General features: G+C 35.0%; 1 protein-coding gene across 2 annotated transcripts; it reads right to left on the reverse strand.

The window, feature by feature from the left end:
* Positions 1-24,676: 24,676 nt before the first annotated feature.
* On the reverse strand, positions 24,677-53,491 carry kitlga (kit ligand a). 2 transcript variants are annotated; one of them, XM_073831958.1, is made up of 10 exons: positions 52,998-53,491; positions 38,711-38,818; positions 38,101-38,157; positions 37,852-38,007; positions 35,042-35,252; positions 34,434-34,469; positions 27,485-27,573; positions 27,284-27,396; positions 27,135-27,191; positions 24,677-27,021 (listed from the first exon to the last, which is right to left on the reverse strand). In XM_073831958.1, the coding sequence occupies exons 1-9, from the start codon at positions 53,010-53,012 to the stop codon at positions 27,161-27,163; spliced, it is 816 nt and encodes a 271-aa protein (XP_073688059.1). In that variant the 5' UTR covers positions 53,013-53,491; the 3' UTR covers positions 24,677-27,021; positions 27,135-27,160. The 2 variants fall into 2 exon arrangements, with proteins under 2 accessions (XP_073688059.1, XP_073688060.1); XM_073831959.1 differs by lacking the exon at positions 52,998-53,491 and adding an exon at positions 52,088-52,220.
* Positions 53,492-59,610: the final 6,119 nt, after the last annotated feature.

Consider the following 59,610-nt stretch of genomic DNA (forward strand, 5'->3'; position numbering starts at 1 on the left):
ATAGTTAAGAACCTAATTTGGAGAACTTTAAAGGTGATTTTCTCAGTATTTTGATTTTTTGCACCCTCAGATTCCAGATTTTCAAACAGTTGTATCTCGGCCAAATATTGTCCTATCCTAACAAACCATATATCAATAGAAAGCTTATTTATTGAGCTTTCATATGATATATACATCTCAGTTTTGTAAAATTTAACCTTATGACTGGTTTGTGGTCCAGGGTCACATATATGCTTGAGCACCTGCCACTTTGCCCCTTGATGCCCAAAGAGCCCGTTATGTAAACTTTTTTTTTTCATTAAAAAAAAAATGCCGGTTTGTGAAGGCCTGCCCAATCGATCTATTAGTAAAATAAATGAAGAATAATTTAGCCGTGAATAAAATGACCCACATGATGACGTTCACTTGACGACCTCATCCACGACGACCCCCCACGCTCAGACACATTTAGTAAATTTAGTGCACTACCAGGATACCTTCATTACTGCCCTGAAGAGATCATGCACAGCTGTTGTTTATATTGCAGTTTGTCGTAGAAGTAACGTTAGCTTCAGCCACAAACAGCAATATAAGCAAAGATGCATGTTCACTTCGTTCACTTCGAGAAATTTTCACGGACGTAAGGGAACTATGTTATTTGACTAAAAACTATTCATACTTTGAACTATTATTATTACAGTATTTATTTAAAAAAAAAAATGTAGACAAAAACAATTACCACAACGCTGGTAAAACAGTGTTATACTGATTTTTCTCATCCTCTAAATTATTCATATCAATCCTGTTTTTATTATCATATAAAAAAATAATAAGTTCAGAACAGCATTATGATAAAGAATTATACAGGGTGGGTGAAAAGTAACTATGTATTAAAAATTGGTAAGTCTTTATTTTTAATGCAAATTTATTGAAACTACTTATTAAATTATTATTATTTATAATATAATATAATATTATATAATTATATAAATATTATTAAAATATTAATTATTGTAATTAGTTACTTTTCACCCACCTTGTATTTTAAATATGTCAAAAATGTATTTTTCTACAACAGCAAAACCACTATAGCTGCTAAACTCAATATTTCTCTGGAAATAAATTTGAAAATGTCAACATCAATATAAAAATAATAACATATTCTGTGTAACAGAGAAGAAAAAGCCTTAAGGTTTGGACAACTTAAAACACTTCACAACAGCAAAACCACCATAGCCGGTAAACTCAATAATATTTCTATGGAAATAAATTTTTAAAATGTCAACATCAATATAAAAACAATAATATATTCTGTATAACAGAGAAGAAAAAGCCTTAAGGTTTGGACAACTTAAGACACTTCAGCTTCACTTCAGAGTTATTAATAGAGGCAAAGAAAACATTCTTTAACTTTTAAACTTTTAAACTAAAATGGTCTTTTCTGCTCTGTTTCTTTTTCAAAACGGTCACGGTATCAATACAGAAGCATCCGTATCGATATGCGTATCAGCAAGGAATGCATTATGATTTATTGCTGTATTGATATTTTGAGCACAGCCCTGTTTAAAGCCTTGTTTCATGTGCACCTTTTATACTTTGAGCAGCAAAAAAAAGTCTCTGCACAGCCCTGTTTCACACACAATGGTAATTTAAAATAAACTTAAATTAAAATATCAATAGAAACAAAGAATAAAACTATTATATATTAAATGATTTAAAAATCAATTAAAATAGTAAACATAGACTAAACGCAAATTATGGCCTTTAATTTCTCTCCCTCTCAGGCTTTAAATAAGACATTTAAAGACAAGTATCAAGCATTTATAGGGGTAATTATACAAAAAAAACTCTCCTTTATATGAAAGCAATTATGTACCCATTAATAAGACAATAAAAACAGATGTGGCATTACTTCCTCTAGATACGAGTAACCGACTAGAATCAGTTAAAATGAATATAGTACCCCAGTTGCTATATCTATACCAAGAAACAGTTTTATGATTGGGATAGAATAAATGTTTAATTTGGAACAGTACAAAAAAAAAAAAAAAAAAAAAACACAGATTAAATTCAGAACTGCACAGTTAGCGAAAGAAAAAGACCTTGTGAAACTATTACATTATATTGCTGCTTGATAATTGTTTTTTAAAACTGAAACAACTAGAAATGTCTCAAACACTAACATTTAAAGAGATAAGTGGAAACATAAGTCAGTGGACAAAATGCGAACAAAAAAGGTACAAGCTGATGAGGAAGTTTAAACTAGCGCACCAGATGAGGATAAAAGTGAATTCAGTCCTCAGACGAGAAAGAACGACGGCGCGTAAGTGTCTACTTTAATACTATTTCAATAGGCGACCGTTACTTAGAGTTGCCGCTAAAAGCACTTTGTCGTTTCTGTTTAATTACTTATTCGTTGGTATTAATATTAAGCTGCTGCCTAAAGCACTATGTCGTTTCTATTTACTTATTCGTTAGTATTAATATTAAACTGCTGCTAAAAGCACTCTGTCATTTCTATTTACTTACTTATTCGTTAATATTAATATTGAGCTGCTCCTAAAAGCACTCTGTTGTTTCTATTTAGTTATTCATTTGTTTTATTTACATCGAGTCACTGTTAGAAAAGGAGTGTTTCTTCTGTTATTTGCCTTGCTAGTGTTTTTGCTTTAAATTATAGTTTTTATTGCAATCATTAAAATTAATAACTGAGCGGACGGCCAAGGGAAGCTTTTGTTATTTCATATCGTTCCCTTCTTGAGCTATTAAAAGTGCGAAGCTGTTGCTTTTTGAGTTTCGATTGAGCCATTTTGCGTGCGGGCGATACATTTGCGGCTGACTGAGCCTAGGAGGCGTCCCTAGCTGTTATCAGTAAAGCATTGTTTGGTTGTCTATTTAACTGAAGCGTCAGCGGAAGCGTTCAGTGGAAGCGTTCAGCCTCCTCGCGTGAAGACCGACGAGAGTAAAGACCGACGAGAGTAAAGACCGACGAGAGTAAAGACCGACGAGAGTAAAGACCGACGAGAGTAAAGACCGACGAGAGTAAAGACCGACGAGAGTAAAGACCGACGAGAGTAAAGACCTGCGACTTTTCCTGCGCGACTTAACCGAGCAACGAAACCGACAACGCACTTAAGTACTCCTTTCCTTTATTTCACTCGTCTTTCTGTCCTCCTCTATCATGTGTCTCCAATTCATTCCGGTGGTCTCTTCACATCGCTCCAACATCACACGCACACGTCGATGCAATCTTTCTAATCTGCGTCCTATCGACATCTCTTCCACTGAACCTTTCTCTTTCACGGTTGGACTCTGGAACTGTCAGTCAGCTGTCAACATTCTGACTTCATTTCAGCATTTTCTTTGCAATCTGGCCTGAGCATTCTAGGTTTGACTGAGACCTGGATTCGTCCAGAAGACTCAGCAACCCCAGCTGCTCTTTCTAATAACTTTTCCTTCTCTCACACCCCTCATCACACTGGAAGGGGTGGGGGTACGGGACTGCTCATTTCTAACATCTGGAAATACTCAACCCATTCTCCTCTATGCAATTATAGTTCATTCGAATCTCATACAATCACTGTAACATCTCCTATCAAACTCCACATTGTGGTAATTTACCGCCCTCCTAGTCAACTTGGCATCTTCTTAGAAGAGCTGGATGGGCTGCTGTCCTCTTTTCCAGAGGATGGCAGCCCACTTCTAGTCTTTGGGGACTTCAACATTCACCTTGACAAACCCTATGCTGCTGACTTCCATTCACTTCTAGCTTCATTTGATCTACAACGCGTTATCACTACATACACTCATAAGTCTGGCAACCAACTTTATCTCATTTACGCGCAAAATTGTATTTCAGACAACATTGCGGTCAAACCCCTACACATCTCTGACCACTTCTTCATTACATTTGACCTACATCTTGCTACTTGTGCACCCCCAACCCCTCTACCTGTTACTTTAAGATGAAACCTACGCTCTCTCTCACCCTCCCACCTTTCTTCTTTAGTATCCTCCTCCCTTCCCTCTCCAACCCACTTATCATCCCTGGACACTAATGCAGCAACTGACACCTTATGCTCCACTCTTACCTCTTGTCTAGATGATATATGCCCTCTCTCCTCCAGGCCAGCACGAGCTGCTCCGACAACCCCTTGGTTATCCGATGTTCTTCGTGAGCATCGGTCCAAACTTAGGGCAGCCGAGAGAAAATGGCACGAATCTAAGGATCCATCTGACCTCAGTATGTATCAGTCTATGCTCTCATCTTTCTCTACCCAAGTACATACAGCCAAATCTTCATACTTCCACAACAGGATCAACAATTCTCCGGACGCACGCAACCTTTTCAAAACATTTAATACACTGCTTTGTCCCCCTCCACCACCTCCCACAACTTCTATAACAGCTGATGACTTCGCCACATTTTTTTTTACAGACAAAACTACATCTATCAGTAATAAGTTCTCAGCTCCACACATACAGGAACTAAAATTGACCACACTAACGGCTGGAACTCCCCTCTTCTCCTTCTGTCCTTACTCGGAGGCAGAAGTAACCAAACTTTTCCTCTCCAGCCATCCGACGACATGTCCTTTAGATCCTATCCCCTCACACCTTCTCCAAGCAATCTCTCCTACAATCCTACCGGCGCTCACACACATCATCAACACATCTCTTCTCACAGGCACTTTCCCCAGTACATTTAAGCAGGCCCGGGTTACCCCACTGCTCAAAAAACATACACTTAACTCTTCACTCATTGACAACTACAGACCTGTCTCTCTCCTTCCATTCATAGCAAAAACACTGGAACGAGCTGTTTTCAACCAGCTATCCTTATTCCTCTCACAGAACAATCTACTGGATTCTAACCAGTCAGGGTTCAGAAGCGGCCATTCAACTGAGACTGCACTACTGTCTGTCACTGAAGCCTTGCGGACGGCAAAAGCTGATTCCAAATCATCAGTACTCATCTTGCTGGACCTATCTGCAGCTTTTGACACTGTGAATCACCAGATCCTCCTGTCCACCCTCTCATCGCTGGGCATCACAGGGACTTCACTTCGCTGGTTCAAATCCTACCTCTCTGGTAGGTCTTTCAGAGTGGCTTGGGGAGGGGAGGTATCCAAAACTCATCAACTGGTCACTGGGGTTCCTCAGGGATCAGTTCTTGGACCTCTCCTCTTCTCCATATACACTACATCTCTGGGCCCCATCATACAGGCACATGGCTTCTCCTACCATTGCTATGCTGATGACACACAGCTCTATCTTTCATTCAAACCACACGATCCATCGGTAGCTGCACAGATCTCTGGTTGCCTGGCGGATATCTCTGCATGGATGAAGGAACACCATCTACAGCTCAATCTAGCAAAGACGGAACTCCTTATCTTTCCTGCCACTGCATCTTTACAACATGACTTCTCCATCCAGTTAGGTTCATCAACAATTACCCTATCGACTTCAGCCAGAAATCTGGGTGTAATCTTTGACGACCAGTTGACTTTTAAAGACCACATAGCTAAGACTGCTCAATCTTGCAGGTTTGCATTGCACAACATCAGAAAGATCAGGCCCTTCCTAACAGAGCATGCTACACAACTCCTCGTCCAGGCCCTGGTCATTTCCAGGCTGGACTACTGCAATGCTCTTTTAGCCGGTCTTCCAGCATGTACAATCAAACCTCTACAAATGATTCAGAATGCAGCAGCACAACTGGTCTTCAATGAGCCCAAAAAGGCCCATGTCACACCTCTCTTCATATCACTGCACTGGCTACCGGTTACAGCACGCATCAAATTCAAGACACTGATGCTGGCATATAGGACAGCCACCGGATCATCACCTGCACCTCCATTCACTACTACACATCTACACTCCTTCCAGAAGTCTGAGATCCTCTAGTGAAAGACGCCTCATTGTACCACCACAGAGAGGTATTAAATCACTGTACAGAACATTCTCGTTCAATGTCCCTGCCTGGTGGAATGATCTTCCCACCCCTATCCGGAATGCAGACTCCTTAACAGCTTTCAAGCGACTGCTGAAAACCCATCTTTTTCGACACTATGTGACTCAATAAAAAAAAATTCTCCTCTCTTCTTGATCCTCCCTTTCTAGCCTGTTTTTCCTCTCTTTCTTGATCTTCTCCTTCTAGCCTGCACTCTTCTAACAACGCCTGATATATGGTATTTTTGAGCACTTCCTATGTTGATCTGCCTCCTTAGGATGAATCACTTGTTGTATTCCCAATTGTAAGTCGCTTTGGATAAAAGCGTCGGCTAAATGAATAAATGTAAATGTAAATGTAATTGTAATTGTAATATTAAGTTGGATTGGCTATGACTCTTAGTTTGACCCTGCCCGGCTAGATATAAGGTTTTGGACTCGCAAGGAAAAATCTGCATATTGCTCAGCAATATCAAAGGGGGAAATTCAAAATTTTTGGAATTTAATGACGTCATATGACTTGGAGAAACTTGGATTTTTACAGATTTTTAGAAGTTGGACATTATAACACGACCGATGGACAAGTACTCCCTTCCGGTAAGCATAATTATTAAAAGCATATGATACAAAGGATAATAATAATAATAATAATAATAATAATAATAAAAACATTTATTTATATACCTGTATATAAGACATACAGTCAAGCCAAAAATTATTCAGACACCAGATATAATTTTTATGTTTTTACTAGTGGGTGCAGGACACTATAGTTCATTTATGTAAGTGAGGATGGAAAAATAGTAAACTGACATATTAAACCCAAAAATTCTTTATACAGTGGACTACCAGTACAATTTAATAAAATTTGGAACCAAAAACAAAAGTTGTTACATAGATTTCTATCAAAGTTATCTGACATTATCAAGATAAATTAGTTTTAAGTTTAACTCTAAGTTCTTGTCATACTATAGTGAATAAACTGTGATAATGTGAGAAATGTTGAAGGTGTCTGAATTAATTTTGGTTTGACTGTAAAAGGTCACTCTACTAAGTATAATATAATTTAAAAAAAGAAATGCAGATCCATATATCAGAAGAGGAATGCCTAAATATATGCCATTCACAGTGTGTAACCAGTAATTCTAAAGCTTTAAATGAAATTTTGTTGGAAAAATACAATAAGCTTCTATATTACTCCAAAACTGAAAGCTAAACAAAAAGAAGTAACAACTCAAGGGTATTGCTGGAGGCAAATGAGACATTATTAGCTGATCATGTACAATTTTTTTGGTTGTACATATAATTATACAGGAGGTTTATAATATAATATAGGTTATATTCTACTCCTTGGACATTGTAACAATCTGGACTCGATGACAGCTTAGATAGATCCAAACGCTAGCTTTATTAACAGATCGTGGTAGAACAGGCAGGGTCACACACCGATAAACAGGAATGTCCAGGGCAGGGCAAAAGAATAATCCAGTAACACAGGTGGGGGTCAACATCCAAGAGGGCAGTCCAAAGTGATGAATGAAATAAAACAATGAAACAAGGCAAGACTATTACTACGACTATAACTGTGACTAAAACTAGAACTGGGAAACAAACAAGGCAAAAGAAAACAGAGAAAACGCTTAGTAGAGTCCACAAGAGCAAAACAATACTTCGCACTGTGGCTGCATCCGAAATCGCATACTTCCATACTATTTAGTAGGCAAAAAGCAGTAGGCGAAGAAAAAGTATGCATGAAATCTCAAACACCACAAAAGAGTAGGCGAGATTTACCAGGATGAAGCACTATTTCTCGCGAGATTCAGGTGTACGTATACCTAAGTATCGTTCGAATATGCCTACTTATCTACTATATAGTAGGCGAAATGGGTACGTGAGAAGAGTAACCACAAAAGAGTAAGCGAGAGATCCCCGGATGCCTACTGCGTCCCGCCCAGATTTCGAAGTGCCGATCGAGGGATACTTTTCTACTTTTCTATCCCAGAAGCCCACGGGAGATCAATAGCCTACGTCATCATCGAACGTGATGGAGAACAGCAACAAGGGTGTTTTCAAAAGTGAGTAACCTTACGCTGTTCCTTGTGTCACAATCGCGTAGAACAAACTGTTAAATCGCTTAAGGTGTAACAGTATAGTATATTTGTGATTGTTCTGTAAAAACATGTTTTATATGTATAGCAAACAGGGGAGATCCAGTATATCTCACACACGTATATCTCCAAAGTGAATGTACATAAACCACATACATCTTAAAGATGATTGTTAAATGTCTATTTAATATGTGATAGGAAAAAGTTCGAAAAGAATTGCAGATGAGCACGTAATAGACATCTGAGTGTTGTGTGCTGTCAACACCGTTTACTTTATATGAATGGAATGTAAATAAACGCATGTACATATAGTAACTAAACATAACTGATCTTTTTTATTAATATAAATAAATAGAGGTGCATTTGTGTTGGATAAAATGCGAGTGTAAATGCAGTGTTGAGCACATGAATCACAGAGGTGACTTGAAACTTTTCTGGATGTTACAGGGACAGGACATGATGAACGGCAGAGACAGGTGAAGGTGGACATGGTGGTCAGCTGCTTCATCAGAATAAAGCTGCAGAATTGGCACAGCTGTTGATGGCAGTTGTTATTTACAGGCTGTGAACACATGATTGTCAGAACAATTACTTTGAATAAAGCTTTGTTTTATGTGTCTTTGACTTGTATTTATTTAACATCAAGGTTACTTTTATTTATTCTTTTACAAATTTATTCATGTTTCTTGTTGTCAGTTAATAAAATATAGCATTAATTCATTACTTGACTGAGAATTGAGATGTATTCACATTGACTGCATAGTCATGAATATGTCATGCATATGGCGTATTAAAAAATGCATGTAGTTCGTAATATTCATTTAATCATAATGCATTAAAATTGCATGTGTTGTTTTTTGTTATTTATAATCCTCGGGGATGAAACGAGAAATCCCACAATAAAAAGAGGAAAACAAAGGAGATTTCAAGCCAGTTTTGCGTGTGGATAAACAATTTTGCACATAAATAAATTAAAAACATATTCAAGTGGTTACGATTTTAGGTTTTCGTAATAAAAAATAACATCTTTAAGGATTAAACTGGGTTATAGCCTAAAAACGTACTACAATCATAAAGGTATCTGTTTCTTCTGGAAGACCACAAAATGAGAAATTTGATCAACATCATAATATATACCAATAGATAATATATACAAATAGATGAATTAAACCTGTCGCTCATATCTTTTAAATTGTTGCTCTTGTTTTAACGTCGTAGATCACATGATAACGTGGCGGATCGCATTCATACTTAACTAGATTTGGCTGTAAAGTAGGTACTCTTTTAGCGCTTGTTAAGTACCTACTTATTGAAATTAAGTACCTACTCATTAAGTATGCGATTTCGGATGCAGCCTGTGTGTTTGGCATGGCCTTCCTTAAATGGCTGACAGACAGGAAATAACCAACAAAGCAGCAGAGGGAGCAGCAACTGTCTGATTGGGTGAGGGCTCCCTCTGCTGGGCTGGCGTTACAGACATATACCGGATTCAGTAATTAACAGTAATAAATATTTACTAAGGATTCTACTAATACAAGAAAAAAGCCATCAACCGCCTATGGCATCAGCCAATACAGTGGGAACAGATTGTGATAGAAATATACAATATGAAAAGACTGACAAGTCAAAAAGTCGCCAAAGAGGACTTAGGATATCCCAAAGAGGAATATATGTTTGAATATATAAGTATGTATATCAATTTATATGCGTATGTAAATTATTATGTACAGATCCTAATATATATGTATCCATATTGCAACCCATTTGTTTTTTCTGTTCAGGTATTTATTCTGTGTAACCAATCCACCTTTTTTCTTGAGTAACCGATGAGCGCCGCCATGATGGATTCTAACTTCAGTTTGGATGCTGTTGTGTTCCGGTCTCCACAGAAATCCATGTTAAAACCGTGTAATAAGATCGGCTGAATTAATTAAACTGAAACTTTTTCATTGTAACTAAATCTGAAAATGTGCCAAAATGGATTCTAACTTCAGTTTGGATGCTGTTGTGTTCCGGTCTCCACAGAAATCTGTAAAAAGGTGTAATAAGATCAACTGAATTAATTAAACTTTTTTATTGTAACTAAATCTAAAAATGTACCATGATAGATTCTAACTTCAGTTTGGATGCTGTTGTGTACCAGTCTCCATAAAAATTAAATGTTAAAACTTTATTTTAAAATGGTGTAATAAGATTGACTGAATTAAAGGGATAGTTCACCCAAAAATGAAAATTTGATGTTTATCTGCTTACCCCCAGGGCATCCAAGATGTAGGTGACTTTGTTTCTTCAGTAGAACACAAACACAAAGATTTTTAACGAAAACCGGTTCAGTCTGCCGGCCATATAATGGCAGTGGATGGGCACCAGACCTTTAAAAGTAAAAAAAAAAAAAAACATGCACAGACAAATCCAAATTACACCCTGCGGCTCATGACAAAAAGCTTGTGCTCATGACAGCTGGACGTGGCGGTGTATCAAAGATAAAAATAAAAGATATATATACTGTTCAGTTTCTCGAAAAAAATGATCATTTAGTGTCTTAGAACATCAATGTATCGTCACGAGCCGCAGGGTGTAATTTGGATTTGTCTGTGCATGTTTTTTTTTTTTTACTTTTAAAGGTCTGGTGCCCATCCACTGCCATTATATGGCTGGCAGACTGCACCGGTTTTTGTTAAAAATCTTTGTTCGTGTTCTGCTGAAGAAACAAAGTCACCTACATCTTGGATGCCCTGGGGGTAAGCAGATAAACATCAAATTTTCATTTTTGGGTGAACTGTCCCTTTAAGTAAACTGAAATTTTCATTGTAACGATCTAAAAATGTGCCATAATGGATTCTAACTTCAGTTTGGATGCTGTTGTGTTCCGGTCTCCACAGAAATCAATGTTAAAACAGTGTATTAAGATCCAGTGAATTAATTCAACTTTTTTATTGTAACTAAATCTAAAAAATGTGCTGTGATAGATTCTAACTTCAGTTTGGATGCTGTTGTGTTCCGGTCTCCACAGAAATCCATGTTAAAACAGTGTAATAAGATGGACTGAATTAAAGGATTAGTTCACTTCCAGAACAAAAATTTACAGATAATGTACTCACCCCCTTGTCATCCAAGATGTTCACATCTATCTTCCCTCAGTCGTAAAGAAATTATGCAAATTATGTAAACTGCACTTTGGAAGTTCAAACTTGGGGGCACCATACATATCCATTATATGGAGAGAAATCCCGAAATGTTTTCATCAAAAAAAATAATTTCTTTACGACTGAAGAAAGAAAGACATGAACATCTTGAATGACAAGGGGGTGAGTACATTATCTGTAAAATTTTGTTCTGGAAGTGAACTAATCCTTTAAGTAAACTGAATTTTTTTTTCATTGTAACAATCAAAAAATGTGCCTTTATGGATTCTAACTTCAGTTTGGATGCTGTTGTGATCCAGTCTCCATAGAAATACATGTTAAAATGGTGTAATAAGATTGACAGAATCAAGTAAACTGCTTTTTTTTCAGTGTAACTAAATAAAAAAATGTGCACATGGTTAAGTGGTGCTGTTGTTGGCTAACACAGTAACAGCAATAAACCTAAGGAATTCCTGTAAACTACCTGATTTGGGCACCAGCATATCTGTCCGTGTTCGGCAGTGTATGTGTTGCATTTTATGTCAAACGCTGGCAAGGGAAAACTAGCATGGCTTGCATTAAAATACTGTGTGTAAAACAAAAAAAATATGTGTGCTTTTATCATTTGATGGACAAAATTTCAACTTCATTCAATTCTCATGCGCCGTGGTACTCTTCTGAATGTGTAGCGGAGACTGACACGGAAGAGAAGAAATTGTTGAATAAAGTCGTTATTTTTTTCTTTGCGCACTGAAATGATTCTTGTTGCTTCGTAAAATGATGGACTATTTTAACCTCCTTACTTTTTATGTTTAATGTGCTTACTACCTTTCTGGGCCTTGAACGTGGTAGTTGCGTTGCTGTTTATGCAGGGTCAGAAAGCTTCTGGATTTCATCAAAAATATCTTAAGTTGTGTTCCAAAGATGAACAAAGGTCTTACAATTTTAGAACGGCAAGAGGGTGAGTAATTAATGGCAATTTTCATTTTTGGGTGAACTATCCCTTTAAGTGAATGTTCATAATTAGTTCACCTGCTGATTTAGATTTTTTTTGTTCAAAACTAATTAATAGACACATATATCCAATTACTAGACGTTTTTTTGATGTGTTAATTTTTGTGAAACCTTGCCAGGTATGTGGTAACCGTTTTAGGCTATAAAAGTAATTGTTTAGTTAAAAGGCACCAGAATTAAGGAAATGGCATCTAATCAAGTAAAAGTTACCACCCACATTTTTTATTTTTTTTGCTTCAAACACCCATGTGCTATTAGCTTAGAAAATATGTTAATTTGACTAGAAACACCAGAGACCAGAAATTAAAATAATCGTTGCTGTCGGGGGAGATTTCCGGGTTCAGGAAAAAGGTGGATGATCAAAAAAGGAGACCAATAATTGTATCCATGAAGCTGTTTTAACTGTTTGACTGTCTGTTAATGTTTCTCAATGTTCAATAATGCTAAAAAAAAGAAGAAGAAAAACACATCTGGATGTAGCACAATGCTCATTCAGTTAATACACAGCTAAAAAGATGTGTTTTGAGTCTAGATTTAAATGTGGCTACTGGTTTAGCACAACTGATCTCTTATGGAAGCTAGGTGAGTTGCATGAACTAAGACAGTGTCTTAAGTACAAGTTTGACCAACTAGCTGTTAGCCAAGCAGTGATCAGTCTTATTTTGGATAAAACTAATCTATACTTTTATATAACTGAATTTACATTTTTATTATTTAAAATAACGGTTTTCTATTTTAATATACTGTAAAATATAACTTATTCATGTAATGCCAAGTTGAATTTTCATCATCTATTACTCCATTCTTAAGTGTCACATGATCCTTCAGAAATCATTCTGATTTATTAAAAATATGCTGATTTATAATCAATGTTGGAAACAGTTTTGCTGATTAGTATTTTTTGGAACCTGTGATACTTTTCTTTGATGAAAGAAAAGTTAAAAAGAATAGCATTTGTTTAAAATATAAATATTTTCTAACAATATAAGTCTTACCATCGCTTTTTAATAATTTAACACATCCTTGCTGATTTTTTTGTACTGTTCAAACATTTGAACAGTACAAAACCGACAATAACAAAACTGATTATAAATCAGCATATTAGAATGATTTCCCAAGGACCATGTGACACTGAAGACTGGAGTAATAATGCTGAAAATTCAGCTTTGCATCACAGGAATAAATGTTTGTTTTAAAGTATATTAAGATAGTAAACCAGTATTTTAAATTGCAATAATATTTCATAATAATTAACATATTTTCTGAGCTAATAGCCCATGGGTGTTTGAAGCAAAAAAAAATGTGGGTGGTACTCCTCCAGAGAACTTTTACTGGAGTAGATGCTATTTCCTTAATTCTGGTGCCTTTTAACTAAACAATTGCTTTTATAGCCTAAAACGGTTACCACTTACCTGGCAAGGTTTCACAAAAATTAACACATCAAAAAAATGTCTAGTAATTGGATATATGCTTGGATATTCACACATTTTGCAGAAAGGTTTTTTTTTTTTTTTTTACATGTCAATGCTTGGAAGTACTCAAATTAAAAAGATAATGTAATACATTCCTACTAGTGATGCGCGGGTCGGGGTTTTTTTCAACCCGCGGGTCCCGCTTTCATGAAATTATTTGGCCCGCCCCGCCCCGCACCCGCGACCATTAAATAGACATACTAGGCATTGTAATCTGTAATCCAAATGAAAACAGCCTTTATTTCAGGCCGAAAGTGCTTGGAAACATCGCCCTGTAAACTGGCGACAACATACGATTATGAATATGAACCATAAATCATGTCATATTAACAACACGATAATCAGTGGTGTAACGTTAGTGGTGCCGGAAGAAAAGTGGGTATAGCCTACGCTTCATTTATGAATTTTGTTTTGAACTTTCTATTTGAACGCATTCGTTTATTTATGCATAGCCGCCTGATAAAGTGGGTATACGCTGTATACCCTCCACTACACCACTGTAGATAATGATAAACATTTTCAACATTTACAAAGCAGCGTTTGTATTCGTCTAGGCTAAATTTTTTTTTTTTCAAATGTGTATAAGTTTACAGCCTACGCTAAATAACCACTAAACTTTTGTTTTATTTAACAGACGGAAATGTTCATTTAGCGTTTTTACGTTCGCTGTGCAAAAAAAGAATGACATCCACTATACCGGGGTTTAATCTATTTCGCCTCGACTCCAGCACCAGGCCAGCAGAGCTGAACGTGCGCTCGCTTGAAGCGCTCATGGCTGGCGGCGGGAGCTGCTTAGCTCTTGCGTGTCCTGACGTGTTGATAACCTTATTAAAGAAATTAATAAAATATGAAAATAGATATTCCCAAATATTAAATATAGGCTATAGGGAATTGCACGCAACATACATAGATTTATTTTATTTTATTTTGCTTTTAATGACCCGCCCCAACCCGCCCCGCAAATAAAGTGACAATTTCTTTACCCGCCCCAACCCGACCCGCGGGTTACCCGCGGGGTCCGCGGGTTATGAGACGACCCCGCGCATCACTAATTCCTACCAACCTGATGTATTCTGCTTATGGCAAATAGTTTAAACTATTAGTCTGACATGCATGAAAAAGATACAGTAGGAAAAGACATAGTTTGACGAACTAGCTGTTAGCCGAGGGGTAATCAGTCTTACTTTGGATAAAACTTAAGACTAATCTATGCTTTTATGTAACTGAATTTTGAAAAATTATGACCGGTTTTAAAGGAAAAAAAAAATAGATGACTAACTTGTAAGTATGCAGCTGGCCCCAGGTAGCATAATAGCTATATTTACATGCACAAAGTTTACATTTTTATTATTTAAAATAACTAGATAGATAAAATAGATTTCTATTTTAGTATACTGTAAAATATAATTTATTCATGTGAAGCTGAATTTTATAATCACTTACTCCAGTCTTCAGTGTCACATGATCCTTCAGAAATAATTCTGATTTATTAACAATGTTGGAGACAGTTTTTGCTGCTTAATATTTTGGAACCTGTAATACTTTTTCAGGATTCTTTGATGAATAAAAAGTTAAAAAAAAAAGAAAAAAAAAAAGCAGCATTTATTCAAAACAGAAATATTTTCTAACAATATAGGTCTTTACAATCACTTTTTTTTTTTTTTATTAATTTAACACATCCTTGCCAAAAAGAAAATATTACAAACCCCAAACATTTGAACAGTAATGTATATTATTACAAAATATTTATTTTTTTAAACAAATGCTCTTCTTTTTACATTTTAGGCTCCGTCCACACGAAGCCGGTGCGTTCCCTATCCGATCATTTTTTTTCCTCATTCTAAAAAAAAATCCGTAAACACGAAACCACTGAAAACGGTGTAGTATATATGCCAGACCAGTGTGGGGTGCTGTAATTCTGCCATAGAGATACGCTATACACGGAGAAGAAGAATTTGAGCATGCGCATAACCTTGCGTGCTGTATACGAACTAAGAGGAAGAAGACGAAGATGCAAACATTATCGCTTGTTGCTCATAACAGTTGCATAGAAGCAATAGATTTTGCTGTAATAAAGCTAGTAGGCTTAGTAGCAACACGAACACAATCATGTAGTCCGCCAATATTGTTGTTGCTGTTACGTGTGACGCAGCTGACACGTGATGTGATGACATCATCGTTTCACAAAATATACGTATTGGCTGTACACAAGAAACCGCGAGGGTGTTTTTTTCAGATTTATCCACTTTGGGACCCGGTTTCAAAAAATAGCGGATTCAGTCTCCTAAAACGCCGGATCCGTGTGGATGAAACGCCAGTACGATAAAAAATTTATACGTATACAGCGAAACGCGTCTCCGTGTGGACAGGCCCTTATTCATCAAAGAATCCTGAAAAAACTATCACAGGTGCCAAAAAAACAATTAGGTAGCCGAGTTTCCAAAATTGATTATAAATCAGCATATTAGAATAATTTCTCAAAATCAAGTGACACTGAAGACTGAAGTAATGATGCTGAAAATTCAGCTTTGCATCACAGGAATGAATTATGTTTTAAAGCATATTAAAATAGTAAAGCAGTATTTTAAATTGTAATAATATTTCAGAAAATTACAGTTTTGTATTTTTGATTAAATAAATGCAACTTTGATGAGCGTAAATGGCTTCTTTTAAAAAACATTCAAAATCTTTCTGATCCCAAACTTTCGAACAGTAGTGTACATTATGTTCTAGTTTTAAAAATGCATAAAACTGCTTGATCTACTTACATCCTGATATGATAATCGCAGGAGACTGTAGCCTTTCCCTGTAGCTCTGAAAAAAAAAAACAAGTACATAAAAGTTTAAAATTTGCATTGACAACCATGAAAGCTGCACAGCATTCTACTATTTGGACAATCTAGGATATTTACACATTTTGCAGAAAGTTTTTTTTTTTTTCATTTTACGTGTCAGAGCTTGGAAGTACTCATATAAACAGGATAATTTAATACATTCCTACCATCCTGTTGTATTCTGCTCATGGCAAATAGTTTAAACTATTAGTCAGACGTGCATGAAGAAGATACAGTAGGAAAAGATAGGGAGATCTGATACTTGCAAGTGCATGTTAGGGTGCGGTAGAAAACTAAGGATTTAACAAACACACTAAATGCCAATCAAGAGTGTAATGTTACTTGGCAATACAATATTGACAATCAAGTTTCGCACAAATAGGTGCAACAGCCTGGGAGAACTTTGTCGGCATGTCTTTTTGCAAGCGTTTCAGCTTTGCTCAGAGCAATTTTCCCCTTTTTATCATGAAAGACTGGGCACTAGATTGGGTCGGTGAACCGCTCTGTTATTAAATTTAATTATAAATAATGTTTCTCAGGGTTTATGTAGAGTACCTGTATCAAAAATTTGTACTGGCATTAAATGTCCACTTTGTCAAAAACGATTTAACCGAGATTTGAAGCACATGTCAGCTGCTTTGTTCTTGCTTAAGAAGCAATTTGCAGTGGTGATTTGTTTCAAAAGATGAAAAGCACTAGATAACAGGAATTAGCCACTTTAGCACTGCATTCAATGATGCCTCATTCTTTAAATATGTGGTTTGAGCTTTTTACGAAGACCTCATACCATGAAAATTTGAGCAAGGCTGTCTGGGCCATTAAATTTAGGAAAGAAAGTATCAGATGTGTGTTGTTAAAACCAACTGCGATACCACGTGAAAGGAATTCACACAAAGTGCAGTAACATATGTGTTAATTCTATAACACACCATAAGCCTTGACCTGGGTGCATAGTTGGTGTTTATATATACCTACTGAATTCAGATAAGGTTGATAAAGAAAACATCTTGGTGAAACCATGACATTAATGTCCATTTTTGAGATTCTTATCATTTTTTGTCCGCTGCTTCCTCATACATGAGATAAATGTTTCACTTTTAATGCTAGTGATTTTTTCATTTCGACAGTCTGGCAGAGGTTCTGTGTTTGGATAAACTTTAAGAGAGTCGTGTTCACTGGGTTTCTCCATTTTTAATTAAACGCTTAACCTCTAGCCATATGCTTAATTTATCATCCTCCCTATGTGTCACATTGACTGTGGACACACTCTATAGCATTTTAAGAACTGTATTTTGGCGGCTGACCAAGAGTTTATGATGGAAAAGTTCAGGTGAACTTTCAAATCTTTTTGTTTCAGCAACTGACTGTAAGTGCTGTAATGCTCTGGTATGAAGTAACGTTCACCCTTGAGAATTAACAGCAGTTATGTTGAAGTTAACCGGATACATATAAGACCTGTTAATAATTATATATAATTCTTCAGAGAAAATACTGTGGGTACTGATGAAATGATTAATGAAGCCGAACGCGAGAGATTAGGAATGCAGCACATGTGAGATGTTATGTTTCAAACTCTACAATTCTTATTTTTAGAGCAAAAATAAGCTTTATGATAACATCTGCTTTGCGTGTAAGAAAAAGTTCCCACGCAGTATTCAACAGGTGAGTAAACACGCTCTTACCTTTGTTGTAAAGTCGTTGAATCCGGATGTTTGTAAAAGCAAATTGACTAATAACCGCTAGTCATTTGCATAAAACGCGCTCAAACCATGTCCATATAAGGGCTTTCTTCACTAGCTTTCACTCACTCAACTAAGCATGCGCAGCAAGATCATATGAAGTCAAATTAATTCTGAATTTTAAAAGAAATGATATAATTGTTTCAGATGATATTTAAATATATGTTTTTGTTTTGGTTTAAGAGTCACATGAGTATGCATTTTGAATATAGACGTTTTTGAAAGAATGCTTTGCATTTCCGGTCTGCATTGTTTCTAGTCAAATTAGGGTATATTCCGAGCTAATAAACTAATGTTAAACCTATTAAAACGTTTTTAAAAAGCACATGGCTCCATAGCGCCAATGGCAATGTCGCAATGACCGTCAATTGTCAGTGCCTCACTTTAATGAGTGTGTAGATGACACGAAGCAGCGGACGTTAGCTACATTAAAAACAGATGGATGCTATTTGAATGGGTTCCTATGGAAACCGGAACAGAAAAGCATTCAATCTGACGTTAGAATTCGTAATGGCGGCGCTCATCGTTTACTCAGGAAAAAGGTCTATACTGGAATGTAAACAACAGCATGAATTGCACGGTTAAAGGAACACTCCACTTTTTTGGAAATTGGCTCATTCTCCAACTCCCCCCCCCCCCCCCCCCCGAGTTAATGAGTTGAGTTTTACTGTTTTGAAATCCATTCAGCTGTTTTCCTGTTCTGGCGATATCACTTTTAGCATAGCTTAGCATCATTGAATCCTATTAGACCAATAGCATCGCGTTCAAAAATGACCAACGAGCTTCGATATTTGTCCTATTTAAAACTTGACTCTTCTGTAGTTATTTCGTGTACTAATACCGGCGGAAAATGAGCCTTTTCCAAAAAAAGTGGTGTGTTCCTTTAATGTACCACTGAACATGCTAATTTATGCTGTCTAAACCCTGAAAAAACATGTGGAAGCTTCTAAATCATATAGAGAAGGACTTGTAAGCAGGAAGGGCACAATATTTTGACAAACTAAAGTTAATAAGTGGTACAGATACGAACAAGCAGTATTAATTAAGATATTAGTCCAATATTTCACCTACCTGATTGGAAATGATACGAACGAACACGAATGTTGTCAAGATTCTTGCACTGAAAATCCTGGTTCAGTTTGGTAAACCACAAACACCTTTTGTTCCTCAGACAGTTTTTGTACTCTTCTCCCTAATTTGTTATAACTTGTTAAAGCACTCCAAATATTTTTCCCAGTCCAACCAATTAGTACAGGCCAAAACATGACAATAATTGATCATTTTCAGCAGCAATAATTAGCATAGTTTTGTTTGGTGGCATTGTTTATGTTCAGTGCAGCCAATGTTGCTGATTGATGACACGTTGTGAAATTTCTCTTAAGTTGAAACATCAAGATAAAACAATCATTTAGTTCCTACTTTTCAATTACAATATTGCACTTACTATATCCCACATGACATCATGTATGTATGAAATGGATGCCTTTCATGTCATTTTCAGAAAATCTCTAGGGAAAGATGTCTTTGTATATAGGAATATGTTTTAGACGTGCAGCCAAACCCTCAAGGTTATCAAGTTACCCTTTTGAAATGATTCAGTGGAATAGTGTGAAAAGAATCAGCATTTCAAACAGCCGCAAACAATAAGAACACCCAACAGTGCTTATTTTGATAAAAGAAAACACCTCCTTTTACACACCCTTTATCCCTCTGGGAATTAAAACGATGCGTGGGGTTATATAATGAATTTTGAAATGAAAAACTCTGAATGCATTTTACATTGTGACACTGGATTGGACTTTTTTTTTTAGGTTTCACATATTACTGATAATTTAATATAAATTAAAATTATATTTCCTGCGTAGAAGGACAAATAACTACTATACGGTTTGACAAAAGTTCAGTTATTCAGAGCTTCCGTGTGATAGATGCGTCATGCTGGCCTTTAGGTGCTCTAGTTTCTTTTGAAATTCTTCTCGGAAAGCCTTTGAGGCCAGCATGGTACGATGCCAGTTGTATCAGCTGGCAAAATGACTGACAAAGACTGACAAAACAAAACAACCTTTAGGATTTCAGTCAGCATAGCAGCCAAGAAGCGAGCAACCGATGATCGTGACATGACTCATAGTTGCAAGGTAGCGCGGCATTTATCTTTATCTGACTGTGTATTTGCCTTAGTCATATCAGCAAATCTCAGGTTACTCATCCCGGCTGAATCGGCCTGGGTTTTAATCTGAATGTCATTGAACTGGTGTAAACCTTCCCTGTCTTTATCCAATCCTTTTGAGCCACGACACAAGCGCTCCTCGGGGAGCCCGTGAGAAACGCGGTGGCGTTCGAATGGCGGGCGTGTCCACCTGCGCCCCGTGAGGTGACGCTTCGCAGCTGGGGACCCCTAAGGAGTACCCGAGCCTTTCCCCTCTGACTCATTAGACCTCTCCTCTCTTCTGTCACGCCTACGCGGCAGTGTCATCTCTCCCTGCGTCCCAGCTCGGCTTTGGAGCTGGACGCCTCGTCCTGAGACAGACCCCCCTTTCTCGCTCCTTCGTTGCTTACCGAGGGGCCACGGAGATCTCCATTACAGCCTCCTGCCCAGAGACGCAGCTATTGGGAGGCGGCGGAGAAGGCCTTTCACAGGAGTATTACAGAACAGCGTCGGGCTCTGATAAGCCTCCGGTTACGGCCTCCAGGGACCCGACTCGTCCGTCTCCGCTCCCCACCTGGGGGCGAGCGCTTTCTCTCGCGGCTGCAGAAAGGGCTTTGTAAAAGGGCAAAAAGCGCGCAACACAACTCTATTGGTAGAGGCTTTTAGTAACCCTAAACCACATGACCTGTGACTAAGGTCCTGTGCCGATTCCCACCGCCGAGAAAAAACACACACAATTTAAATTCATAAAGACCTTTGTCACACATTCAAAAGCCCTTTTTTTGTTAATGTACGTACTGTCACAGGAGAGGCTGGCATTCAGGGGGACAGGCTTATAGTGTCATCTGCCTGGGCTCTCAACCAGCGTACCAACCCACACAAACGGCGCTAATGCGATGTGAGGGGGCCGCCGAGAAGGGCAGAGGCGACCGAGCCGTAGACTGTTATGCAAAAGCGCTTCCATTTTTATCTTTATTATGCATTCTGCAATCTGGGTTCAAGATTCAAGAGACGGCAGAGTTTATTGTAGCGCGCTGAAGCGCCTGCATATTTGCGCAGCGGGAAGCTGCTGCCCACACAAGCGCGGCAGGGAGAACTGGCTGTCCGTATATCCTTAACTTGCACAAACAAACTAGATCAAATTACCAGTTTTGGCGCTACTTCTCACCAACCCTTGAACCGCCATTATGCTTAACAACGGTCGTTTCGTCCGTAATTGTTTTTTAGTGAGCAATAATGCTGAGAGAACAAGGAATTATTACCCTACATGGGTGTTTAAAGAGCCTGGAGGATTTGTGCACAGCAGGTTTACATTAGATACCACCAAATACACCTTGTTAGCTCAGAGTTGGGCCTAACTTTTACAACAACTCTTTATTCGTATTTGATCAGTCACCTTACGTGTAGTGCATTTTCACTCCACAGGCTTGTATTTGGGCCCATAAACAGCCACTAACCAATTAGAGGGTTGAAATGCTACACAAGTTCTAAAAGGATAAGTTCAGTTCTAGAACAAAAATTTACAGATAATTTACTCACCCCCATTGTCATCCAAGATGTTCGTGTCTTTTTCTCTTCAGTCGTAAAGAAATTATGTTTTTTGAGGAAAACATTTCAGGATTTCCCTCCATATAGTGCACTTCTATGGTGCGACCGAGTTTGAACTTCCAAAATGCAGTTTAAATGCAGCTTCAAAGGGCTTTAAATTATCCCAGCCACGAAATAAGGTCCTTATAAGGGACTTAAATTACAATTTATATACTTTTAAACCTCAAATGCTCCTTTTGTCCAAGTCTGCGTGTCCAAGGGCAATTTTGAAGTTGGAAGAGAAAATGAGATGGGAGTTTTTCGACATAACTGTCTTGAACCTGAAAACAAAGAGTTCACACAGAGCCAGACAAGATGGGCATTTGAGGTTAAAAAATATATAAATTTTCAATTTATTTTAGAAAAAAAACGATCGTTTAGCTAGATAAGATCTTTCTTTCTTGGCTAGGATCATTTGGAACCATTTGAAGCTGCATTTAAACGTTTGCATTTGAAAGTTCAAACTCGGGGGCACCATAGAAGTCCATTATATGGAGAGAAATCCTGAAATGTTTTTTTTCAAAAACCATAATTTCTTTACGACTGAAGAAAGAAGGGCATGAACATCTTGGATGACAAAGGGGTGAGTAAATTATCTGTACATTTTTGTTTTGAAACTAAACTTCTCCTTTAAGGCGAGACTCTGCAGGTGAATAGGGTAAAAAAAAAAAAAAAAAAAAAAACTAATAGTTATCGCCTTACCCAGTTAATTAATTACATTGATAATTGCAAACATTTTTTGTATTACAAGTTTTCTAAAATCTTAGGGTTAAATATGCAAACGAGGCAATATTTGAATCTAATTTGCATACATTAGTGCAAAAATAGTCAGTTTCAAAATTCTTGTTTAATTTTTTTGACATATTAAGAGTCAAATGTTTTTACAGAGGGGGTTTTGGTATCTCATATTGTCACTCCATAATAATTCAGAAAAAACTTAAAACAGACAGAAAACAATGTATTTTTTACCATTTTGGGGGAATAAAATGTATAAAATCAAACAAATAATATATGAACAGGTCCCTCTGTAAAAATGTTCAGAATATAGACAGGAATAAAAATGTAAAGTTTGGTGTGTGTGCTGCTGAAGTGGAGATTTATGGCTCATTGTAGGAGAAAAAAACTCATTTTGAGAAAACGGCCTTTAAAGATACGCATTGTAATTGAAATCTATTGACACAAATAGATAAAGTCTATAAAAGAAAACACCTAACAGTGTCTTTTGGGTGTTTTCTTTCCACTAGTCTGAAAAAACACATTATGAAACACCAAAAAGCCCAAAATCTCAAACTTGACAGGTGCATTAAAAAACTGTTTTTACCTGCAGTGTCTCCCCTTAAAGGGATAATAGGCCTAAAAATGTGTATTCTATTATAATTTCCTCACCCATTCTTAACCAGTGTATTCACATGTTTTGCCCATACAGAAAATCAATGGGGTCCAAATCAACATGATGACAAACTTTTCATTTTTGGGTGAACATTTTACTCCAGACTGCTTTCTGAATGACTTGGGGACAGTTTAAGGCAGCTTTTTCTAAAAAGCTCAAGGATGGATCAGTACCCACCATTTGTGATCCTCTAGCCTCCAGAAGAAGTAAATATCATGCTTTATATTTTTTATGATTGATTGCACATCCCCCTTCCTCTTCCACGGGATGAGAAGAGCTCATAAGCATTTAAAGAGCCATGCACAGAAATGGCTCACTGTGAACAGAGCTGTTTTTGACAAGGTAAAAGACATTCCTTGGAATAGGTTTTGTATAAACCCTCACGCTAATTACATTCCAAATGCATTGTTTCATTTAACAGGAAAAACGAATGGTATCATTAAAATGAAATTTGACCCTACTCAGTATGTGTGATTACGGTGTGTTATTTCCTAGTAAATGGAAAGAAAAGCTGTTTGAACCCATAACAGCAAAAAAACTTCACACACTCATAAAAGGAACAAATCACTCAAAAATTAACACTATTATTTTCTCACCCTCATGTTGTTGCAAACCCACATGCTCTTATTTCATCTTCCGTGAGACGGATTTTTTAAAGAATATCCTGGTCACTGTCTTCAGTATAATACAAGTGAATGATTTGTTATTGTGGAGCAATCCAAGCATCATAAAAGTGCTCCATATGAATCAGTATCTATATGTCTTTCAAGGTCGACTCACCTTTATTTATATAGCGCTTTATACAATACAGATTGCGCAAAAGCAGCTTTATGATTTTAAGCAGGAAAATAGTTTTTCAATAATGCAAACAAAAATCAATTCTGCTGTAAAGCAGCTCTTAAAGGGATAGTTCATTCAAAAATAAATTTGACACGATTTTTTCATTTTTGGCTGAACTATCCCTTTAAAAGAGAACGATAATAAACAGTCATACAATAGTTTTGTGTAAGATTTTTTTTTTGTCATTATACACTCACTGTTAAGTAACTTAACACTGCAACCAGATTACAGAGTCAGTGAGCTGAACTCGACTCCTCCATTCAGGATTAACCAATTCAATGAAAAAAAAATCTGTCTGAAAAGAATGATTCGCCACACTATAATACATGCCAAAAGCATTCAGTCAATCCTTCCTGCTGCAAAAGGAAACTCATTTTGGTTTGGATGAGGGTCAGTAATCAAGTAAACTATGGTTCTAAATGCATCAGTACATTTTAAAAGCAAGTCAAAGATTTTTTCTTTTTAATCAAACCCAGACAAAATCAACTGTCATTATTATGGTTTTATTAGTCGTAATGAGAATTAAAGCCCACCCAAGCCTCAGCAATGGTGGATAAATGTACTTTATTCACATCTCATACATATATTTGCATATATTCATATAAAATAAAGAATACAGTAGACTGTCACCCAGACAATGACTGGGCCACAATTCCTTGTTTACTTTTGGCACCCTGACTGGCTTCCTGACTAGCTGTGTTCTGCAGTCTTACAAATATGATGCAGGATCCAATTGCGGCAGCTGGGACGTGCCAAAATCAGAAAAATCCTGGTACGGTTCCCTTGTATGTCCCTCTCAACTCGCCTCACAAAACGGAGCAGTGTCTTCTGACACTTTGCCAACATTCCCAGTAGTTTCAGGGCAGTGGTGGGAATTTCAATGGCTGGCTTGTGCGGTCTGTGGTTTGGGTTTTGGGGGGGGACCTAACTGATTTTTTCAGAGTTTTCAGACACAAAACTCTGTCACAATTACGTATTGACTCTTTACATGGAACCTTATTGGGGCACCAACAAAGACGCCAAAGGAAGCTTCATCACCCTCCAGTTCACAGAGGTTCCTGAATCAATCCGAGTGTGAAAATTAATCTCAGAAGCGTTATCTCGCACTGTAACCAGCGCCGTCCCGAAATCTGTTTTGAACGGTCCCCATCCAGAGCTTCAGAATGACTTGGATTAACTGCATTAGAACACTACAATGGGAGACGTTTCCATTGCCGCCAATGTTAATATGAGTTTTTGTAAACATCCACCTTAACCAGGACAAGATAGTACTCACCAAATGTCAACTTCACATTACATACTGTATCTTTAAAAAAAAAAAAAACTGTTGCGCTCTAACTAAGAAAACGAAGACAACAGGTTATTCCCCACAAGACAGGATATAGATCATTACAACCAGTTGGAGAAAGCAGGGTACAAATCAAATCCAATCTCCTCTGAGTTTCGTCTCAAAATCATTAGCGCTTGTCTATACGAGTCGTAGCTATCATAAATCAGTATGTACAGATTAAGCGCAAGCCATGTAAGACGTCAGATGTGAACATGCATAAACTGATTCGTACTCAGCAGGAGACCGGAACTGGATCGTGTTATGAAATGTCCTAGAGGAATATAACTAGTGCAATATCATTTTTATATTATTTATTTTTCTCGTAATAAATATATGGCTGGTTATCCAAAAAGAAACTTTACAGGGAGAGCCATGCTATGAAAAAGGCACAAAAATACGAGCAGAAGCTTTTCTATTACGGCGTCAAACCAGTTTCTGTATTTAAAGTTGCTTTTTTGTAGTGAGAGGTGTACCGTTTTGTTTGACGTAATACTAGTTGAGCTCGTTTTTAAAATCTAGTATGGCAGAAAACTCTACGAACTATAAAACTCTCATGACCGTTGACAAAAGCGGAGTTGTCTATAAAATTAGCAGCCACCAGAGATTTTCTTTGACTAAAGGACTTTGAAAACACTGAAACAGACTTTGTCAAAAGCCGTAACTATATTAAATCGCGAATTAGACTTGATATATAGCGTTAAAAACAAATTCACGTAACTGCGGAGGAGCGTTAATGGTACTTACAAGGTTGCGGCTACGCCGGCTAGTATGAACGTACGGTTTATTGTCGAAATACACAAGCGATTAAGGATTGCGGGATATGTTTTAAGGTCGAGACGATCGCGTATTTGCCGTCCCAATCGATATTCGCAGCCATGCAGGTGTCATGTCATATTCAGTAATAAATAAATTAAGTCCACACCACCAGTCTATAGTGACAATAAAAACAATTCACAAATCAGATGATACAATCTGAGAACGACTTTACTGATTCAAGCACTCAAAAAAAACTGAAAAGGCGTCTATCTGGACACCCAGACCAAAGGAAAGAGAGAGAACAAGGACGAAGAGAGAAAGAAGGAGATGGACCAGTGCAGCTGGAGGTAGTCAGTTCTGCTTTAACTCCTTTTAGATAGCCATCTGCTCTCAAGCAACAACATGGCTGCCCTCCTTCTGAACCTCGGCTCCTGCGCTCGAAAAAATGCGCTTGGCTATTTGACGTCTCCAGCTGAATCCAATGCCGTTCTGTTTTTCATCCAATTCCTCCTGCACAGTCTCCGAGGGGAGAAGGAAGCTTTGAAGAGCATGAAGAGCGACTCTCAGAAGTTCTCAGAAGGAGCAGCCGTTACTAGCCCAAAGGGCTCAGCAGTGGTTGATAAGAGAGGGCATCGGTTCGTTGTGTTTCAGGCCTGTATACGTCCTTCACAACTAGAGTTCAGTAAGAGAAGCTTTCGGAGGTGGTGCTTGTTTGTTCCTGTCCGTTGTGCCGTCTGAAGGAGTGGCTGAAACGACGTTAATGAGAGACAAAATTATGGCCTCGGTGAAACTTTATTCATTGATAACGGTATGTGGTAAAGCCGGTTAATGCTTCAATCATTATAAGAACATTATTTACCTGTGTTGATTTAGCTAGGGCTGGATTTACACTGCCATGATAATATTTAATCTGTTTCTGGAAAAGGAAAAAAAAGGAAGTTGGTTTTAACCGGTGTGAATAGGCAGGACAAAAATAGATCTCAAAAATGATTTCTTAAAGGAAGTTACTTTTCAGATATCTCCACATCTAATGGGGGTATATTGGCTTCCTCTCCTGAGAAAAGGGCGGGACCTTCTTCTGGACTCCGTTCAGTTTGAGGAGCGTTTCTTTTTGATTTAATCTGCAACGAAAGGATAAAAAACAATCAGGATTTGAAGCGAGAAGGCTGTGGTGTAGAAGGCTCAACAGGGCAACAGGGCTACGCGTACCTTCCAGACCAACAGAAACACCACTGCGATGAACGGGATGGCGAGGAGCGACATAAGACTGCTCTCAACAATTTTCGGAAGGAATGCCCCTACAGAAAAACAAGACGGGTTTTATCAGTTTGCAAAGATGCTCTTGTTGAACTGTGACAGATAGCAAGACAGACGTTTAATCTTAGTACATCTGTTGAGCGATAATTCTAACATCCGACCTGCATAACTGGATAGTTTCCTTAAGATAAATATTAAAGTAACAGATCACCAAAAATAAAAAATACAATACAACTTGTCATCATTTACTCAACCTCATGTCACTGGATAGTTGGATAGTCTTTCTCAAATAATTGCTTAAGTAATAAATAACCCAAAATCAAATCAAATGAAGTCAAATAAAACTTCAGTCATTTATTGTTTCCTCTGTGGATAGTGTTTTCCTAGATAAATGGTTATCTTCAAATAAATGTTAAAGGATAAAATAAAATTTCAGTCAACATTTATTCAACCCTTGTCATTTCTTGTTTCTTTGGCTAGCTGGATAGTCATCTTCAAATAATTGTTAAAATCTAAAATAAAAATAAAAAAACATTTCTGTCAACATTTAATCATAGTCATCTACATACAAAGAATAAAAAAATAAAAGAATATAACAAAATAAAATACAATTTCTGTCAACATTTATTCAAACTCGTGTCATTTCTTGTATATTTGGCTAAATGAAATGATTAAATAACAAAACAAAATATAATAAAATATCATCAACCTCATCTTTAAATAAATGTTAACAATTTTAATTAATTTAATTCAATTTTAACATTTATTCAACCCTTGTCATTTCTTGTTTTTTGGCTAGCGGGAATTAAATTAAACAAAACAAAATATATTCAAATAAAATAATTTAATTAACCCTCAAAGACCGAGACAGCCGCCGGCGGCTAAAAATAACTATTGGTCTTAAATGTTTAATAACTTTTGAACCGCTAATCCAATTTGAATGCTTTAAAAAGTCTCGTAAAGTACAGAGTCTGCTCTTTTCAGTGATATCGCATTTGTCTCATTTGGATATTCAGAGGCTCCGTAGTAAGCGTGATTACGTCATCACATTTCCTCAGCACTGATTCGTCAGATGAAATCAACACGTTTTGGTCCTCTGAGCCAAACAGGAACGATTGTTGATGCTTAGTCCCACCCCTGTGCCCCGATTGGGTCAAACTGTCATCTATTCAACCAATAAACATAGGTTTTGGTCTTTTGAACCACCGATTAGTATGTTTCTTTGCAGATCTGAACAGACGCAAAGTGAAAGCAAAGTGTGTCTTGCGTGCATGAAAACAAACGCAAAATAACACATTTGCATGACAGCATTCTTTGAAAATGTACAGAAATACTCACGACAGAGCCCTTTGACATAAAACAAACCAAAAACAAGGATGAAACAACAGTAGATATCGGATAAAGCACTGGAATGTGGGTTTTCGGCAGTGATGGGCAAGCTACTTGGAAAATGTAGTGAGCTAAGCTAACAGTTACTCTTCATTAAATGAAGCTTAACTACACTAAAGCTACAGCCTTTGGTAATGTAGCAAGCTAAGCTACAGCATCATGGCAAAAGTAGTTCACTACATCTAAGCTATTTTTTAAAATTTCATTTTTCTATTGAACCAACATCATACAAAGTCAGTGCTCTCTCAGTGATCAATTAAATTGTCAGTCATACAGGCATGCAAGTTCAGTTTAATTGTTTATTCAACCACTCTTCCAAACCAATTTGGCAACAAAAATCTGTATCATGTACAGGGCTGGATTTATCTCATATTCTGGGGGGTTGAATTCTTTCTTGAAAAAAATAAAAACAAAAAAGCAATGGCACCAGTCTCACAATATTAAACGAATAAAACAGGGAAAACACAAAATTTGTAAATAAAATAATTTTATACATATTATTGAATAACATAGTCTATATATGGATGGGTGTTCGTCAACTGATTGCATGTCGTCAGAGTTTACAGTGTTGACAGCTTCGTAATAAATAGCCTAAAGGAAGCGCTGTAGATTTGTTGTATATAGCTACTAAAATATGACAGACCGCACAAAAACAGCACTTTAATTTACTGCCGTGTTTGAACAAAGATAGTGATTGATTTCATGAATACAGGAGCCTGATTTTTTTAATTGTCAGAATCTATAGTACATAACAAATACAAAAATAAAAACAAATCACAAACTTTTGCAGTCAAGACTGTGAATAAAAGACAAGTGTGGAATGTAAGCCAGATTTGGCCCAGACTCTGTTACTATCTGGGAAGCAAAGCTAAATTCTATTGTAAATTTGTTAACTGACAGTAAGAATATATAACCGAGTCAAGCGGCTATTTTCGTTTGCAGAAGGTAAAATGCATTAACGTAAAAATTTAACCGACAGGTCACAGCGGCTAGACCTATAAGTCACATTTGTGACCCTGGACCACAAAACCAGTCATAAGGTTAAATTTTACAAAACTGAGATATATACATCATATGAAAGCTCAATAAATAAGCTTTCTATTGATGTATAGTTTGTTAGGATAGGACAATATTTGGCCGAGATTCATCTATTTGAAAATCTGGAATCTAAGGGTGCAAAAAAATCAAAATACTGAGAAAATCACCTTTAAAGTTGCCCAAATTAAGTTCTTAAAAATGCATATTACTAATCAAAAATTACATTTTGATAGGTTTACAGTAGGAATTTTACAAAAAATCTTAATGTAACTTGATCTTTACTTAATTTCCTAATGATTTTTGACATAAAAGAAAAATCAATAATTTTGACCCATACAATGTATTTTTGGCTATTGCTACAAATATACCCCAGCGACTTAAGACTGGTTTTGTGGTCCAGGGACACATTTTATTATATTCTGAAATAAACAGGCCTACAGCATAATGTTATGACATTATTTCCCTCACTCCACAACAAATCCTTTAACTTTAATCTTATTCAGAACAGAACAATGATGAAATAAATAAATAAATAAATTTGCCTAAACAATCCAAAACAAATTAAATGTGAAAGTAAAGATGGGCTTATGTAGACTACCTCTCTTGCCACAAATACAAATGTTTCCATATCTGCAATGTATTTGAAGCAAAATTATTATGCATTGGGTGCTTTGTACTTCATGCACGTCGACGGAAAATATCATGATGAGCAAAAATGTGCCACAGGACCGGTGGTCATGCTGAACTGCATGTTATACACACTATTTAAATTGACTAGTGTAACTTTTGGGTGACTGTGTTTTATTTTTCAAATGAACATAGTGTGCGCGTAAGACACCAGCGCGATCAAACAGCTGAATATCATATTCTGTCATGTTGGTCATAGTAAAGGCATAATTTGCTACTGCAAAGTCCAAAGCAGTTTGAAGTATTCAGAATATTAGCAAAGATTATTATAATTCGTTTAGACTAGAACACGGTTTCATTCTTATTTTGCTATGGAACCTGGACGTTTTTTGTTTGTTTGTTTTTACTAACGAACCGAAATATTTTGCCTTTCGCCATGAATTTTACACCCACTCTCTGCCCATCTTGTACTTCTGAGTTTGAGATCTTCCCAGAGCACTAGCCTGCTTCAAATACTAAAATCAAGGCGCCCATCACTAGCATTGCAGATTATACAGTTTTCTGTTGCTATGTGGGCGCTCAGTTTTTTTCTGACATTTAGCTAAAATATCGACAACAAAAGTCTCGACAACCAGTGCTAGACTAAGACACACTTTTCTCATATCTTCGAATGCAAAAAAAAAAAAAAAGAACATTAGCCTTTATTAATGTACTTTCAATCAACACTTCTTTATTTACCTCAAGTCTGCAAACACGCTGAGATGCTTCAAACTGCGTGCCGCACTTCATTGACGAGAGAGGCGGGAGGAATAATACGGTTTGACTGACAGTTTAATGAGCCAATGGCATCACGAGGTTTAGTGGCGGTGGCGTCGCTTACTGACCCAGGATCAGTGATCCGTAGCAGTTATATTTCCGATTTGAGCTTAAAGTATAGAACAATATATAGCTTGTAGCTTTTGTTGACGCTACCGCGTTACTTGATCAAAATAATAGCTTAGCTACTGAAAAGCTATTTGATTCAGAAAACAGCGACGCTACCACCACGCTACTGAGAAATGTAGTTAAGCTAGTAGCGTCACTACTTGTAGCGACGCTACTGCCCAACACTGGTTTTCGGTCACTAGGCGATGTCCCGGTAAAATAGATTCCGACGCAGACTACAGCCAGCAGATCCATCTATTTGGTTGTTATATTATGTAACTAATTATTATATAGTTTTTAAAGATTATTTGTACTATTTTTTCGGTTGCACTCTGTATATTTCTCTCTCATTTTGTGTGTAGTTTGTGAATAATTTGGATTGTTTATTTATTTTTTTGTTGCACAAGACAGTTTGTGCATTTTTTCTTGTGCTACTTTCTACACTATTTGTGTTTATTGTTCATCTTTTGGATTAAGAATATATTTATGAAATAGTAAATTATTTTTTACTGTGTTTTGCTATTATTTAACACTGTTTCTGCAATGACTTTACTCCTGAAACGTTTTTGGACAGATCTATATTGTCAATAAACGAAATGGGCCTGTTTTTCACTGAAAAGCACCTAAATAATATTGTAATAATTGGCTATAACTTGCTTGGGGAATGTTATATATAGACAAAATTTTATTTGGAAGTGTAAAACACCTAAATACAAATTTTTAAAGAAAAAAATCTAAACTTCAGGAGTTTTTGTTTGAGTACACAGTAAAAAACACCCAATTGTTGGTAGCGTTTTTTCCTAAAATTCTGGAAATTCACTAATTTTTAGAGAAAACAAAAGGAAATTTGTAATTTTAAATTAGCTAGACATAAAGTTCAAGTTCTTATGTTTATAATGATATATGACAATTGATGCTGACTGCTAGAATAGGTCTGAAAAAACAAAAAAATATACAGGTGCCTCAGGTGCCCCAAAAATGTTCTAGGTCTTTAAGGGTTAATAAAATGAAACTAAGTAAAATATTTTTTTCAGCATTATGTCATTTCTTGTTACTTTGGCTAACTGGATAGTCATCTTCAAATGAATGTTAAAAATTAAATTAAATTAAATTCTTACATTAACAAAACAAAAAAATATATAATCAATTAAAATAAAAAAATTGCGTCAATATTTTTTCAACCTTGTTTCATTTATTTCTTTGGCTAGCTGGATAGCCATCTTTAAATAAATGTTAAAGAATAAAATAAAATAAAATAAAATAAAATATAAAATACAATTTCTGTCAACATTTATGCAACCCTTGTCATTTCTTGTTTTTTGGATAGCTAGAATTAAATGAAATTAAATTATTAAATTAAACAAAACATAACAAAATATAATAAAATAAAATACATTTCTGTCAATATATTTGGATAGCTGGAATTAAATTAAATTAAATTATTAAATTAATCAAAACATAACAAAATAAAATACATTTCTGTCAACATTTGTTCAACCTCATGTCATTTCTTGTTTTTTGGCTAGCTGTAATTAAATTAAATTAAACAAACCAAAACTAAATAAAATAAAATAAAATTCTGTCAATATTTTTTAACCTATTTTTTTTTTTGCTGGATAGTCATCTTCAAATGCATGTTAAAATTAAATTAAATAAAACATTTCTGTCAATATTCTTTTAACCTCATGTCATTTCTTGTTTCAGCAGGATATTCATCTTCAAATATGTTAAAGGACTAATAAAATAAAATAAATCTGTCAACATTTATTCAACCTCATGTCATTTCTAGTTTCTTTAGCTAGGTGGATAGTCATCTTCAAATAAGTGTTGAAAAAATAATATAAAATTTAATTCCTGCCAACATTTATTCAACCTCAGTAATATCTTATTTCTTTGGCTAACTGGATAGTCATCTTCGAATAATTGTTAAAGGATAAAATCAAATAAAAAATGAAATGTCTGTTCAACATTTATTCAACAATATGTGATTTCTTGTTTCTTTGGCAAACTGGATACTAATCTTCAAATAAATAAACGACAAATAAAATAAAATAAAACTAAATTATAATTTTGGGCAGCTGGATATTCATTTTCAAATAAATGTTAAAGGATAAAATAAAAAATGAAATGTCTGTCAACATTTATTCAACATTATGTCATATCTTGTTTCTTTGGCTAAATGAAAAGTCATCTTCAAATAGATGTTAAAGAATAAAATTAAATAAAATTTCTGCCAACATTTATTTAACCTCAGAAATTTCTTGTTTCTTTGGCTAACTGGATAGACTTCTTCAAATAAATGTTAAAGGATAAAATAAAATGTCTGTCAGGATTTATTTAACCTCATGTCATTTCTTGTTTCTTTGACTAGCTGGATACTAATCTTCAAATAAATAAACTACAAATTTACAAAATTAACAAAGTTAAAATTTTGGGCAGCAGGATAGTCATCTTTAAAAAAAAAAGTTAAATAATAAAATAAAATACAATAAAATCATTATTTACTTGATGTTGTTCATCTATTGAACCTAAAATGAGTATTTCTGAAGAATGTTCACACAATTTTCCCTTATAACGAAAGTAAATGCGGACTAAGGCTGTCAAGCATCAAAAATATGACGAAAAAGCAGCATGAAGTGACCCATATTACTTGTCTGCCAATATCCTGTCAGCTGATTTTTTCTGTGAATACAACTTTAATTTGAGTCCATTCATTACACAAATCTCTCGGATTTTTGGAGCTTGACGGCCTTATTCCCTTTTCAAACTCATTGAAAGATAAGAAAACCAGCAGTATCTCTTCTTGTGTTCCAATGAAGAGATAAAGCCATGCAGGTTTGCACCAGCATTGAAGGTAGGTGAATAATTTGATATTTTTTATATGCATACAGTGATAAGTGACGAAATTTATGCAATAACTCACCTTTTTCAGGGTCACCAGGCAAACCGTTACGCTTCTCTAGAGAAAGCCAGAAACAGAGAAGCATTAAAAGTCTCAGATAGAAACCGTTCATTGTTAGACGCTTAAAAAGTCGCACACAATCTCCTTTTCTCTCCGGCCCATGAAAGATCTGATCTGTCCGCTTTTGGAAAGAAAGAGCTTGCGCTTGGGAAGATCTGAAGATTGCTCTGTAATCAACATGGTGACAATTGGACTTCGATTCTGTCCTCCCTTTCATGCCGCTCACCAGGGAGCATCTCTTGGTTTTGAAACTCAGCTGAGACTCTGTCATAATAGCGCTGACAAAAACATGTTGCCTCTCGTTTTGTCCAGCGGCTTCGTTTGAAAAGGCGTGGAGCGCACATCTACCCACACACACACACACACAACGTGCGCAAAATTGCAACCAAAGCCGCCACAGGAGATATGATTTAAAAGCGGGTGTTAACATCTAAAACCTCAGTTGCAAATGGGCGGCCTTCCACAAACGACATTCTGCGGTTTCTCAATAGCTTCATTAAAAACGACACAGACAGCACGCTGCAATATGCGGACCATGCCGTCGCAAGGCCTTTAAGACGGCGCCTTACCATTTGTACTATGTTGCGCTGACGTCGTCGACGCTGTCGTAGTTGTCGTTACTGTCGTTTTTGTGGATGTGGGACACGGTGGGGGCTCGCAATCCTCCACATCTCTCGACGAGTTGGCAGTGTTGAAAAAGTCCTCCACAAACTCAAAATACTTCGCCGTTAGCCACATCTCATTTACGTAGTGGCAATCGAATTCTAGCATTGAATCCTCCTAGAGAAGCAAAAAAAGTGGGGTCATTCGTTGGAATGTTTTACTTAGAAATACAATATGGTTCATTAGTTGTGTTTGTTAACATTAGTTAATGCATTGTGAACTAACATGAACTAATAATGAACGACTAATAATAAATAACACGATTGATAAATATTGTAATGAATGTATTGCTCTTTTTTATTCATGTTAGTTAACACAGTTACTCATGTTAACAAATGATGCCTTATTGTAAAGTGTTACCTAAAAATTAATAGTTTTTTAAATAGAAATATGAAGAAATAGAAAAATGAATTATGCAAAAATAATTATATTTATTTTATAAAATGATGAATAATACCTTAATTAAACTTAATTAAAATTAATTGTATGTATTTATTAATTTGTGTGTAACACCAACCTGCCAGGGGGTCTGCAGATGGAAATTAGCCTAAGGCTATAATCTGACATATTTACATTTGTGAAAATGTTCATTAATATGTATTGTCCCATTTTTCTCAAATAAATAAATAAATAAATAAAATAAATAAACATACCAGATTTTGCACTGCTTTACAAATGAATAGTTGTTTATTGTTATGAGCTGAGTTTTACAAATCTTGCTAACTGGTTTGCTCATTGATTTTACTTAAAAAGGTTTAACTAGAAATATAAATGTAAATAAAAAAGATAAATATATACATTTTAATATATGATTTAAAACTAAAGGTTATATTTTGAATTATTTTATATAACACATTTAAAATTTTAATTTTTATAAAAATATATAAATGTAGTTTTAAAAATAGTGTAAACAGAAATATAAATGTAAATAAAAATAAGAAAACATATTAATTATTTTATATAAGGCATGATATTTGATAAAATGTTTTTATTTCAAGTGCTTTTACAAACCTTGCTCATTGGCTGTTGCCGTTTACTTTAAAAATGTGTAAATGTAAATTCAAATAAAAAATAAATATGCACATTTTAATATATGAATTAAAATCATTTTAATTTAAAATATCTAAAATATTTAATCTAAAATATTAATTTTATTTATTCATTTATATTTTATACTATTTTATATAAATATTTGATACAATATATATTTTACTTAAAAATAGTTTAAATAGAAATGTATATACAAATAAAAGATAAATATATACATACTAATATATGAATTAAAATATTTTATATTTAAGCAATAAGGTACAAGAGGCCGTGCTGTATCGTGAATAAATCACGGCTGAAGGGCGTTGTTACGGCTGCAACCCCTTCAGCCGTAATTTATTCATGATACAGCACAGCCTCAAGTACCTTATTGCTTTTATAAAACGGATACCACACAATAAAAATATTAAAATCAAAAATATATATTAATTTATATATATTAAGTTGTACGTTTTCATAAAGTAAAATCATTAACTGCCTTCCGCTGTAAAAAGTAGTCCCTAACTGCTGACCAATCAGAATTGAGGAATGGAACTAACCGTTTTATAATATTTTATATAAAATATGATATATAATAAAATTAGATTTTTTTCCCCCAAGTGGTTTTACAAACCTTGCTCATTGGTTGCAATATTTTACTTAAATAATTTTAGATGGAAATATGAACGTAAATAAAAATAAAAGATAAATATATACATTTTAATATATAAATTAAAATATGGTATTTTATATTTTATGTTATTTTAAATAAAACATTTTGTATAATAAAATTAGATTTTTTTCCAAGTGGTTCTACAAATCTTGCTCATTGGTTGTTGCAATGTATAACTTAGAAAAAATGTTTTAAAAATAGTTTTAACAGAAATATAAATGTAAATTAAAATAAATGAACAACATATATTTTAATGTATGAATTAGCATATGATTTTTGATATTATTTTATATAAAATATGATTTTTTCCCAAGTGGGTTTACAAACCTTGCTCAGTGGTTGTTGCAATATTTTACTTAGACATAGTTTTAAAAATAGTTTTAACAGAAATATAAAGGTAAATTAAAATTAAAGATAAATATATACATTATATTTATATTTTATACTATTTTATCTAAAATATGTTATGATAAATTATGATTGGCTTTACAACCCTTGCTCATTGGTTGCTGCAATATTTTACTTGAAAAAATTTTTAAAAACAGTTTGAACAGAAATATAAATTTATTACTATTTATTATTATTTTATTTTATTTTAAATTTTAATTTTTAATTTTATTTAATTTTATATAAAAAATGATTTTTTCCTCCAACCTTGCTCATTGGTTGCAATATTTCACTTAAAAATAGTTTTTATTTGTTGAAATAGAAATAAATAAATATATATTTTATATATGATATATAATAAAATAATATTTTTCCCAATGTTTTACAAACCTTGCTCATTGGTTACAATGTCAGCGTATTTTAAACTATTAAAAAAAATAATAATAAAGACCTAAAACATTGCAGATTTTGCCTTGCTTTTTCTCAGTTGTTTTACAAAAGTTGACAGAATTAATTTTTATAAAACCTACAGTTGACAAGAAAATGAGTCACAACATAGCAAAAGATATCAAGATTTCTGCATTAAAATACAATTGTTATTGTAATCATTTGCCTGAGGCAACTTACCAAGCCATATCCAATGTGATACCGCATCTCCTGCAGTATTTGGACAAAAGTGCCTATATTATCTTTATTGGAGGATATGTTCCCAAACTTCTGCGCCAGGCCTTTTAAGCTCACCTCCAAGTGAAATACATTTAGCTTCACCCAGCACATACCACACTTGAAGAAAAATAAAAGACATTACTAGATTATCACCGTGTTTGCTTTTATTCCCATGAAAGATTCAATGAAAGCTGAACGATAACAACTCACCACTTCTTTAGGTATATAACGTAATGTAATCTTGTAGTCTTTCGGAATATTCTGTTTCTAATAAGAGAGAAAGAAAAACGCTTCTGAGTGCCAAAAACTACACAGCACATGGTCATTTCATCATCAATAAAAAGCAAAAATAAAAACCTACCAGTGAGTAACCACAGCGTAAACATGTAATTACTCTAATTGGCTTTTAACCTTGCCGTAGGTAGAGTGATGAAAGCCGCAAACATATGTACTTCAAAAAAAAATTAATCACCGGTTATCAACCTTTCAGCATATGGCACGCACAGCCATTTGGCATCACAGTTCATAAATATTTTGCTAAAGGATAGCAATTGCCGTTACACAACCCGCTTGTTCAAGCAAAGCGATAAATTCAATAAGCCTTTCCATTTTTGATGATCCTAAAAAGACAAGCATTTGTTTTATGTACACTACTCTATTATCATACTTTGAACCACATGTCTGGGGCTTTTATTCCAACACACATGAAATAGATTTCAGCTCTTTCCCCCCTGAACATCGATAAATCAGCCTCGCTCAGGAAAAAAAAAAAAAAAAAAAAAAAAAGCCACGGGAGAGATAAGAATGTCCAAGCGCTTACCAACAAAGAAATTTTCTTGATGTCATCTGTAATGGGATTTCCTATTTCACTGGAATAGGCAGCAACTGTCATGTACAGCAATAAATGGACACAGGTGCATATCCAAATCTGAAAAACAAGAGGTCACAGTTCAGTCTAATTGATCGTAGCGAAAATCTTTTAATAATAATACAGATCTGGTTGTGTCCTAATTTCTAATCTCATTGTTTGGAGGAGCATTAGGCCAAACGGAAAATGTTTTCGCAGCTATTTTGAGAACAACCGGGTCAGTTTTGATGGAATAAATGAGCGTTTTTGTCTTTTTTCGGCCGCTGCTATAAAGCTTGTTGTCCCATGGTGGCTTAGGGCTTAAAGCTTTTGCTCCCTTCTTCCCAGACCTGCGATTTGAGCTTGTTGCATAACATGAGGCAGATTTGCTCTTAACCCTGATTACAAGGGTGATCCCAGACAAACAATGCATGAGCCTTGTCGGGAGAAACGGGCCAGCAATTGAAAGAGTTGCAGCTTTGCTCGGAGAGGGGGAGCGGAGCAGAGGTCGAGAGCAGACTCATGTGAGGACAGGGCGTTGAGCTGCGAGATGCTTCGAGTGCGTAATTGCACAATTATACTCAGCAATTACATATTTTCAAAAATTAGGATGGTTTTGGGATCACGTGCCCGCAATCGGATGCGTTTCTCGCATTCTCAGCATTTACATTCAAAAACAGCTACACTCAACATGAATCAAAACTTTCTTGTACGTTTCTGGTCTGTTTGCTTTTCCAACGTTTAATTTTACATCAAAATGTAATCATTTTCCTATCAAATTACATTCATTCTTTCCTTTTCTGATTATGTCACTGAGGCTGTGCAGGCCACTGAACAATGTTAATAACTTTACCCATTGTTTTAGCGAATTAACATTCTAAAAAATAGTAGCAAATAGCAAAATAAAATAGAAGTTTGCTAACCGACTAAATAAAATGTGAATATACTAAAACAACAGCTAAACAGAAAGCTACACTCTTAAAAATAAAGGTGCTTCACGATGCCATAGAAGAACCTTTTTGGTATAAATGTTCCATAAAGAACCTTAAACATCTGAACAACCTTTCTGTTTCACAAAAGGTTCTTTGTGGCGAAAGGTTCTTCAGATTAAAAAAACGATAGAAAGAGATGGTTCTTCACAGAACCTTTGACTGAATAGTTCTTTGTGGAACCAAAAATGGTTTAAAGTCACTTAAGAAGAACCTTTTAAAGCACCTTTATTTTTAAGAGTGTAGTTTGCTAAAATAAAGACTACTAGATTGCAAGTTTGCTTTGTTTTAGCAAACTGTCCTTCTATTTAGCTGTTGTTTTAGTAAATTAGCACTTTATTCAGTCCCTTAGCGGACTAGCATTTTATTTAGCTGTTGTTTTTGAATGTTAGCATTCTATTTCACAGTTGTTTTAGCCAACTAATATTCTACTGTAGCTGTTTTAGTAAACATACAGTCTAGCAATCTTTGTTTTAGCAAACTAGCATTCTATATAGCTGTTGTTTTAGTATATTCACATTTTATTCAGTCCTTTAGCAAACTAGAATTATATTTAGCTGTCGTTTTGAGCACTAGCATTATATTTAACAGTTGTTTTAGTTTATCCGCATTTTATTCAGTCCTTTAGCAAACTAGCATTATATTTAGCTGTCGTTTTGAGCGCTAACATTCTATTTCACAGTTGTTTTAGCCAACTAACATTCAACTGTAGCTGTTTTAGTAAACGTACAGTCTAGCAATCTTTATTTTAGCAAACTAGCATTATATTTAGCTGTCGTTTTGAGCGCTAACATTATATTTAACAGTTGTTTTAGCCAACTAACCTTCTACTGTAGCTGTTTTAGTAAACGTACAGTCTAGCAATCTTTGTTTTAGAAAACTAGCATTTTTTTTTTGCTCGTTGAGTGCTAGCATTATATTTAATAGTTGTTTTAGCTAACTACCTAGCAAACAGGGGACGTTCCGAACGTCCGTTTAGGCCCGCAGTACGTCCGCTTTATAACGTTCGCTGGAGGATGTTTTGGGGACGTCCGGATTTGGTCCGGTTTGTAACGTTTGCTGGCTGACGGTCTATTTTTGCATTCTTTTTATTTGTTTTCTATTTATTATATATTAAGCAAAAAGGCATCTAAGCTTGCTCTATTATTTTTCTATTCTATTTGTTTTCTATTTATTATATAATTAGCAAAAAAAAAAAAAAAAAAAAAAAAAAAATATATATATATATATATATATATAACTGCGTTGGGCTAACTTCCATATCATAAAAAAGCGTCTGCTAAATGACTAAATTGTAAATGTAATAGATTTGAATTAATTGTATGATGAAGTTAATGTTAAAATGTAATAACTTTCATTTCTGGAAACAGAAAATAGGACTGACTTCTGTAATTAACAGAGTCATCAAATCATGACTCAAATCATGTTTTTAGCAGTTAGGCTGTCATTTAAACATCAAAAATATACCCTTCAATAATATAATTGAACATACGCTACAATTAGACCCTATGCATTCCCCATGCATGAAGAAAATTAGGTTGCTCTAAAAGTATGTTATAGAGTGATGAATGCAGCCAAGAAAACATGAAGAATGGAAAAGAAAGTGGAAAATAACTCAGGTAAGACAAATACATTTATTCTACCTATTTACATATTAAACTATTGGTAAGCCAATAAAAAAAAGTTATTATTATTTTAAAAATTATTATTTTTGCATTTAAGACTGCTATATAAAAAAAAAATTGTATGTAATACAATATAGCCACATTGGGAGACACTCAGCTACTTGGTGACAGTTAACGGTCCTCCCGGTTATTTCTTCAGACACGGCCTTTTGTTTTCGCTTTCGTCGGTTGAAAAGGTATTTCTACTTTTATATTTATAGACATTAGCTACCGTAACCACTGTGTATGTCGTAATGCTGAAAAGTTCACAATTTAAAACGTTTGCTGAAGTTGTCCGTCGTGTACGGCTGCTGACCGTTAGCATATGTGAACACTTTCGAAGCTGAAGTTAGCATGTAAAGGTGAAATGATTAAATGTACATGATATTTACAGAAACTGAACTTAGGTATTTAATTTTCATGTGGTAAAAATACACACAGAGACGCCAATGCGGCAAAAACCCATTTGGGACGGATATCTTCATACACTAAATTACAGACAGCCTGGTCTAAATCCAATTTCTCAACAGTCTTTACAAATTATTTTTCAATGGACAAACTATAGTCCTAGGCATATAAAATCATAATACTACTGCATGTTTTCATTTTGTTGTTTTAGGATAGAAGATAACGGGAAGAATTGCCGTCGGACTACCCCCACAGCTGGCAACCACACTCACACAACTTTACAAATGTTCAGTTAAAATAAACGCATTTTGCACTATACAATGTGTCTGTTGTCTTTGATTAGCCTAAAAGTAAAATAAAATGACATCCAGAGAGCTTAAAGTGAAAGTCCCCTAAACGTCCCAAATGGCCGCTGCATGGCCTGTGAACACCCCCATTAATGTCCGGAGGATGTCTTCGTGGGGGACGTTCGCAGAGGCCATTTGGGGGACGTTCTGGGGACCTATTTTTGTTACCTGGGTAACATTTTACTGTAGCTGTTTTAGTCAACGTACAGTCTAGCAATCTTTGTTTTAGCAAACTAGCATTCTATTTAGCTGTTGTTTGGTATATTCACACTTTATTTAGTCCTTTACCAACCTAGCATTCTATTCAGCTGCTGTTTTAGAACACTAGCTTTCTATTTAGCTGTTTTAGTATATCCACACTTTATTTACCCTGGTGAAAAAAAAAAGCTAAAACCAGCCTAGGCTGGTTGGCTGGTTTTAGCTGGTCATAGCTGGGCGGCAGGCTGGTTTTAGAGGGGTTTTGGCCACTTTTCCAGGCTGGTTAGGCTGGTCTTAGCTGGTCAGACTGGGAAACCACCAGCTAAAACCAGCCTGACCAGCCTGGCCAGGCTGGGAGACCAGCTTAAACCAGCTAAGACCAGCCAACCAGCCTAGGCTGGTTTTAGCTGTTTTTTTTTCAGCAGGGTATTCCTTTAGCAAACTACGTTTGTTAAAACAACAGTACTAAACAACTGCTAAACAGAATGCTAATGTTCTAAAACAACAGCTAAATAGAATGCTAGTTTGCTAAAGGATTAAATAAAGTGTGGATATACTAAAACAGCTAAATATAGAAAGCTAGTTTGTTGAAACAAAGGCTAATAACTGCAAGTTTGCTAAAACAACAGCTAAAGAGAAATTTTAGTTTGTTAAAACAACTGCTAAATAGAACGCTAGCTAGTTTGCTAAAGGACAAAATAAAGTGCGAATACACTAAAACAACAGCCAAATATAATGCTAGTTTGCTAACGGACAAAATGAAGTGCGAATACACAAACAACAGCTAAATAGAAGGCTAGTTTGATAAAAACAAAGAATACTATAAGCCTGTAAGACTGTAAGCTTGTTTTGTTTTGGCAAACTAGCCTTCTATTTAGCTGTTGTTTTAATATATTAGCACTTTATTTTGTCCTTTAGCAAACTAGCATTCTATTTGGCTTTTGTTTTACCCAACTAACATTGTACTTAGCTGTCGTTTTAGCAAACTTTTTTTTTAGCAAACAGTTTAGCAGTCTTTGTTTTAACAAACTAGCATTCTATTTAGCTGTTGTTTAAGTATATTCGCACTTAAGTCTTTAAGCAGTTTAATACTTTAGCAAACTAGCATTCTATTTAGCTGTTGTTTTAGCAAACTTAGTCTAATAGTCTATGTTTTAACAAAATAGCATTCTATTTAGCTGTTATTTTAACAAAATAACATTCTGTGTAGCTGTTGTTTTAGCAAACTACAGTAGCATTCTACTGTATATAGCTGTTGTTTTAGCAAAATAGCATTTTATGTAGTTGTTGTTTTAGTATATTCACACTATATTATTTAGCTGTTGTTTTGAGTGCTAGCATTCTATTTAGCAGTTGTTTGAGCCAAATTTAGTTCAGTCTAGTAAGCTTTGTTTTAAAAGCTAGCATTCTATTTAGCTGTTGTTTAGTATATTCACACTTTATTTTGTCCTTTAGCAAACTAGCATTATATTTGGCTGTTGTTTTAGAATGCCAGCATTTTATTTATCAGTTGTTTAAGTTAACAAACATTATACTTGGCTGCTGTTTTAGCAAACTTACAGTCTAGCAGTCTTTGTTTTAACAAACAAGCATTTTATTTTGCTTTATTTAGTTCTTTAGCAAACTATTTGGCTGTTGTTTTAGCAAACTAGCATTCTATCTAGCCGATGTTTTATCAAACTAGTATTCTATTTAGCTTTTATTTTAGAAAAAAAAAACATTCAATGTAGCTGTTGTTTTAGCAACCTAACATTCTATTTAACTGTTGTTTTAGTGTATTAGCACTTTATTTGGTCCTTTAGCAAACTAGCATTCAATTTAGCTGTTGTTTTAGCAAACTAGCATTCTATTTATAACTTATGTTTTAACAAACTAGTATTCTATTTGTGCGTCATTTTAGCAAAATAACATTCTATGTAGCTGTTGTTTTAACAACCTAACATTCCATTCATCGGTTGTTTTAGAACGCTAACATTCTATTTAGCAGTTGTTTTAGCCAACTAACATTCTTACGTAGCTGCTGTTTTAACAAACAAGCATTTTATTTAGCTGTTGTTTTAGTATATTAACACTTTATCTATTCTTTTAGCAAACTAGCATTCTATTTAGCTGATGTTTCAATCATAGATATATATACCTAGATGCCTCATTAGCGTCTCTCAAGTTGTCAAGTTGATCGTTCCAAGATGACGGATGCATCTACGTGCTATGTCTCTGGTTTTAACCACCTTACTTTCTACTTAGCTGTTGTTTTAGCAAACTAGCATTTTATTTAGCCATTGTTTTAGAATGCTAGCATTCTATTTAGCAGTTGTTTAACAAACTTAAAGTTTAGCAATCTGTTTTAGAAACTAGCATTCTATTTAGACGATGGTTTAGTAAACTAGTATTCTATTTAGACAATGTTTTAGCAAACTAGTATTCTATTTAGCTGTTATTTTAGCAAAACAATATTCTATGTAGCAATTGTTTTAGAAAACTAGCATTTCATAAGGTATTGTTTTAGCAAAACAGCATTCTGTTTGGTTGTTGTTTTAGAAACCTAGCTTTCTATTTACCTGTTTTTTTTTAAACTAGCATTCTATTTATTTATTGTTTTAGAAGGCTAGCACAATATTTAGTCTTTGTTTCAGCAAACTAATGTTCTATTTAGCTGTTGTTTTAGTATATTCACACTTTATTTAGTCCTTTAGCAAACTAGCATCCTTTTAGCTGTTGTTTTAGCATCAATTTAACAGTCTATTTTGCTGTTACTGCTGTTTGCTGTTTTTGCAAACTAGCATTCTATCCAGCGTTTTCCTGAGTAACCGATAAGCGGCACCATGATGGATTCTAACTTATATTTGGGTGCTTTGGCGTTTTGGTCTCCATTAAAATGTATGTTAAAACAGGGTAAAAAAGTTTTTCAAATGTAACTAAATATAAAAATGTGCGCAGGTTAAACGTTATACGCTCTGAAAATATCGTAATTGATTAGAAACACCTGAGACTGGAAATGTAAAACACCGTTCAAGTCGGGCAATACTTCCGTGTTCAACAGGTGGATTTTTTTAATTTTATTATAGGATATCCTGATTCACTCTAACTACACTCACTCTAATGTCACATTAAGTAAAATATGTTGCAAACCACAATTCACTTTGACTTCAATAACATTTTACAAGTCGCACGGCATTCAAGAAAAACAAGACAACATGACTCAATACAAATATCAAACATATTTCACCTAATATATTAAAGCTGGTTAGATTACTCATTACCCATCAATTCCATGCTCCCAGTTTTTTTCTTCAAGACCATGTGCTGAAAGGTCTCAGTTGTTTAGATGAAAAGTAAAGCCATAAGGAAGAACCTTGTTTCACCATTGATTACATCATGGTATAAATGATTAAACTCAAATACACGTTAAATTAACATAATTCTTACTGCTAGGCAAGTCATAAGCTTTTAAATCAAATCTACGAATACTATATAATAAATGATGCAATATATTTGAATTCCCTTCAGTGAGTTTCCAAATCAGTCAGATGCATCTTCTTTCCAACCAGCTTTTCTAAAAACATTCTTCCTGGTTATAAACAGGGCATGTTTATTTGCATCGAATCAAAAATAAGACCAGCCACATGTAAATGCTTAGACCTTGCTTTGAATTAATAGACTACAATATGTATTTCAAAGTAAACAATGCAAGTACACACGACCGCATCTGGAATTTAGTAGCTCAAAGAAGCAGTTAATCTACTGCGAGTATTTCAGACAGCATCACCATGAACTGTAAAGAGCTCTTGCGTGTTGTGAACCAGATGAGGGTTTGTTGAAATTTGATGAATGAAACAACACATGGAAGCCCAGATGTTTTATTGGTTATATTATCCATTATTTGACTTCCTCCAAGACTTTAAGGTCCCATCATAGCCAAGAACTATGATTTCAGCAAGTACTTTGGACACAACAACAAACGTTTGTCTGTCTCCTATTTAAACGTCAACAATTCAAACACACTCAAATTCAGCTCTGACTGCCATAAATCAATAGACTGTAAGCAAAGCTAACCACTCAACTCATCAACTGAACAACATCTTACTCCCAAAGCACTGGCACAAGCTGCCTACATTTAAAAAATAAAGGTGCTTCTCAATGCCATAGAAGAACCTTTTTTTTGTCAAAATGGTTCCATAAAGAACCTTTGAAATCTGAAGAACCTTTCTGTTTCTGTTTTGTGGCCAAAGAAGGTTATCAGAATATAAAAAGGTAGGAAAGAGATGGTTCTTTAAAGAACCTTTGACTGAATGGTTCTTTGTGAAACCAAAATTGTTTCTTCAATGGCATCGCTGTGAAGAACCTTTTGAAGCACCTTTCTTTTTAAGAGTGTACCTTAGAAGCATTTAAGGCATTATAGGTGTGTGTGAAGGTATAGGCATCTCCTAAATGCTGTCTCCTACAATATGTAGCAAACACAATCCCAGAATGCACTGCTGCGAGCATGCATTCATTCAAAAATAGCTCTGTGTATATAAAAATGAAATAATTTATCAAGTAAATCAGGGTGTCTGCAGGATTTTTAAACTCAAAATGTAAGACCTTTTTTTAAGACCTGCACAAATAAAATGAATATCATATGTGCGAGGTACAGCAACTGTAAAAAGCATGATTTAAAGTTCAGATAGAACATTTCACAAAAACAAAACGCAGCCTTTATTTAAAAAAAAAATATGGACGAGTCAAAAGTATTATTATATTAATTTAAGCAATTATTGAAAAGGAAAATTCATTCGCTGCCAGCAGGTGACGCTTTTGGAACACCAGAAATATAACTGTTTTCCCGGTAATGGCAGTACACAAAGCAGAGCAGAACCTGACTTTGAAAAGTGCAGCGCTCATATTCAATGAAATCATAGTCTTTTAAAGTTTATTTGTCACATTAATCCATATTGCAATTCTGGTCTTTCTGTCCCCAAATTAAAGACCTCTTCAAATCATAATTAAGACTTTATTGTACAATTGAAAACTTTTTTGTGATATAACTACATTTAAGACTTAAGACCCTGCGGAAACCCTGTAAATGCAAAATGAAAAGTAAATATTACCCTATATATCACAAAAGCAACTTTGTTTCTCATAAATGTGCTTTATATATCACAATGTGCCTCAATACCGCAATTGCACAATTTTCTTTATAACTGCAACTTCATATCCTGCAATGTGACTGCATTTTTTTCTCATATTCTGTAACACACATATTCTGTTTCTCACAATGTTCCCTTATTAAATATCTCAACTGCAAATTTTTCCCACATAACTGCAACTTTATATCTTTATATCTCACAGTTGTGATTGTTTCTCATAATTGTGACTTTGTATTTCACAATGTGACACTATGAAGCAATTGCAACTGCAACTTAATATCCAGCGATCCACAATTGCAACTTTGTTTCTGACAATTACAAAGACACACTGGAGATATAAAATCGCAATTATGAGGAAAAAAGGCAGAGTCACATTGCAAGATGTAAAGTCACACTTGGAGAAATCGTTTTTCTCATAATTGTGACTTTATATTTCACAATTGAGTCTATCTTTTGAATTTAATGCTTTGGTACATTGTGCAGATTGTTGTATTACAATCAAAAAGAAATCTTGAAAGCGTTAGCTTGCTACAACACGTCAAACGAGAGGTCACTTTCATTTAGCCAGACAAAAGGAGATGTGAAGCAGAAAACAAGATCTCATTACAGCTGACCGTGAGCTGGACTGAGAGAAAAAGAGAGTGCGACAAGTCAACCCTTCCTTTTGAACATCACGCTAACAGCAACTCTCTCGGCTAGAGAATAAGATCATGGCCAGAGTCATGCTGACCAGACACTTTGATCGCTAGGGTTTATTAACTTTGCAGGCTCCCCAGACGGACATACAAGCTCGTTCTGAACAATGTACCATTCACTACATAATCGTATTAGCGAGAACAGAGCACATGGTGCCAAAAAAAATGTCTAGTCACCATCTATCTTCCTTCTTTTCATCTTTTCACAGTCAATATTTGGATTTCTCATGGTGTACATCAGTCTAACACTTCAAAAACAGACTCCCAGTGGCTGATAGTAGCTAGCAGCATATTGGCTATGACTGAAATGCTAACACTTCACTGCTAAGATTCTGTGAGGAAAAACAATACAGCCTCTTAGTTTTGATTGCAAAAACTGACCAGATGTGTGTCCGGAAGGCAGCTTTGTTAACCCATGTGATCGTGGGCAAGGGTAGCAAGAGGACAGGCCGGAAAACTAGCATAATCATTTCAGCCTCTGTTGACTAGCCAGCGACCAGTATCCACTCAAAAACTACTCAAATCAAATTTGCTTCCGCAAATTGCACTCAGTCTGCCTGTGTCCATTCAGGTGCACTTTACAAACCTCTGGCTAACTGAATAAGCGCTAGCTAAAGATGCTATCGGATGTCCCAAAGAATATATATGCTTTCTCATGTTGCCAAGACAGAGGAATGTCAAGTTCTTCCTCAGCAGCCATGACTTTACACTTCTGTGATTCGTTATGATTGTTTCTTCAATGGGGTCAGTCAGTAAACTCAAAGTCAATGGGTGCTGCTAAACATCTCAAACCAAAGAAAACAATAGGAAAAGACATAGCGGATTTATGCTAGCTAGGGTAACACTGATTAAGCTGCAGTGTCCTCTGATGAGTGCTTAAATAGAGGGCAACAGGCCACAGGAGCCCAATGAAATGTGATCTGGCTATTTTATAGCTAATTTAAAAGGAGTCCATGACTGGGTGGGAGCAAAAAATACAATAGCCTGAGCTGGAGAGAGGCCTTGTTCGGGAACCAACCAAGAAAAGTAGTTATGCTAATGGAAGCCACCCGATGATTTCTGAGAGAAAAGAAATGCTAAAAGATATTATCGTGCAATAAACCAATCGAGGTAAACCAATTTCTGGTTGTAAAACAACAGACAAATACACACATAACACAGAAACAACAGGAGACTAATGAGGATCGTATTATACGTTAGGAGTTTAATTTTATTGACATATTCGGTTTACACAGTGCACCAATGAAAGCAAGAGATTTATTCGCCGGTCCAATGATTTCATTTTTCTCATTGGATTCGATTCACTTTAAAGAGTCCATTATGCAATTAAGCTCTTTCCAAACACGGATGAAGTTTCACCTTTTGTGAATGGCCACCCGCTATTGAAAACCTTTTTATTTGGACTAGGTTTAGCAGTGTCAAAGCCAGGTGAGTGTAAAAAGCCATGTAAGGACTAAAATGATATGGAAACAAACAGGCTTAATGGAATAGTGCACTGATAACATTCAGATTACGAAAACACTATATGTGACCCTGGACCACAAAACCAGTCATAAGGTTAAATTTGACGAAACTGAGATGTATACATCATATGAAAGCTCAATAAATAAGCTTTCTATTGATGTATGGTTTGTTAGGATAGGACAATATTTGGTCGAGATACATCTATTTAAAAATCTGGAATCAAAGAAAGATCTGGAGAAAATCACCTTTAAAGTTCTCCAAATTAAGTTCTTAACAATGCATATTACTAATCAAAAATTACATTTTGATATGTTTACAGTAGGAATTTTACAAAAAATCTTCATGGAACATGATCTTTACTTAATTTCCTAATGATTTTTGGCATAAAATAAAAATCAATCATTTTGACCCATACTATGTATTTTTGGCTATTGCTACAAACATACCCCAGCGACTTAAGACTGGTTTTGTGGTCCAGGGTCACATATGGTATTTTATCTCCAGGAAGGCTTGCTTGACTTATTTCAAACCACATGTTTATGTACTTCAACTTTGTGTGTTTGGATTCCTGCGTAGTCAATCTATTGGAAATTGTCACTTATTGCCTTACTCTGTGTAAAACTCCAAACTCCACAAGTTATCTTTACAGCGCAAAATTAATCATCTGATATGACTAAATCTGATTTGCGGATCATAAACTTTCTTAAAGTTAGACACAACAACATGTTGCATATCTTTGGCCCAAACAGGAAACAAAAAAATAATAATTTCTAGTAAAAACCAGCAAATCTGCTGTTACTAATTACCTTAGACCACACACTCCAGATTTATCCATTAAATATTAATTCTTCAGTAAACATTTTGTTGGTCAGAGTGCTGTTGGTGCAGTTTTCTTACTAAAATATTAATCTATGGTTAAGGGAGGAAAACCCCTTTTGCTTTTTTGTGATTTTAGTCACTTTAAAAAGTTTTCTACACATTTGATTTGAAGGTACAAAGTATGTATAAAGCAGAAAACTAAAAAAAACAATGGTACATGACAGACAGTTTATGAGGGAATTGACCCTTTCGATAATTACCCAGATAAGACTTTTCCCACAGTAACAGGTCATTGCTTAAGGATTATGCATTGTGTTACATTTGCCAAAATGTGAAAAATTTAACACTTACAACTTATACACAAACACATGCCATCACCTCACAAGCTTGCAGTTCACTCTAGCTGTCTTGAATGATTTATGTTATCACTAAACCAGTTTTGAAGTCTGTGAGTAGGATTAGTGTCGTGGTCCCCAGTTTATATAACGCAAGTTGTGACTGTAGCTCATTTCATTTGTAGTGACTTTACAGATGAGGGGCTTAAATAAATGCCTTTGCTTTTCCATGTCTAATTTAAAAGGCTAAACATGCAAATAGCATTTGTACATTTTAATTCAGTCCATACAAGAATCTCAAGTGCACGTTTCTACAATGAAATCTTCCAGGAAGGAACTCTCTTGAACTATGCGCTTCATGTGGACATATGTGAAGCACATACCAAACAGAAATCTGGTATTAGTTACCCATGAAGAGGAAATTCAGTGTTGCAAAATAAGTCTTTTTCACCTACTTCAAGATAGTTAGTTTTTGGTGCGTAACACTTCCTCATAGTCACTCTGCAAACTGTCACTAACTTATTTTTGCCTTTGGGCTTGGCATATGATTGAAGGTGTTTTGCTTTAATGTTAGATGTTTCAAATAATTCAGCCACAGTTTTGGCAAATGACTGGTCGGTGTATGTCACAGGTGACAAGCTGTACAACAATTATTCTCATACTAGGTTTGGTTGCTTAAATGCAGTCGTCGAATATGTAAGTTGAAGGTGTTCACACAACATTTTCCTCATACATTAAATTCTCTCCAAAAGAATAGCCGCAAAAATCTGAGTCGTGCTCAGAAATCAAAACTGTCACGTGTACTGTGTGAAGGAGCGTCCCTGTGCTTATGTTTGCAAATGATTAACTTGATTTCATGTAAGGTTACAAGCAAGACAAGGTTACAATCAATGAAGTTCATATATAGTGACAGGTGTGTCAAAGCCAATAAATGTACTTTCAAAACAGCCGAAGTTAAACCTAAATGATGTGTACTTAAGAATAAAGTGTTTTATTGAAGCATGGTTGAATGCTTTAACAATTTGACGTTGCATGCTTATGAAAGACCAGGGTTCAAATCATGCTGCGTATGTTCTGTTTCTCTATTACTGTCTATTAATAAAAAAGCAAAAGTACTGGTGAATACCACATGCCAGTTTATCATCCTAAAACTGCTTAATTGCAGCAGGAGGTAATGCAAATTCCCAGCAGGGGTAAGAAGGTGCAGGGTGAATGAGTTCTGTCTGGTCAACGTCAATGTAGACTTGAAATTATAGTATATTTACAACATTCAGATGAATTTACTGTACATAAAGCCTCACTTACATAAAAGCAATGAAGGGAAGCGTTACTGATGCTGTGAGAAAAGCCTGATGCATTTCGAGTAAATATCCCCCACAGTCAATGAAAACCATTTCCACTGGCTTATTTCCCGTTGTACAACATTTCCAAGTCGGCGAGTAGCCTAATGTATCAGGAAAATCTAGTTCTCACAAAATACATGTGCATGTAGATTTGTGGCGTTAAGCACCTGCGTAAGCGTCCGAAGGTCGCGTTCATTTACTCTTATCTCCGTTTTCGAAGACTTTATTTTTTATCGGGCATGGATTATGTTTTAATTGTCACATTGTTCACATAAATCATCGAGAGGACATAATACATTGTATTCTTTAGTTAAACGACAACGAAATGCGATTTTGCAATAATGCATGTCTCGCCACATCATAAAACATTTTAACCGGCTGAAACTGAACGATTACGCTTTCTGCGTTAATTCTTTTTGAAATTTGCAAGTTGCACTTTTTTTGAACATGACATGGTTGAAAATGGTTGTGACAAGTTAAATGGATGGAAACAAACATGCTGCAACAGTGTAATACCTTCGCCTCATTGAGATCAAAGCATGTTTGTAGTAGCCTACTTTACACCAAGCGTCAAGTTAATTTTAAATAATAAATCATTATGTAGCCAGTCGTTCCACACCCCCACCTAATTAAGTACGCACAATTGCGCGCATTTAGCGTCTTAAAATACTTTAAAGCTCAACGACTTTAACGAGAAAGTCTTTATAAAAGACTATCGCTTTAATATGCTGTAATATAAAGCATATTATCATTTCCTTCAGTTCTGCTTTGCAGACTGTGAATTTTTGCAAGCGCACGTAGCGAAAAACAAATGCAAATCACATGTGATTCACGCTTAATTACTCGCGTTAAAGCAAAAGCCGTTCACTTACGTTTGACTTCTTCATATGGAACGAGAGGAGTAACTCCAATGTCAGCGAAACCCTATTTTATCTTACTTCGGCGGGCAGGGAAAGGGTTCTCTTCATCCCAAAGGTACATATCCAAAATCATCATAAAGTAGAATCCAAGTCGGGAGGGAAAGAAAGTCACCTAAATTTGCGTAATGACGGTAAGTATCCAGGTAGACGCTTCATACCGCACGATGGAGATCGGAAGGCTGTGGAAAGAATCAAGAGTTTTTTCCCAAGAGCAAAGCCTTTTTATCGTGTGGCTTCAGCACACTCCCGCCCACCCCAGTTTCTCTCTCGATCGTCTGCTGCCCTGGGTCTCCTCAGTCGATTTCACAATCACCATCCAAACGTCCAACTCAGATTTATTTGATGGCAGTGTTTTCCTGCTAATTTTCGCAGGATGGAGTCTCTTGTTTACGGCTTGTCGTGACTGCAAATAGTTTGTAAGATGTTTTGTAGTGAAAAAAAAAAAAAGGCTTGGGCGCTGCGCTCAGACGTTGCAGAAGTGCTTAGTGATTGTTGGAAGCGTTCTGGAAAGCGTTCCGTCACGGGCGTGTAGTGTTTACTTGGTCTTATCCCTGTACTAAAAACGTCCCAAATATGACGAAGGAACAAACAAGCCTTTGGTTTGGGCTAAATTGGATTTTCTTATTACGGAAACTTATTAGGAAATGCAGCGCATCTGACCATTCAAAGTTTCTCGAACGGAAAATTTAGTGAAAACCAGCAGCCGCTGTTTCATCTTCACGCGAACGCTTTTTGATGCTTTCACACTGCACATACTTGACATTTAATCAAATATGCGACTGAAATATGTTCAAATCCCACGTGTTGGACGTTTCTGTTTCAAATGTGGTCGAATGTGACAGACGTGCGCTAACACTGAGGTAAACAGTGACATCTACAGCAGTAGTACCAGTACTCTGGCTACAACTAGGTAGTAAGGGAGAGTACGGTAAATTGTGCCATTTTTAAAAAAATTAGTTATCCTCTCGGCAAGGACAAGTAGGCTATAGGACATCTCAAATAAACATATGAGCTAAAATATGAAGAAAATGTACTAATGATGTCCTATTTTGCTGCAGGCCTTTTTATATATTTCATCACATGACAAAAATTGTGCTGTATATATATATATATATATATATATATATATATATATATATATATATATATATATATTGCTATTTTATTAAATTGTTTTCAGAGGTGAATCAATAACAATTACATTTTTAACCATATTTCAAGTGTAATTTATGAGATTTGTTGTATTTTGAATCAGATTTTTCTTTGTAAAAGGCAAAAAGTTGATCATGCTGATTTCAAAGTTAATGATTCATTAGTTTGAATATGAAAAACTATCATAACATCTCAGTTGATAATTCAGTATACTTTATTTTTGACAAAACATCCCATGTTTTAGTAGTGACAGTAGTTTTTTGGTAGCGACCACATTACATTACAGAATTTTAACTTGTATACTTAAACACTACTAAAGCTAAAATACAAAACAGTTTGTATAATTGTAGTAAAATTTAGTTTATTTCCCCCAAATAAAGGATTATGTGTTCCGTTTTGTCACTACCGAAACAATGATGACATGTTTCGGTCATAACTGTTACAGTATTGACAATTGAATAAAATAACAACCAAAAATTAAAAAATTATAAAAACAAAGACAGGACACATTTTTCTTTTACACGTTTTATGATTTACAAATAAAATATAAAACATATTTAAAACATAAAAAAAGATACTTTTAAAAACAACTATGAAAAAAAATATATATATTTCAATATCATTACCCAATAATGATGATTTTATATATATTAAGCTTACTGACATTTAAATATTACTGTGGGTTTCAATACATAATAGAAGATATTAGTAAACATCTAAGATTTGAATACTTAAATGCTTTTTAAATGTGTTTTTTCTTTTCTTTTTCTTTTTTCTTTTTGGTTGTGCGACAGCAGTTTGCACCAATTCTAGAATTGCAGAATGGCCCATATAGTTTCATAGCTATATAAAAAGTGACAGAGTTTATCCACTGACCCATCTTACTCCATCATGCCCTAGTGCAGGGGTGTCAAGCTCCGGTCCTGGTCCTGTTTAGTTCCAACCCTGCTCTAACAAACCATGTAGTTGTCAAACTAGCCTGAACGACTTGATTATCTAAAACAGGTGTGTTTAATTAGGGTTAGTGTGTGTTGTGGCCCTCCAGAAACACCCCTGCCCTAGTGCCTTCATAAATTATTTAAGTTTAAGTTATTAGTTTAAATTGTATTCTTGAAAACGAAGTAAAGCTCACTAAATGTACAAGCTAATAAATGTACATTTAAAAGGATGTATGTTGAGCAGATACTCATTTAAATATACTGTATATAGCGAGCAGAAAACAGCATCTGTATTTGTTATCTGGGCACAGAGTTCATAGCTGTTTTTGGAGACGTGAGGCGCAGGGAAAATTTTCCACTCGCTACTCGTTCAAAAGTTTTATTGTGGATTGCAAGTACAGAATGTACCACCTTCAATTTACGTAACTGAATTGTTGATTTAGATGTGAAAGTGCCTCTTAAATAACTTCACATTTGCAAATATTATTATTTGTCTCACCTTGTCTTATATTGTTCATAGATGTGCCAGTGGAAAGACCACCACGTGTATAGGTATTAATGCACAAATTTGTGACCCTGGATCACAAAACCAGTCTTAAGTAGCACAGGTATATTTGTAGCAATAGCCAACAATACATTTTCTTTTATGACAAAAATCATTAGGATATTAAGTTCCATGATAATATTTTGTACATTTCCTACCATAAATATCTCAAAACTTAAGAAGTCTAAGAAGTCATTTGGACAACTTTAAAGGTGATTTTCTCAATATTTAGAGTTTTTTGCACCTCTCAGAATACAGATTTTCAAATAGTTGCATCTCAGCCAAATATTGTCATATTCTAACAAACCATACATCAATGGAAAGCTTATTTATTTAGCTTTCAGATAAAAAAATACCCTTATGACTGGTTTTGTGGTCCAGAGTCACATTTATGTCACTATATTTATGAAGGGCCTATCATCTAGCTGTCTGTTATTAAACAATGAAATGAACTTTTCTATGCTAAACGTGATTTGAAAATAGAAAAGCTAAATAATAATATAATATAATATATAAATGGTAGGTCTTTTGAAACCCTTTAAATATTATACTTTAATATTAAAATATCAAAAATAGCGTTTTGGAAGGAAAGTTACTGTGTTTTTACGTTAGTTTTTGTGCAATAACTTAAATGCAAATGTGATATTAGTGCAGAAATGCTCCACAATATCACATTTGATTTTAAGTTATTGCATCACTTTTTCGAGCAGATTTGATAAGCACATAATCACTTTGTTTACAGAAATCTCCATTCCGTAGTTCATTCCTGTGGGACATTCTTTAAAGCTTGTCTGATGAACCAAAATGGATGGAGCTTAGTGAATGGGTCAATTATGTTTTTTTTGTTTTTCGTTTTTTGGACAGCTTATTCAGAATGGATCTACTTAGTTGCGCCACTGCGCATATATGGCTCTATATTCTAACTTATTTCAGTTGAGTGAAGCAAACTGAAAATCTCCCTGGTTTTATTCTTGCAGAAGTATTTCTTACAGAACAGTGTTCAGTGTCGACCTCTGACCAAACCCTTGCACTCTTTCTCCTTAGAGAGTGGTGTTTTATGGGTATGTCCGCTCTGTGAACTAATGCACTGTCATATACCTCTCTGATAATGGTTTCATCTATTATTACAGCTTTTTCCCTTCTCTCCTGCTCTCACCAGGCTGTCACGGGTTTCTCTCTGCCGCACTTGCATCTGTTTGTGTAGGAGGGATAACTGAATCTGCTTTTATTTTCTTGATATTGGTGTAACTTGAGAAGATCAGACATTAGGGTTAATTTTTCAGTCCGTGACAGGCGCTAATTTAATCAAGCCGCTGAAATTTTGCAATTTGACTTCCCTCAACACTCAAAATGCATCACTTTATCTTTTGTCCCTCTTGAGTGAGCGCATTACCAAGAATCACACAGGGACATCCAGAATCTTGAGAGACTTCTTTTTAGACCTCTAGGCCCTGATGAATGTCTGTTTGGTAATTTATGATTCCTCCAGCCCTCGCTGAGCCTCTAGAACACATGTAGGGAATTTTTCAGTGATTAAGAGGACATGTTTGTTGTTGTAGGGTCACAAAAACTTTCATAATACATGAGAATAAATAGGTAGTTTCATTTAATGCTTTGTGCATCAAACTGGAATCTATATGAAATTAAAAGTGCAAAAATTACACTTTAAAATTCAAATAATGTTACATGTATATGTTGTGTGCATATATATAGTATATGCACAATTTGATCCATAGAAAAAGGAGACAGACATATACATAAATATCAAACATTAAATGAACAATAATTTCACAAATTAAAATGAAAAAAAGAAAAGAAATAGCAAGTAACAGACTGAGTTATTAAACGTAATCATATTCAAAATAGAAAAAAACTGAACCAATATTTTCTTGTGAAACAAATGATTCACTCAAATGATCTGTTTTAAATATAATTACTATTTTTTTAAGTCTATATATTCTATAAAATTGTGTTGAAATTTTCACACAAAAATACACTGAAACTATAAGTAATAGACCGAATTATTAAACTTACGCACTTTAAAATTTTAAAAACTGAAACATGATCTGGTTTATGTATAATTATTATTTTTTAAATAAGTCTCTCTCTCCATATATTCTCTAATAAATTGTGCAGATATTTTGACTAAAAAATGAATAGTAAATTTCACAAATAATTACATTGAAATAGCAAGTAATAAACTGAATTAAACTTTCCAAAAGGGAATTTAAAAATTCCAAAACAGAAAAACTGAAACTATATTTTTTGTGAAACATACTCAAATTCTCTTTATATATAATTAATATTTTTTTAAATAAAAGTATCTCTTCATATATTCTATGAATTGTTATTTTTTTTAGAAATGTTCACTCAAAAAGTGCTAATAAATTTGACAAATAATTACAAAGAAATAGTAAGTAACAGACTAAATTATTATTAACTTTCCAAAAAGGAATTTAAAACTTCCAAAACAGAAAAACTGAAACTGTATTTTTTGTTAAACATACTCAAATTCTCTCTATATATAATTAATATGTTTTTAAATAAAAATATCTCTTTATATATTCTATATATATATATATATATTTTTTAGAAATGTTTACTCCAAAAGTGCTAGTAAATTTTACAAATTACAAAGAAATAGCAAGTAACAGACTGAATTATTAATCTTAAACATTAAATTTAATTTTCAAAATAGAAAAAAGTGAAACATTTTCTTGTGAAACATACTCAAATGATCTGTTTTATATCTAATTATTACTTTTTATGTTTAAATCAAGTCTCTATATATTCTGTAAAATATGTGAAGAAATATTCACTCAAACATTGCTAGTAAATTTTTCAAAGAAATTGCAAGTAACAGACTGAATTATTAATCTTAAACATTTTCAAAATAGAAAAACTGAAACAATATTTTCTTGTGAAACACACTCTAGTGATCTGCTTTATATATAATTATTAATTTGTATGTTTTTATTATAAAATGCTCAATATATTCTATGAAAAATTGTGTAGACATTTTCACAAATTGCTAGGAAATTTCACAAATAATTACAAAGAAATGGCAAGTATCAGACTAAATGATTAAACTTAATGTTTAAAATAGAAAAACTGAAATAATATTTTTTGTGAAACACTCAAATTATCTGTTATATATATCAATTTGTATATTTAAAAAAATAAAAGTCTATATATTCTATAAAAAAGTTTGTAGAAATTTTATCTCAAAAATTGCAAAAGTAACAGATTGGAATTAATTTAAATTAAACTGAAACAATATTTTTCTATATATATATATATATATATATATATATATATATATATACACACATACAGTATATACACACAATAGAAATTCTGTAGAATTTTCAATCAAAATCTCCTGATAGCTAGCTATTGACCCTGCCCTTGATAAAACACAGTGGACCAACACCAGCAGCTGACATGGCACCCCAGACCATCACTGACTGTGGGTACTTGACACTGGACTTCAGGCATTTTGGCATTTCCCTCTCCCCAGTCTTCCTCCAGACTCTGGCACCTTGATTTCCGAATGACATGCAAAATTTGCTTTCATCCGAAAAAAGTACTTTGGACCACTGTGTTTTATCAAGGGCAGGGTCAATGCAGCTAGCTCTCAGGAGATTTTGGAGCACTTCATGCTTCCATCTGCTGAAAAGCTTTATGGAGATGAAGATTTCATTTTTCAGCACGACCTGGCACCTGCTCACAGTGCCAAAACCACTGGTAAATGGTTTACTGACCATGGTATTACTGTGCTCAATTGGCCTGCCAACTCTCCTGACCTGAACCCCATAGAGAATCTGTGGGATATTGTGAAGAGAAAGTTGAGAGACGCAAGACCCAACACTCTGGATGAGCTTAAGGCCGCTATCGAAGCATCCTGGTCCTCCATAACACCTCAGCAGTG

Source organism: Garra rufa, chromosome 25 (assembly GCF_049309525.1).
Source record: "Garra rufa chromosome 25, GarRuf1.0, whole genome shotgun sequence".
Taxonomy (NCBI): Eukaryota; Metazoa; Chordata; class Actinopteri; order Cypriniformes; family Cyprinidae; genus Garra; species Garra rufa.

Excerpts from the sequence above, each read along its gene's own strand:
- kitlga (XM_073831958.1), bottom strand. Across the intron at positions 34,470-35,041 it reads AGCGCAACATAGTACAAATG|AGAAGCGTAACGGTTTGCCT; the intron begins GTAAGGCGCCGT and ends GGCTTTCTCTAG. Across the intron at positions 27,397-27,484 it reads TGTTTCTGTTGGTCTGGAAG|ATTAAATCAAAAAGAAACGC; the intron begins GTACGCGTAGCC and ends CTTTCGTTGCAG.